General features: G+C 48.0%; 1 protein-coding gene across 1 annotated transcript; it reads right to left on the minus strand.

The window, feature by feature from the left end:
* Window positions 1-8,562: 8,562 nt before the first annotated feature.
* Window positions 8,563-54,389, minus strand: LOC144173130 (solute carrier family 52, riboflavin transporter, member 3-A-like). Its single transcript, XM_077701646.1, has 8 exons — window positions 54,263-54,389; window positions 45,869-46,660; window positions 29,908-30,114; window positions 26,291-26,306; window positions 20,227-20,322; window positions 19,412-19,471; window positions 15,283-15,590; window positions 8,563-9,095 (listed from the first exon to the last, which is right to left on the minus strand). Exons 2-8 carry the CDS (start codon window positions 46,592-46,594, stop codon window positions 8,895-8,897), a joined length of 1,614 nt encoding a protein of 537 aa, XP_077557772.1. The 5' UTR covers window positions 46,595-46,660; window positions 54,263-54,389; the 3' UTR covers window positions 8,563-8,894.
* Window positions 54,390-72,089: the final 17,700 nt, after the last annotated feature.

Genomic DNA, 72,089 nt, shown 5'->3' on the forward strand with positions numbered 1-72,089 from the left:
GGTACATTTAGTTGCACATAGCCCATAGAGCAATGGTTTGTTGAAAAACGCCGCGTAAACCAGGTTTTCCAGAGCAAGGTGGGCGATTCGTACTTGACGTGCTTGTTAAATTTTAATTTCCAATTTCGTGATAATCCTAGAATATGATGTGGGTGGTTGCAGTGAACGGAAGCAATCTCTGTGGTTTCTAAAACTAATGTGCAATGATTCGTTACCACAATTATACTCTTATGAAGCAGAACTAACATCGTTTCTTTTACTTGCAATGGTTTCTTACTGATTCTCTATTTAAAGGACAAAGCTTACTCGGCGGGGAATTTTAGCGAAGCGGTCAATGACTTCTGATACGCTGACATCAACGTCTCTGTGAGCGTACAGAAGCGCTAGGCCAACCATGCGTTCCTGGGACATCGTGGAGCGCAAGTAGTTCTTTAACAACCTGATGCTCGAAAATGTTCTCTCTGCGGTGGCAGTTGTCACTGGAAGGGTGACTAGAATCTGAAGCAGTTTGTGCACATTCGGATAGAACTGGCAGTCGCAGTGAGAGAGGGCAGTTATTCCTGTGCTGGGGCGGAGGTTTGCTGCTTTGTTCATCCACTTTGCCCAGCAAAGTCGCAGTTCTCCCAAAGCAGCCCTTGCGTCCAGGTCCTGTGGAAAACTAGCGACGAGGTTTTCCGCTGCTTTCTCGCGATTGTCTCGCAGTGGTGGTATTGCGGATGGCACAATTACACAAAAACACTCTAATGTTGTCCTGTGCTTTTCGAACCGTTGGTGCAACTGTGCTAACACGTAGTCCATGAATGGAATGAATACGGTTCTTCTAAAATATTGCTCTGGATTTTCTAATGCAACGCCACGATCCTGCTGGCGGACGCCGGCTCGTCGGCTGGTGATTTCGACATTCATTTTGTTTGCCACGGCCTGCACTTGTGCCAATATTTTCGAGAAGGAGGCAGTGGCACTGTCTCGGTCATTCTGAATAGTCTCCTGTACCAAGTGTAGGTCGTCCATCGCGGCGCTCATGTCGATGCTGCTCGACTGCAGCCTCTTTGACAGCGGCAGAGTCAATGCAAGTACATTCTTCGCCACATGCAGGCTCACGAGGAATGCTGGTGACAGAAGTGCCAACGCCAAACTACTCGCCTGAGCGGAACTTTCACCACTGCCATTGTCTTGAATTTCCTCTAGTGCTGCTATCACCGCTTAAAAAAGACTGACAAATGAAAGCACTGCATCATGCTTTTCCACCCAGCGCGTTTCGCATAATTCCAGAAGCCGCTGCCTTGTGGACTCTGGGCACATCAAACTTATCATTTTTCTCAGAACGTGCGAACGGTTAGCAGATTTCCGAAAAAAATTCGATGTTTGCTTTAGCGTCCCAAAGCAGTTTCGGATATCTGTAATAGAGCAGGCCGCACACCAAACTAGGTTAAGGGAGTGGCTGGCGCAATGTGTGTACAATGCGGTCGGATATTTTTCGCGAACGACGGCTTGCACACCATTGGTTCTACCTGCCATAGAGCTTGCGCCGTCATACCCTTGGCCACGAAGGTGTTGCATGTTAATTCCTAGGTCAATGAGAAATTTGATAATTGTGTCGGCAAGGGCTCTGCCACTTTGTTCCTGTATTGGCACAAAGCCTAAAAACACTTCTTCGATGTTGTCGGTATCCTTGTTCAGGTACCTTGCGCAAACGGTAAGCTGTTCAATTCCAGCAATGTCTGTAGTTTCATCGGCAAGTACTGCAAAGCAGCCTGAGGCGTTTACTTTTGCAACCAATCTTTCTTTGATGACTTCGCCAGAAATTTCTATAATTTGGTTTTGTACCGCTGGGCTTAAATACGAGGCATTACTGCAGCAGCCCTCCAGGTGGTCCTTCAGAGCTGTATCGCCACAATCGGCTCGCATTCAAAGTAGCGCTCTGAAGTTTCCTTCGTTTTCCGCGGAGACGGCGCTCAAGTCCGGAGGACCGCTGTCCCTATGGCCACGCAGAGCCAGACCCCGCCGTGCGCAAAAAATAACTGTCGCAACAACAGCTAGGCTGCAATTTTCTTCTGTTTTCTCTTATTTGATTTTGTCTGCCCTGGTCCAGCTGATCAACCACACTAGGTGCGTTTCCTAAGAACGTTTGGATAAAGTTATGAGCCGCCAGTTGACAATCACGGTGATATTTGGTGCTTTCGTGCGCATCAAAGATTTCGAGAGCGTGCTTCCATTTCTGGAAAGGCTTAGACACGAGGGCTCCAGTGCGTGCATGTTGGCCCTTGCCAACCTCCGGCCCGCAGAACAGGACGCACACTCGACAAAAAGCACCTTGTTGAAGGTCTGAGTAGCTCAACCATCGATATCTATCGAGCCATGCCGACTGAAATCTTCGGTTTTGCTTCAAATCTTTTGTAGATTTGAATCTGTATCCTTGAGGTGGAATCCACGGAGATGTCAGAAGCTGATATCTGGTCTGGTCTTGCATTGTTGAGTAATTCGAGTGCAGCCCTATGTCAAATTTGCTTGTTAGGACCGTTTGCGCATCTGACAGAGTTAAATATTTGATATCACTATACGTGGTTCGATACATGAGCGATCTGTTTCTAAATGGTGCACAATAACTGAACGAATAAGAAAAATATGTGCGAATTCTCACCAGATGAGCATGTTAGCCTGTCGGTACAGACGGTATAGACGCATGCTTCTGAGTTTCCAGATGTGGCTCTGGCACCAGTCCTTCGTCTCTTGTGTCACTAGAGATTTTTTGTCTTGAACCAGTACCTGCGCAAACCAGAAGGGAAAAAAATAAACAGCAGCCCTCTCTTGTCGCTATACCCAATGACCCAATAATGCGCCATCTTTGTTTATAAGCTCCTACCGCCATGTATATAAGTAGCATAATGTTCGGTGTGTGAAACTGCACATTTGGCCTGCGCGAGCAAGGTGTTTCCTGCAATGCTCAGCGTAACGCGCTGGTTCACCGGTTTGTGACTTAGAAGCTGTTTTCGGACTAAGAAGCGGAATCTATATGTGTTTAGGGGAAACAGCGTAAGATGTGCCACCTAGGCTAAGGGTGCAGTGGCGACAAACTCAATACGAGTTGTAGAAAAACGAAATTTTTTAGACTGCGCCTCGTCATAGCTCCGTCACCCCCGTGGTTATCCGGCCTGTTCAATCCTACGCGTGATCAAAACCAGACGTGAAAATTGCATGTCAGGGAAGGGGACATTTTTTTTAGCGTGACTAGCGATTTTTTATGCAAACCATGGAAGGGAGCGCTCCTCTGTGTTCTTGAAAAGAGAGGAATTTTTTCTTTGAAGGGGGAAGAGGGTTGTCTCATCACGCGACTGAAGGACCTACTGAATATAAAGACAGCACAAGGCTTGATCCACAGTGCTTTTCGTCCTGCCGGCATCGTCAGCATTGTACGCCGGCGTGGCGAAAACATTTTAAGAAAGGCAGCGACAACATCGAAATAATGATTTCGAAACAGAACATGATTGAATTTCAAGCAGTTGCATGACTGAAGGAAAAAAATAGGACATATACAGAAAAGGTCTCAGTACTGAAAAGAATGCATGCAAACAAATGTCTCCACGAATGAAAGTCAGGAGACCTGACTTTTATGAGAAAGAGTTGCTGTTACATGTTGGTTACGCTAACGCTTACTTTCGCAAATAATGCATCTTATTCCCCTCACTTGACTACTGGTTTATCAGTAATAATGTTGCTATTTTGCAAACGTAGCTGCCAATACCTGTCCGCCTAAGAAAACCCGATTCTAGGCTTCAAGATCATGCATTTTACGCAACATACATTGAACACAAGAAAACCCGTAAAAGAAATAGCGTAGTTACCTTTGCTGGCTTCAGTGTCTTGGCACGGACGCTTGGACGTAGGAGGAAAAAATGTCGATATCCTCTTCTGTGACATATTGTAACGCCGAATTCCGTGCAGTCGCTACGCGGCATTGAAGGGCAGACAGATGAACTCCGAAGACATATTAAGTTGAATATTTACCCTAAAGGTTCTTATCTTCCCTGATGATCTGACGACGACGATTGTAGGGGAGGCTTCTTTAAAAGTATATTTAAACGAAAGAAAAAATATTTGCAGACGGAAGTTGAAGTTGAGCAGAGTAAGAAGTAAAATAAGCGTATCAGACAGCTAACTTTGTGTGAAACCCTGAGGATCCGACCCCGAGACGTCGTGTCTCGTTGTTTTGATCGGTCACTTAGGCTCCGCCCACGACGCACGTGCCAATCAGCATCTTGTGGCGATCTGGTTGGTTGCATTCGCAAATCCGTGCATAAACTGCGGCGGACAACGCCCCCGTAACCCCGAAACGTTGGTAACTCTCTCCCACCACTAGAAAAAAGGAAAAGACGAAAAACAATTAAGTAAAACACAACAAACGAAACCACGTGCAAACACTTGAGGGCACCTGTTAAGTTCGAGCACCTCTTTTCCTAAAATCGCGAGCTGCTCGTTTATTCTGTCATATGTTCTTTTTTTCCCCCGCCGATTGGGATGCGGTGATGAATGGACAGCGCGGAGCGCAGACGGAAACGCATTACTTCGCGCCTCTGGGTTTGACGCGGGCGGCCACGGGGCGGGTTCAAAGAAGGGACGCGCGCTGCGCATCGTTTCGTTTGTTTGTAATGATGCCGCAGCGCCCGGTGTCGGCGCCTCGGTTTGAGGGAAGTGGTAGGCTTGGCCGCTGCTGTATCGGGCAGGTCGACGAACTGCGGCAAGTATTCGCGGGAGGGCTATGACGAACTAACGAGGCCGTCTGGGTGGCCCTCGTTTTGTGCGATCCCGACCACTTTGGACCAACCGCGGCGAGAAGGGTTGTTTTCGCCTGCATGTGTCCCCGCGAGACGGTTGAATGGGCTTCTCCCGCCAGTCATTCTGGGGATCTAGGCTTGGAAACATTGGGTCGCGCAGGTCATTTAGTCGCGTGTCTCGTGCCGGCTACGTGTGGTCTTCTTTCCGGCCTGAAAACGCGACGTCGCCTGGCTGACAACGAGGGCGGCAATAACGGGACGGCGGGGCGCGTGGAACGAGAATGGGGGGTCCGTCGGGAAACAATTAGTCGCCTATCGGCGGCGGAAAAAGGGATAAGTGCCGTGCGCGGTGTGTGGCGGCGTGCGCGGCCACAGAGTGGGGTGGGGGGGGGGGGGGGGCGCTCGACATAGCGACGTAGAATTGTCGGCTTGAATGTCTGTCGGCGACCCGAAGCGCGCGCGCCGTCTCAAAACTTTAATGACCACCAGGAGGGAAACGGGCCACCAAGGGAGAGCTGGTGCGCTTTCCGGACAGGACTCCTGGGGTTCTGGACAAAATCCTAGGATGGTTTCCGGCGCAGGTGGTTGCCTTGGTCGCCGTGCATGACACCGCGTGAAAATTTCGGGGGGGGGGGGGGGGGCTGAAGCCCCATAAGCCCCCCCCCTCCCTACGCCCCTGCTCAAGCCACACATAAGGCAACAATTGCGTACAACATGGCAAATACACTGGAATGAGCAGACAGACAACAAGCTACATGTAATAAAGCCACACTTGGGACGGTACACAGCTGACTCACACAACAGAAACACAGAAGTCGCCTTGGCTAGACTACGAATAGGGCACACCCATGCAACGCACTCGTATCTGCTGACGGGATCTTCTAGACCCCAGTGCAGCAGGTGTGGAGAGGCCCTATCCGTAGTGCACATACTAATCACATGGAAGGCACTTCACACAACACGACACAAACACTTCAGAGAACTCTACAGACAACATATTCCACTACATCCATCGTTTTTTCTAGGTGACGATGCCATTGTTTCCGTGAAACGTGTATTTGTGTATTTGTCAGACGTCAAGTTTTTAAACCTCATTTCCTATCACGCATATGAAATCAGGTCCTATACACCAGCCATGCGCATTGTCGTTTTGTGATTTTACTTTTGTTTTTGCTGACTTTAATTAGTGTTTAAGGTTTCAACCCTCATATATGACTATTTTTTTGGCGCCCTTTGCCGCAGTTAGCCTTGCGCCATAAACATCCAACCATCATCATCATCACATGCAAGCCTTCAGCTCCAGATGCAGACAAAATCACATACACCATGATACAACACCTACACCCAGACAATCTTGAAACACTCCTACATCTATACAACAACATATAGCTTTCGGGGCACATTCCTCGCTCTTGGAGGGAGGCCATATTAGTGGCTTTGCTGAAGGAAGGAAAGGACCCTTCCTCTCCCGCTAGCCATCGGTCCATCGCCCTCACAAGCTGCCTGTGCAAGCTCCTCGAGAAGATGATAAACAGGAGACTCGTGTACTTTCTTGAGTGCAATGGTCTTCTCGAGAGCTGCCAGGCAGGCTTCAGGGCGGAGCGGTCCACCAACGACCAACTCGTCGCGCTCGAGTCCTATATAAAGGAAGGTTTTCTCCACAAACAATATTGTATGACGGTATTCTTTGATCTGGAAAAAGCGTACGATACCGCGTGGCAGTATGGCATCCTAAGCGACCTCAAGTCCTTCGGCATAACAGGTAACATGATGAACACACTTGCCAGCTACTTGTCTCAAAGAACCTTTCGTGTGCGAGTTGGAACTGCACTCTCTAGGGTTCATGTGCAGGAAAATGGAGTGCCGCAAGGTGGAGTTGTAAGTTGCACCCTTTTTATTGTGAAAATGAATTCCCTTAGGAAGGCGCTGCCACCGTCGATTTCCTGTTTAATCTATGTAGACGACGTTCAACTCTTCTTTAAACCCTGTGACTTGTCTGTCTGTGAGCGCCAGGTCCAGCTTGGTGTTAACAAGCTAGCTGGCTGGGCAGATAGCAACGGTTTTAAATTTAATCCCGGGAAGTGCACTTGTGTTGTGTTTTCCAAGACGCGTGGCATCCGGCCGGATCCAGACATTCAACTCAATGGTGTCTCGATTCCTGTCAAAAAGGAACACAAGTTTTTAAGTATAATCTTTGACGAGAAGTTCACATTCATCCCACACACAAAACAACTAAAACATAAAAGAACTTCAAAGAACTATACAGACAACACATTCCGCTACACCCTTCCTTGTTTTGGGATGAAAAGCCATTGTTTCTGTGCAACGGGTTTTTAAATATTTGTCTGATGCTAACTTTTTAAACCTCATATCCTATCATGCGTAATGAAGGCTGGCCCTATACAGCAGCCATAACCATTGCTTTTAATCGATTTTACTGTTATTATGGCTTACACATTTCAGTAGCCACTGTTTTCTGTTGTATACTTTTGTTTGGCGTTCTTTGCCCCAGCTGGTCCTGCGCCGAAAAAATCCAACCATCACCATCATCATGATTTCTTCGTGCGCAAGCACTCATGTGCCATTAGATTTTTCGTCATCAATTTTTCCCAGCGCCGGCATGGAGGACCGGCTGTTCACAAAGGGGCCTGCGGCAACCCAACGGGAAGACTTCGCCCATCTGCTGCATTACCCAGGATACGACCGGCCTCCCCGGACTGCAGTGACTGACTGATGGGCCCGGACTGACAGCCCTATCTCTTATTCTTTCTTCTCTCTTTTAACCTTTCTCTGTCTCCTCTCTACTTTATCCTGCCACTCCCCCTCTTCTTCTCTTCCTCGCACTGGGTTATATGCAGGTGAGCTCCCTGCTGAGCTCAAGAATAGCCCCAGTGCACCTCCTTTCCTTTTTCTTTCCCTCAAACCACAACAACCACCACCTTCATCATTTTTATCGCCTTTTCTGTGAACGCTATTTGGGCACGCTGATACATTTGTGAGGTTTGCCACAAACAGCATACTGAATACCGACTGAACAGCATACTGAACAGCATTCAGGCAGCTTAATATTGAATTTAAGACGATACCAACTAGCCCCAAAAGGAACCTTTGTTAATTGCATTCCAGGCGATTGGATGAAGTTCACAAAAAATGTCTTGTAACTTATCTTGCAGATATCAGCTCCTTAAAACTCATCTCGTACAGGGCGTTACATCAGGCCCTCTGATCGTTGAGAGAGGCCCCTGTGATTCCTTTGTGCTCGCAGGGACTCCCACTAGCGCAGCAAGCTCTGAGGCTCCAGGCGCTCTGACCTCTCCAGGCGCCGTCACGTCTAGTCCCCTTCGTCCGCCATTAGAAGCATCTTAATGCTCTTGTTTACGGGCCTTCTACACTCATATAATCAACTACTTTAGGAAGTCTCGTACTCATCTTAATAATATTTCAAGCACAAACCTGACATACTGCCTAATATGGTCTTGGCGCTCTCTGGAAAATAAGAACGAACGTATTACTACTACAAAATAATTTCAAAGGTTTTATCATGATTAGGTGATTGTCGCTCCTAGCCCTGTCACCACAGGATTTTATACTTCGTGCGTGCAAGCATAACACACTACACCGGCTAACGTACCTGAGAATGTACTCTGGAAGAAGTGACAGGACCTTTCTCTGTACCACATCAGTGCTCCAAAACCCATAGAATATAGGTTGTGGGATACTCGATAGATAGCTCGAATGAAAGATACAAAGAAAGAAAGAAAGAAAGAAAGAAAGAAAGAAGTAACCTTTATTAAATGCCGGATGGTGGGAATGAATCAGCCGCCTCGGCTGAGGCAGCCACGGAGGGTCCTGATGTTAGCCCTCAGTTCCTGTTGTTCTTTGAGACTCGCCGCAACAGCCAGTCACTCACTGGTGTAGTTCTGTCGTTGCGGGAGCAGTCCCAGAGTAGGTGACTCTGGGAAATGGAGTATGGCGGCGGGGACACCGTGGGAAATAAATTGCCGTAGAGCCTGCTGAACAAAAATATGGCCGCTGATTTGCGCGTCCGCGCGTGGATGCAATCGCCGCTGAGATGAGGACTGTGTTCCAGAAGTCATAACAGAACAGTAGTCGCGCTCCACGCTATAAAGCACAGTGGTCGCGCTCCGCGAATACTCCGAGATGACTGACGAGGAAGTAGGGAACCAGGCTGCCGACGAGAGCTCCGGCCTGCGTCGAGGCGCCCACCCAGAACAGGGCCCGCTCCCCTCCGGCGGTCAGCCTAAGCGTAACCATGGTCTTGGCGTAGCTCAGAACCAGGAACGTTGACACCCAGCAGCTCACCTGCGCATAGATTTAGTTCTATTATGACTTCGATAACCATTTCTGACCACATGCACAAGTTTCTTGACGAGCGGGAAGACCTCTTTCTAGTATAGAAGAGTTGTGTAGTCATTATTTATCATCATCATCATAATTTATTTTACCCTTAAGGGACCCTTGCGGGGCTTTACATAAGGGGTGGGAAAGTACAAAATTTCACAATGGGTGGTGGTCGATGGTACAGGCACAGGCGTGAGGCATGAAATAGTCGCAACACAAGCATATGCAGGGTGTTCCAGCTATCACGCACCAATATTTAAAAAAAGAGTAATGGCAGAAAATCTAGTGCATAATATTTGCAGTACTGTGGAGAAGCGGACAGTATTTTTTGTTACTGAGACCTAAATAATTAACGGTAATTAATTATCTAACTCGAGAACTGTCCTAAATCACTAAAGTGTCAATGAGGCACTTGTAGGCACCCACGAGAGGCATCTGACTGCGGTATTTTGAGCGACGAACTAATTACTTACGCATTTATTCTGCCTGTTACATAAAACCTGGAAATATGAAAAATACCACGTTACGGCGACTTGGTAGTCGCCGAAAGGTGGCTAAACTACAAGCTTAAAGACCTAAGATCGGGTCGGATCGGCGGCCTGATTCACGTGGGCGAGCTGAAGCAGTACTTTCAGAGAGAAGAAACTGCCGAAGCTCCCACTTCGGGCTCGCGAGATCGCCAGCTCCCGAGCTCGAGGGAGGTGCGGAAGGAAGGTTCCCGAAGCACCGCTACAACTCCCGCAATCGGCGAGTTCGCTGACAGGGTCGCTACCATCGCTTCCAGCGCGCGAAATCGCGCACAGGAGGGGCTGCCGAGGGGGGCTTCTCGAGGCGCGCCAGCGAAACGCACCGCCTGAGACGTGAGGTCCGGCAATGGGTTGCGCGGGGTGACTCCAGAGGGCGGAAGCCGGCGGCAAGACATTCTCGTAGTCCCAGAAAGGGTGCCGATTTCCATGGTGCTCCTGCCGGTTTTTCGACCAGGCGCGACTCTGCTGATCCGGTCACTCCGCAGCCACCCGCCAACAATGGACGAGCAAAGAAGTGGCCCGTCCTAAACCTCCTGCAAGCGGCGACCGCGAGGCACGCGCCATGGACCAGCGGCGGCACCTCCGGCAACGATCTAATTATACCCTATACCGACCTCAAGTGACACATCAGACAACACCTTCGCACAACATAGCAAGCAAACTGGAATGAACAGACAGACAACAAACTACACGTTATAAAGCCACTATTGGGAGCATACACCACTAACACACAACAGACACAACGAAGTTACCGTAATTCGATTACGATAGGCCACACGAATGCAACACACTCCTACCTCCTCACGGGATCTCCAAGACCCCGGTGTAGCAGGTGTGGAGACAGCCTATCCATGATCAATGTGCTACTTCAATGCAAATGACTCCACACAACACGACACAAACACTTCCTACAACTATACAGAGAACACATCCCGTTTCATGTATGATGTTTTTTAGGAGACGAGCCCATGCTTTTCATCAAGCGTGTTTTTAAGTTTCTTACTGATGTCAATTTTTTACACCTCATCTCTTATCATGCATGATGACAACCTGGCCTTTTACACCAGTCATATTCATTAGCTTATATTTTACTTCGTTTATTTTTACTGAAATGCTTCACTTTTACGTTCATGTCTCTCAAATGAACTAACCATCCTTTGGCGATCTTTGCCCGCAGTCGGCATTGCGCCATAAAAATACAAACGACATCATCATAACAACCTAACCATCCTGCCGCTGTCCGGCTCCCCGATCCACGGCCGGCGACTCCGGCCACATCACCCGGCGAGTAAGGGTCGAGCAAACGCCTGAAGGAGCGGCGGCACCGCTCATTGCGACCGGCGGCCATGGAGCCATTCCGGGCGGAAACGCCGCTCCTTAGAAGGAGGGACGCTGCGTGTCAACGTGGACGTCGCAGGAAGGGCACGCGCCCCCGCGCTGCTTACTTTTCTGCGGCGGCTTGGAGCCACTAGCTCATCATCGAGAAGGACCTGGCGCCGAGCGGGCGCTGTGGATCTTCCGAAGCCGTACGCTGGCCGAGAAGGCTGCAGCAGGCCCGGTTACCAGACGTCGTCACGTCCCCGGCGCCAACTACTGCGCAGCCTGCGGATTACTGGTCGTGGCACAGGATCATCACGATGTGTCCGTGCGGCAGCTTGCCGTCACAGAGGCAAAAAGGCTGGCGTCGTCGCGCACCAAGGCGGCGGCCCGCGTCAATCTCGCGGCCGTTCAGGCGGAGATGCGGGCCGATCCGGCCGTCGCGGCTGCCATTTTGGTATCGGCGGCAGCGGGGGCCGGCCACCCGCCCTTGTGGCAACGGCAGCGCCCCCGGTAAAGCTCCTGGGCCCAGGAGGGAGCGGCTTCGCGTACGTGTTGGCGCAGCAGGCAGAGGCGCTTCTGGGGTCCGGCAGCCCTGCCCAAGCAACTCCTGCAGCCGAGGCGACCGAGTTCCTGGGGCCGACGAGTGGTGGCCTTTCCGCCGCACTTGAACCGTGGCCGGCAGACCTTGCGGCGGCCACCACCATGGAACAGAGCCTGGAGGACCAGGGGCCAGCCAGGGACCTGCTGAAGCTGCTGGACGAATTCGCTAGGTGCTGAGCGATGAGAACATCGTTCGCCGGAGCTTTTGAGTTCGAGCGGGTTTGGTCTAACGGGGAGCGATGTGGGAATTCCCTATCTCTCTCGGCCAGCCACGGAGCGAGATTGGGAGGTCCCTATCGCTCTCTGCGGCCGCTCGCTTCCCGCCCCGGGAAGATGTCCGTGAGAGCGGGGGCGCAGCCGACCCACCCACGTGACCGGTTTGTCAGTAGCTCCGGGTGGATTAGTCTGGGGTGGACGATGGAGGAAGGCTCTCTGTGGATACCAGCCATCATCAGGAGCGGACGTAGGTACGTGTTGCTCCTTTTGGCCTTCCTTTGTTCGGCCTCGTGCCTGTTTCTCCCGTCCTGACCAGGGTGGTCTTGGCGGTGGTAGAGCGACGCGCCCGACGTTCTTTATTGGGGTGGCAATAAACGTCAGTGTTTTTTGCTGTTCGCTGCCGCTACGCCATTTGGTTGTCCGTGGCGGGTTCAGTGGAGCTAGCCTTGTGGCCGAGTCTCGAGCGCGAGCTAGGCCGCCGTAAGAACCGTGGTCCCCGCACTCTAAACCGGGACCTATTACAGTCGCACCATCACCACATATCCCCCTACCTCGCAACTCCTTACGCCAGCACAGTAAGCTCCCCCTCACAATCTACCGCTTAGTCTTCTGTTGCCCTCCCAACCGACCTCGTCCACCAAATCCCACCCTTGAGCATTGCGAGACTGTGATGCGCAGAGACCCAAAACGAAGAAAAACCAGACAGACACCCAATCATTGCCGGAGAAACAGCAAGTCCTCGTGATTAGAGAATTGGAAACAGCATGGTCGCGCGCTTCCTGCACCAAGGAAACCGAACACACTCCCCTAGTGTCAAACCTATGTCAATAAATGTTTATTACTACTACTACTACTACTGGCCCCGTCACTGCTTGCCTGGCTGAAATGTCGAAGGATGATAACCCTGTGCCGCCCCTGCCTTGTAACAACGTCTTCTGTCTCCCTCCCACCCCTCACACTGTACCCCTCTCTCTTCTCACATATGTATTTGTTCAATAGGCTTTTATTTACCCATGGTCGCACTGTGCGGACCCTATTAGTTGCGGTTTTTGTTTCCAATGTTCTTGGAACAGCACTTCATCTTTTTAGTGTTTACTTCTGTGCTGCCTCTGCTCGACACCTATTTAACGTGTTTGCTTTTCATACGCTATAGCATACTACAAAACGAATCTAATGTATACATTTATTGAAAGGAAACCTTTTGCCATAAGTTGTGTACTGATGCTTTGCCCTTAAATATGCCTAATGTTTTCTTTTGGCGGAAATGCCGTCATATGTATGACGCATGCTACCAGTTTTAAAAATATGAAAGGTCTTGCCTATATTTACATCTGGTGAAGTGTTTTTTCAACATTTCGTCGGTGTGCCGCGAAAGAAATAATGCAATCTCTATTTCTTCTTCAAGGGGGCAATAATTTCTAGCAGTAGCTGTACTGAGTGAGTAGCAGGTCATTAGACATTTCTCGTTAGACAGGAGTTGGAGATTGAGAAACGTGGGAGCGCTGCTTTCACCTTTTATGATGTGTACTTGCACACTACAGTAGTTCTCAGGCGGCAAACTCCTTCTGCGCCTTTATACAGCCTTGGTTGGGTCCTGGCTTGACTACGGCAATGTCGTGTACGGGTCAGCGACAAAAACAGCCCTTAAAATACTCGACACAGTGCTGAATCTTGGCCTTCGCCTCTCATGCGGCGGTTTCCTCACTATCCCTGTCGAGAGTCTGTATGTCGAGTGTGACAAATGGTGCCTAGGGAATCAGCGGGAGTATGTTGACTTGCTGTATGCATCTAAGACCGTATCTCTTAACAACCATCCTTTTAATTCTATTATGAATGAGATATTAAATTTACAACTCTTTTTAAACAGGCCATCTATCTCCTTACCTTTCTCTCTCAGAGTTAGGTAGGAGGCTTCTGCACTGAAGGTCCCTCTGTCAGACACGCACAAGACACCCATCCATAATTTAATTCCACCATGGCATCTACTATATCATGCGACCTGTCATTCAGACTAGTAGAAAAAATAGGGTACCTAGGAGTGCGATTTTGCAGCACTTACTGTTCCAGCAGGACAAGTACAGGTGCGCAGAATTCTTCAGCGACACGTTCAAAAACACTACTACTGTCTCTTGTGCAGCGCACGGACTAAATTTTAGAGTTAACAAAACAATGCATTTTCATAACAGTATTTATACGGCAGAAGCGCATGGCATCTTACTCGTTTCTAATCACATCATCACACATAAAATTCCCTAAGTCGATCGTTTACACAGATTTCCTAAGCATTGTACAGGCACTGTCATCAGGAAAGTCGTCCAAAAACTATGTGGTCAATGCTCCTTTCAAGGTACTAATGACTGCATATGCCTCAAATCTTCAAATAACTATATGCTGGGTACCAGGGCACTGTGAAAATCCTGGCAATCAACCCGCCGATACAATGGCTGGTGCTGCTGCTCTCATGACCACAGTTGACATTACAACAGTACCTTACACCGACCTAAAGGCACACATCAGACGACAGCTTCGTAACACATGAGAATTACACTGGAGTGCACAAACAGACAACAAACTACATGTTATAAAGCCACAATTGGGACGCTACAAAACTGACTCACACAACAGATACACTGAAGCCGCCCTTGCTAGGCTCCCGATAGGCCACACATATCTAACGCACTCCGACCTGCTCACTGGGACGTCGGGACCCATGTGTAGCAGGTGTGGAAAGGGCCTATCCATAATCCACATACTAATCACATGCAAGGCACTTGACACAACACGAGACAAGCATTTCCCTGAAATATACGGACGACACATTCCACTGCACCCATCATACTTTTTATCCGACAAACCAATGTTTTCTAGTCAACGTGTTTTTAAGTTTTTAGCTGAGGTAAAATTTCTGCAGCTCTTGTCACATCCCGTGTGATGATCCTGGCCCTATACACCAGCCATCTCCATTGTCTTTTGTTTTGCGCCACTTTTGCTTTTACTCACATGTTTTAGTATTTATGGACTTATAAAAAATTTAGTAACTTCTTCTCTGGCGCTCTATGCCCTTGTTGGCCTTGCGCCATTAAGCACCAACCACCATCATCAGTTCTCAGGTGGTCTCCGTGCAGAATAGACCTATACCACCGTGCTAACTTCGATCGACGAATTCATGGCGATGGGCACAGCCACTGCGGGAAACGTTATTCTCAAATTCGGAGGAAATTCCAATGTCACTTTAGAAATTTTGGTGCTGTTATAGACCCATGTAACAATGCACCATGCGTAGAAAGAACCTTCTGTATTTGTGGGTACTTGTTCATATTTTCGTGTTCGCATTTGATTTTTACATGACTGCATTTTATTCACCACAAGGAGAGTACGGCGGGGGTTGTGCCATGCTACTAAGGCATGACCAGGAAGACCGTGTTGTCTCTTAATTACAGTAGTGGGGTAACCTTACAGCCGTTTGTGAGACTAACTGCACTTACAATAGAAACGCTGCCGACGTGGGTGTCTACGAGTGGTGGGCTGGGGCTCGTGGCTGCAGTAAAGATGATCCATGTGGCGCCCAGCGTGCCAACCAGAGTCTGAGCGTATAACTGTGCGGTCCGTCGAAAAGTCACGAACATGCCAAGCACGCAGGCCACAGGGTACGCTATGCCGCATAACGTCACGGCCAGGTGCAGAGCCCGGGGTCCATATGGAAGACACGAGTAGGACTGCGCAGAGAACACAGCGTAGGTAATTTTAGCATGTATGTCAATCACGGGGTACACAGGGGGTAAAAATTCTTGTTCTTTTCAACTTTTTAAAAGCTCTGTTTTTTGAGTGGGTATTTATAAATTCGTAATATCAATTGCGGGAAGTGAGAGTTCTGCTTGGTGTTTTTGCTACTCTTGTACAGATAGAAACTCTGGAAGCACGTAAAACTACGAATCCAGTCGCAACGGTACTCATAATGTCCTCTAGAATAAAAATGCGCGAAGAATGCCTATTACTAAGGGAGGCCTCTGCGAATGCCTCAACGGTTACCGTAATGCTAAAGTTTATCGAATGTAGGAAGAGCTACCGAAAAGCGTTGGGACCGGCTTTGTCTGTGCTATTACCAGCCACCTGCTCACTCGGCTACCTTCTACTGCGAAGGATTGTCTCCGTTTTTATTCCGGTAAGTCGCCCTTACTCGGCACGGCTTTTACGCTCGTTCTCGCTACCGCCGACGTTTCTTTCACAATTTGCGCAATCTGCTGATAACGGGTGTATCGCCGTTATCAGCAGCTGCATTTTGAACTAGCTTTGGGACGGACGCGTGTAGTTCGCTCGGAGGAACAATGGCAGGAATTGAATGAGCATCGGCGTGCACCGACGCGCTAATGGGCGCGAAAACAACACAAAGCCACTGCCGCCGTTGCCGCCCCAGTTCCATCTCGTCGCCTAGCTCCGAAATCCCTACCGAGTCAAAAGCAGATTTCCTGCTGAGAACGCCGACGTAAGTCAACATTTCTTGTTGAGCTAGAAGGGCTTCCGAAGCGACAGAGTCTTTCACGTCTGTGCATGCGTACTTCACCTCTTACCGGTTTGTGCGTGCACAGATGGGGGGGCTAGATGGAGGGAGGGGGCGTGCACGCGCTGCGAGGATTTATTGCCTCACCGGTGACGTGTCCGTTGTTCTGGCGGTAGATTTGCACGTGGACGTCTCACGGCATAATGCGACATGGCTGCTGCGCTGCGTGGCTAAGCGGTTTCGGTTTGTGGGCTACAGATACGGTAATACGCGTACGACGTGGGAGGGAGACGCTCAGCCCAATGTTTGTCTCGAGGCTAAAAAAAGCTGTAGTTTCTCCAAGTTTCATTGACTTAATTCTCAGCTAATTAGCTAGTAATTCGGCTCAATCGCAGATTACAAGCAAAGGGGTTCTGTTTCATTCACTCATTGGAATGCGCCCTGTAGGATCTCTCGTCATCCTTTTTCACAGATTGGAAGGGCGATGGATTTTTTAATTTAGGGAGCTACCTCCTGATCAAGGGTTCATAGTTATTTCCCCAACTGCGTCTAGAAGTTGTGAATTAGCCACTCTGGTTGGCGTTCTTTCCTCAGTAGGCTTTGCGCCATTAAAATCCAGCCATCATCGCCATCACAAGCTGTGAATTGGCCTTGCTGACATCATGGGCTGAAGAGCTTCGTGCTAGTTATAAGTCTTGAAAGCGCCAACTCGATCAGACAAAATGTGAGGACGGTCATTTGCTCCAGTTGCGGTGAACGGTTGGTATCCCATGCAGTATTTTATACCTGACAACTAACGGAGACGGCTCCATGTGGGAGAAAATTCTTTTTTGACGGCATGGGATTAAAAGAAACCACAGTGTTGGTTCAAGAGTATCGGTGCGGCGGGAGGAATGCGATTTGTTGCGCATTTGTACTGTTATCTTGGGTGATAAAAAATATTTTTTCCTTTTCGTCGGTACCCAGCGTCACAGAACCTCATATCTTTCAAACGGCAAAAGCACTTGGAAAGTGAGCGCGTAGTGAGCCGCAAAAGCAGAGTTGGCGTATCTAGCTATCATCCACAAACTGATACACGGACACACGCATAGTATAGACCCGAATACTTACAGTCACAGGACAACAGACACACACCGTGCCCGTGGAAACTACAACAAAGGACACACTGGAAGACCAGGCTAACACACTTTCACAAAACTTGCAACACGTGTCCAGTTCTGCACACTATACAAACACTTTCATGCAACACAAAATGTCTTTGGAAAAGAAGTCTCTGAGGGACAACAATCAGTCGGAGACTTCTTACAACTCCTCCTTTTCCATGTATGAGCTGAAGGCCGCTCTGAGAACATGCAAGCCTTCAGCTCCAGGTGCAAACAAGATTACAAACACCATGATACGACACCTACACGCAGACACTCAAAACACTCCTACACCTATACAATAAAATGTGGCTTTCGGGGACATTCCAGCTACTTGGAGGAAGGCCATAGTAGTGGCTTTGCTGAAAGAGGGGAAGGACCCTTCCTCTACCGCCTGTTATCGACCTACCACCCTCACAAACTGCCTGTGCAAGCTTCTCGAGAAGACGATCAGCCGGGTATTCGTTTACTCTTTATAGTACAATGGTCTTCTCGAGAAGACCATTGTACTCCAGTCGAGAAGGCAGTCGAGAATGACTGGCTGCCAGCGGTCAGGCAGGCTTCTGGGCGGCAATCCGCAAATGTTCGAGTGGTTCTTTTAGAATTATACATTAACGTTGCCTACATACATAAGCAATATTGCATACCGGTATTGTTTGATATTGAAAAGGCACATGACACCGCATGGGGCTGTGTCAATCTTAGAGACGTAAAGGAGACACGAAGAGAAAATAGAACTTAGTTTAATTTGAAAGAACTAGGATTCAGTATCTCACTCAGCTCCATTACAGCCACAAAAGCCACAACAAAAAAAGCAAGAACAATTTAAAAAACTTTCAAATTTTGCGCCACAGTGACGTGTTATGAGCAAGAATGACGTCATACGGGCCAACAATAAAACATAATTTTCAGTGCGTTAACTGCACGTTAGCATTCAAGTGATGCGGTCAAATGGACCTAGAGGTCCCATTACAGATGGTCAGTCATGTGTCGTCGCGACAGGTCAGTTAGTCGGCCGCCAATCGCACAAACAAGGTTCTCTGACATCATAGAAAAGTTGCGGCAAATTAACTAGGGGGTTGCAACTGCTTTACACGTTTTCTTTAATATCTCCGTTATTTGCTCGAAGATTGCGATGATATGGGTATCATTGTTGTCGGGACTAAGCAGTCTTTCTAATAAACCCAGCTTGTATTTTGTCTTCATGGCTCCTTTAAAATCCTTTGACATATCCGGTGACATGATGAACACTCTTTCTAGAACAGTTCGTGTCAGGGTTGGGTCGGCACTATCAATCGTTCATTTGTAGGAAAATGGAGTGCATCAAGGTGGCGTTTTAGGCTGCAGGTTGTTCATAGTTAGGGTGAACTCGCTCCGAAAGGCATTGCCATAACCAGTTCCTGTTCAATGAATGTAGGCGACGTGCAAAGATCTTTCAAATCATGTAATTATCAATAGGCCCTCGCACGGGCCACCTTGAGTAATCTTGGTGACGGTATTGGCGACACCGCGGACCCCGAGCCCCTAAACATAAGCTGTATACAACCGTAGTGATGTGTTTATAGGTGGAGTGTGAGAAACCACAAACGATGGCCGTCGGAGCCCAGGTCAAGCTCCGGCGGATGTGCTCCATGTCTGTTTACCATACAGGGATCTCGAGGACCTCTTCAGCTATCAGGGTAAGGCTCACGAAGAAAGTACCCCCGTCCTCGGCTTCTTCCTATGTCATATAGATAATGCAACCCCCCCCCCCCCCAGAAAAAAACGTAATCGGTCCCTGAAAAGGGGCCGCACCGACGTTTCCTTTCCATCCCTTCCAACAATCAATATTCCAAAGCCTGACAACTATCCTCGATTCTTGATTATCGAGGCAGTTGACAAAACAAACCCTGTTTCTTCCAAGTCCGTACTCCTGATCACTAAATTCCTGGAAGGTATCCTTGGAAAATCGTTCGATGCTAAGAAACTCCGTACCAGTGAATGGGTAGTCAATGTCAAGACACAGCAACAAGCCACTAAGCTCCTTCCCCAAACCTGCATGGCAGATATGGCCATCAGAGTCACACCAAACAGCTGTCAGGGTGGGATTTCTGAGACAGATTTTTGAATGAGACCGAAGCTGTTCTGTTGGAAGTCCTGAAATATCAGGGTGCAGCTGCAGTAAGGCGTATCACCATCAGAGGAGATAATCAGGAAATCCCCACAAAGCATATAATGTTGACTTTCAACCGCTCCACACTTCCTAAATCCATTAAGCAGGCTTGATCTCGTGCTCCGTCCGAGCGTACATCCCGAATCCGCGTCGCTGCTACATGTGCCAGCTTTTCGGGCACAATAGTAACTCATATCGGGGCCAACCAACCTGTGCCAAGTGGGCCCAAGACCATCTCACTGGTGACTGTACATCTAATCAATTCCTCTGGGCGAATTTCCAAGGACCTCACGCTGCATATTCGCGAACCTGCGAGCGGTTCAAACTTGAGAAAAAAATAATCAACATCAAAGTCACGGAAAACATCACCTTCCCAGAGGCGCGAAAGCGGTTAGCCTCTTTCCCCCTGGGGAGGTACGCCGACGCGGCTCGCCGGGGGACGGAGCGCAGTCTCGTTTCGGCGGGAACCCAGTACCGCGAGTCGGATCTGGTCTCGCCCCCACCCCCATCAGGTTGCCTTTGGCCACCGGTCCCGCCCCCACACCGCTGGCTGAGCCAGCAGCGGCTGTGGTGGCAACCACGTCAGTTGGGGATGCCGCTGCATCCACTGCTTCCTCTCCACCGGCCCAAAGCACACGCGAGGGCACGGGGGAGATGAAGACGGCGGCACCCGTGGCAGTTACTACCCCCGCCGCACCGCCTCTGCCACCAAGGGCGCTCCTGATGCCCTCAGCTGTCGCGGATCCATCCAACGAAGGGCACAGGGAAGGGTGTCCAAGTCCAGGGAGTCCAGTTTACAGGGCACCCTCATGACTTCGGATGACGACATCTAGGTCAGTAGAGAACGTAAAAAAAGTTACGCCCATCTCCCCTCGCGGGAACCCTTGTGTGATGCAACGCATCTCATGGGGGGGGGGGGGTGGTGGGGGTTCCATTGGCGTTTTCCATCGTATTGATTACGCTTATAGCAGGGATTCTCACGAGAAGGGGAGGTGGGCATAATTTTCCATTTTCATCATGCAATGCACATGCAGTACACGTATGCTCAGTCACGGTCTTTATTGCAGACGAGAATGAGTGCCTTGTGGTTCGTAAAGGTCACAGTTAGGGGCTCGGCGATTGTATCAAGCAATCGTCGAGTACTGCGAGAGAGTGCAAGCGTAACGCGGACGAACGTCGACTGAGATCGTCGGAGCGCGGCATGCCGCTTTATATTCACAGCGCCCGAAGGAGAGGAGAGCGCGGAGAGAGAGAGAGTACTGCACATGCGCAGCGTGCGCAGCGCCGAGCGCAGCGTCGCCCACCGGCGCCTAGCAACGGAGTGAGAGCGCGCTGCGCCAACCCGCAGCTGTTTGGGAGAGAGTGTTCGCTATCGGAGAGAGGAGGAGAGGCGCAGCTGTGCGGACAACGCCGGACAGACGCAGGAAGGACAGAGGGGCGAGCATGAGATGCGTTGTATCTAAAACCCTTCCAAGAGTTCAAGCCCCGAAAGCCGACATATAAACATGCACATATTCCAGTCGCTCTGAACTTAAATAATGGGAAAAGAAAATATGGAATGGAACTGCCTTCTTAAAAATCTCGATGATTTCTATGAGTTACTGCATTCCAATCAGCCAAGTGTGATGTGTCTCCAAAAAATTCACATAAACTTCAGGCACACAAATTTCTTGAATAGTTACAGGAGGGACAGAGATGGTGGTGGCACATCCTCAGGCGGTGTGGCCATCATTGCCCGGAAATACTTGGCGTGCAACACTGTCCAACTACAGACCATCCTAGAGGCTGTTGCCATTCGAACAATAATATTCAATACGCTTACAACACTGTTATCTACATCATTCTTGACTTCCAGCTCTCGAGCTAAGATTTCGAGGGTCTGTTGCATCAATTACCCCAACATTTCATTCTGATAGGTTACCTGAATGCACACAACTCTCTTTGGGGCTCTGCTCGCCCGGATTCCCGAGGTCGCCTCATTGAGAAATTGTTGACATCGTGGGGAGCATCTTTCCAACCAGAAACAGCCAACATATTGTAATATAGGACACAAAACTTATTAATACCTTGACTTGGCTATTGGATCTGCAGTTCACTTTCCATTTCTTGAATGAGGTGTGGGAACTGACCTATATAGTAGTGACCACTTCCCCACCTCACTAACATATATAGGTAAAGGGCCAAGCAGTTCATCTTCCCAAAACAGGTTCAACGAAGGAAGAGCTAACTGTAACACATTTACAGAGACATACAAACTACACCACACCTCCATGGGACACCTACACGTTGAAGTAGCTACCCAACTCCTCACGGCGCACATAATCGCCGCCGCCGAAAAGTCCATTCCCCATGCCTCTGGTGCCCTCCGCAAACAGAGGAGGCCGTGGTGGAATGAGGATTGTAGGCGGGCGCGACAGGCCCAGAAGGAGGCGTGGGGTGTCCTTCGTCTGTACCCCACGTCGGGAAACCTCCTTTTTATTCAAAAGGGAAAGGCGTTAGGAAAACGTGTGCGCCGTGAGGCAAAACGAGAGAGTTGGCATTTCTTGATAAAATCCATAAACTCGTACACCGACACATGAAAAGCATGAACAAGAATATGGAAACTCAAAGGACAAGAAACACACAGCCTGCCTCTGGTCAGCACAACACGGGACACACTCGAAGACCAGGCTAACACACTCGCACAACACTTCCAACACGTGTCCAGTTCAGCACACTCCACATACATTTTCATAAAACACAAACAATTGCTCGAAAAAACGCCTTCACTAGATAACAATAGATCAGCATGTTATAATTGAGAGTTTTCACTGAATGAGCTGAGGGCTGCTCTGAGCACGTATAAACCCTCAGCTCCAGGCCCAGACAACATCACATATTTAAAATTACGCCCATCTTCCCGCGAGGGAACCCTGATGTGATGCGATGCATCGGGGGGTTCAATTGGTCGTAACGTTGCCTTGAGCGTTTGCGCTGACGCTGGTATTGGATTGTGTCAGCCCACTCGCTGAAGGAACCGTCGCTTCCATCACGTCTTCATGGGAAGAATCAAGTCAAGCACGGAGTCGTCAAGCAAAGTCACGCGGAGTTGAACGAGAGCGAGCGCTGACTGAACCGCCGCAGTGCGCTACCCGCTTTATATTCACAGCGCCTGAAGGAGAGGAGACAACGGGGGAGAGTCGCGCATGCGCGCACTTGCGCACCGGAGCAGACGCGAGCGGAGCGAAGCGCGCGCGCAGCTGTTGTTGTTATGCTAATGCGACGGAGTGAGAGTGTTGCACACAGCTGTCGGAGAGAAGAACGGGGGAGAGTTGCACATGCGCAGGTGGTGTGCGTCGCGCATGCGCGCACTTGCGCGCGCCGGAGCCGTTGTTAATGCAGCGTTACGCAGCGAAGCGCGCCCAAACAAGCGCGCTAGCTGTGGTATGCTAATGAGCTGGAGTGAGAGTGTTGCACACAGCTGTGGGAGAGAAGCACGAATGAGGGATGCGGACGGACGGCGCGACAACGACGCAGGAGGGACATGCCTCAGAGCAAGAGATGCGTGGCATCTAATAATACAACATCTACACGCGGACACACTTGAAACACTCTTACATCTATATAAGCAAATATGGCTTTCGGGGCACATTCCACACTCTTAGAGGGAGGTCATAGTAGTGGCTTTCTTGGAGGAGGGAAAGGACCCGTTGTCCCCTCAATTTACGTCCCATAGCCTTGACGAGCTGCCTGTGCAAGCTGCTTGAGAAGATGATAAACCGCAGGCTCTTGTGCTTTCTTGAGTACAACGGCCTTCTCGAGAGCTGCCAGGCAGGCTTCAGGTTGAGTCGATCAACGAGCGATCAATTCGTCGCACTTGACTCGTACATCAAGGATGCCTTTATGCATAAACAGTATTCTGTAACTGTTTTTAGACATCTAGAAGGCCTACGAAACCGCTTGGCGGTAAGGGATCCTTAGTGACCTGAAGTCATTCGGTGTTTCGGGTAACATGTCAAACTCCCTTGCTAGTTACTTGTCAGAGAGAACGTTTCGAGTGAGACTTGGGTCTGCACTCTCGAAGGTTCACGTGCAAGGAAATGGCGTACCGCAGGGTGGCTTGTTGAGCTGCACTCTTTTAATAGTCAATATGAACTTTGTTGGGAAGGCATTATCGCCTACAATTTCTTATTTCATGTATGTAGACGACGCGAAGATATCTTTTAATTTATGTAAGATGTCAATCTCCGAACGTCAACCCTACCGTGGAGTCAAGAAAGGCCGCGTGGGGGGACAGAAATGGTTTTAAGGTGAATTATGTGAATTATGCAAAAAGCTCTTGTATTGTGTTCCCCAGGAAGCGTAGGGTCCATCCAGACCATGGTATTACTCTTAATGGCCAGTCCACCTCTGTGAAGAAGGAGCAGAAGTTTTTAGGTGTGTTTTACATTAAACTCACATTCGTTCTCCACATCAGGGAACTTAAGTGTAATGAACTGAATTAATGTGTCGATGCGAGCTAGTTGGTACTTCATCATGGGACCAGGTTAAGCGCCAGGCACAACTGGAGGAAGTAAAACAGACAGAAAAGGGGCGCCCCTGTCCTGTCTGTTTTACTTCCTCCAGTTGTGCCTGGCGCTTAACCTGTTCCCATGCTTAAGTGTAAATGTCTGAAAACAATGAATTTCTTTAATGTTCTCTCCCACCAATCCTATGGGGCTGACAAAGAACTCCTGCTTCGCTTGCGTTCTGCATTGGTTGGGTCGAGTTTGGACTATGGAAATGTAGTGTATGGGTCGGTGACTAAAACAGCGTTGCGAATGCTTGACCCAGTGCTAAACTTGGGGCTTCGTCTTGCGTCGGGTGCTTTTCACACTAGCTCGGTCCAAAGTTTGTATGTCGCGTGTAACAAGCGGTGCCTTAAGAACCAGCAGACGTACATGTACTTGCTTTATGCTTTTAAAATTTCATCGCTGCATAACCATCCCTTTTATCCTGTCTTTAACAATACATCCACATCTCTGCTGTTTGTAGGTCGCCCATCCGTTCCTCTGCCCGTCTCGCTTAGAGTGAGAGAGCGAGCCTTGGATCTCAGCTCGACGTTTTTAGATGTGTACAGATCATCGTTTTTAGACATTTTACTGCCTTGGCAAGTTCGATCTGTGTCTTGTGATCTTTCTTTTATGAACCTAACAAAAATCGGGCACTACGAGCTGCAATACTGCAGCACTTTCCGTCTTTTTACAGTGACGCTTCTAAAACCTCCACTATTGTGTCTTGCGCTGCTCATGGTCCGAATTTCAATGCAGCCGGAACCGTGAGCGTACATATAACCATTATTTGAGAAGAAGCATATGGAATTTTACTCATTGTACAACACATTCTTGAAAATCAAATTCCCAATTCCATCGTCTATACAGATTCCTTCTTGAGTTGTTCGTGCGCTATCATGGCACAAGCACCCCCCCCCCCCAAAAAAAAATAACCACATAATTAATCTCGTGTTCAACATTATTATGTCTGTCTATGCGCAAAAGCGTGAGCTGCTCCTCTGGTGGGTCCCAGGACACGCTGGGATCGCTGGCAACGAGTTGGCAGACGAGAGAGCCGCTGCTGCTGCACTCAGAAACACTGTAGACATAACAACCCTACACAGACCTCAAGCCACACATAAGAGAACACTTGCGTAGAACATGGCAAACACACTGGAGTGAACAAACAGACAACAAACTATATGTAATAAAGCCATACTTGGGACGGTACACAACTGACTCACACAACAGACATACGGAAGTCGCCTTGGCTATAGGCTACGGATAGGGCACACCCATGCAACACACTCGTTTCTGCTCACGGGATCTTCAAGACCTTAGTGCAGCAGGTGCAGAGAGGCCCTATGCGTAGTTCAGGTGCTAATTCAATGCAAGGCGCTCGACACCACACGACGCAAACATTTTCCTGAACTGTACAGAGAACACAACCCGCCACACCCATCATACTTCTTGGCCGACAACCTAATGTTTTCTAACCGCGAGGTTTTCAGTTTTTATCAGACGTGAAGTCTTTACATCTTCTTTCATATCATACGTAATCGTCCTGGCCCTATACACCAGCCATCTTTATGGATACGCTTCACTTTTGTTTTTACTGAGATAAATTAATATTGAATTGCACATCTGTATCATCAAATAACTGCCTTTGGCGTTCTTTGCCCTTTTTGGCCTTGCGTCATTTAACTAAAACAGGCGGATGCCTTTTTTCGTATTGCAAGTTATATCGTTGAACATGATACCCTTAATTCTCTTTTTTACAGACTCCTTGAGTGTGGCTCCTGCATTGACATCGGCAAACCCATCTAAAAACCACGTGATCAATTCTGTTATTAAGACCATTATCTCTGCACATTCGTGGAATCTTGAACTGACTGTGTTGGGTGCCTCGTCACTACAGTATAGCCGGTAAAGACACCGCGGATGATGGCCATTGCTGCACTACTTACAAATACACTGCACATAGCAACAGTACCGTACACTGACGGCAAGCCACACACCTGAAAACACCTTCACAATACATGGCAATCATGAATTGCACATACACAAGTTACACTTCATAAAACAATGCTTAGGACAATACACCACGGACAAGCACAAGAGACACACGAATGTGACCTTGGCTAGATTACGGATATGCCACACACATATAACATATCCCCACCTGCTCACTGGATCGCCAGGACCCCTGTGCAACGGGCGTGGAGAGGCCAGGGGTGAGACAGCTGCGCATATTGCGCAGCTTTGATACAAATGTGTTTTCCTGCGCCGGGCAGCTCCAAAAGCTTGAAATTCGCAAAAATTGCGCCAAACTGCTCCAAAACAGTCTCAGAGCCAAGAATTTTAACGCTCTTGTCAGTTTGAGTGGGAAAAAATACTTACTGATGGCATAATTTTCCAGCGCCCCCAGGGTGATGTTGTTTGTAAAGGTTCAATTGATTGCTCATTCAATAGAAACCCGCATGAAATTGTCCCCGAGATAGTTTTTTCGAAAGTCACAATGTCGGGTTGCACACGTTATATTCTGTGAGTTTTTAAACTTTTTCCCATCGAAAACCATTGCAAAGTCCTGTAGAAAAAATACCTTTGTGTACTGAGGCGACAAACTACTTGTGCAAGTTGATGGAAAAACGACTATCTTCGGAGCGCTGTATCTCCGGAACGACATCACTGGGCGCCGCCATCTTGGTGTGGTGAAGATTGGAAAACATGGCCGCCGGGCAAAGCAGTTGCTCGTGTTTCAGGCAGAGTGCCCTTCGCTGATTTCTACCGTTGTTTTGGTAATGGGGGTGGCTGGGTTTATATTTAGTCGTTTGATCTGTTGCGGGAAGTTGCGCGACTTGAAAGACCGGAGTTCATCCTAAAACAGCGTGGGGCCCATGAATTCGCGGTGTTTCGGCCTTGAGGTTGAGGAGCGGTGCGCGCTTGAATTGAAATTTCGGACTCGTTGCGGTGTTATAAAACGCTGAGTTATTGCTGCCTTGACAGCGAGCTTGCGAGTGGCGGGAATGGGACGATGGACACCGCAGAAGTGGCGGCGCAGGCTACATTGCTGCAAAATGTTCAAGCAGTGTCCGATAACGGGACGGGCTCTTATTGCACGCTAGTATTAAAGGTTCATCTATCTGAAGTGAAATTTAATGCCAAAAGGGAGGTGGCTAAACATACCAACTTTACTCAAATTACGATCGTTGTGAACGTGTACCTTGGGAATTGAAATGGGGGGATGCTAGTGGGGTGCGACGACTGTCACCTCGCTTTGCGCAACTTTTTGCCGTGGCTCTACACTTGTGCATAAAGCCCAGTCTGGGAATACACAAATATTAATTTAGGCATTGACATGATAGTAAAAATGCCTTACAATTGTTCAGTTTTTCAATTCGATATTCTCAACGGCGCTCCACGTTATCCATGCATAGAGCCTAAGAATTTAAAAATTGATGTTGATGTTTGATTGTAGGGTTTAACGCGCCGACGCAACGCAGGCAAGGAGGCGCGCCGTAGTGGAGGGCTCCGGATTATTTTTGACCACCTGGGGATCTTTAACGTGCGCCGAAATCTCGTACACACGGGCGTTTTTGCTTTTCGCCTCCTTCAGAAAAGCGGCCGCCGTGGCCGGGAATCGAACCCGCGACCTCGTGCTCAGCAGCGCAACGCCTTAGCCACTGAGCCACTGCGGCGGGTAGAATTTAAAAAATGGTTGGTAAAGATGTAGTGCAGTTCCCACCTTTTGATACTCTGGTAGAAAAACTCTATCGAAAGGCTGTTCCAGTGTTATGTACGTTCAAAACCGATTAAAAAGTGCACTATCCCCCCTCCCTGAGTTGCCAAAATTTTAATTTTTTAGGCTCCTAAGGTGACATAATAAATGTTCTTCTTCTCCAAATCAAGGTTCTTCTGCTCCAAAATCGAGATTTCGCAGCTCCAAAAATTGCTCCCAAATCTGGTTCAGCTGTCTCACCCCTGAGAGGCCTATCCGTAGTCAACATACTCATTCAATGCAAGTCACTTGACACAACACGACGCGAACGCTTCACACATGTCTGCAGACAACATATTTAACAACAACCATCATACTTTTACGAGATGAGCCTATGTTTTCTGTCAAACACGCTTTTGAGTTTCTCAACGACGTAAAATTTTTACATCTCATTTCTTAGCATGCATCTTGACTACCTGTCCCTTTGCACCAGTCATCTTTATTGCCTTTTGTTTCTCTCAACCTTTTACTGGGATATTTTAAATGCAGTCAAATCACTTTCAAGAAATAACTCCTCTGGCGCTCTTTGCCCTTAGTCGACCTTCCGCCATAAAGATCCTAACCTTATAATCATCATCCTTATTTTTCCGTCGAATAAACATGGTGACTCCGGCGCAAGAGGCAGTTTATTAAGACTGATGGTGCGTCATTTGGAAAACTTCGTCTGGTTTTCTTAGGAGGTTTATCAAGCCGGAAAAGCCAATAGGGGCAGGCGAATGGAAATGTCTATTCGGCAGGAGCAGAGTGCAGCGGTATAAGGTCAGTTAGCAGAAATTGGTGTCATAGCTCCTGCAGCCGTACGGAGCCAGCACACCGTTTCGAGGCCAAACGTCAACCAGCCTGAACACGCTTGATCTCGCCGCTGTCGAATCGAGCGGACCCCAGGAACGCCAATGGACAATATTAGGCAAGCCTCTTTATCACGGGTCACTTGTCCATAAGGCATTGCTGTGTATTATGACTAGGGCATTTACACATCCGGTACACTTGCAGGACATAACATATTTTTCCGATTCCGATTACTTCATCAGACATTTTTATTTCTTCATGTCAATCGTTTTACGGGCATTTTCATGTGAACCGTTGAAACAAAGAGGGATTAACGTGAATGCGATGCCGCTATCGCCTCATTCTTCCCTCAGAGGGCAAAGGTGAACGTTCCACTTTTGTTCTTTGGGTGGAACTTGGTTACGAACATATTTTGAAGTTGTTATCGACGTTTTACTTTGAGTATAAGCATCGATGAGTTTGCTTGAAAAGTGCGCTGCTCTTGCAGGTGCCCGTCTACCGGCTTTTTCAGGAAGTTAAGTCGCAGTGGTGCACGATCGTTGGTAATCACTGACTGCGTTATTCCTAAGTGTCTTACATGCTATCTGGCCTCATTAAAATGCGAACAGATCGTGCATCTCCCAGTAAATATGTCACTTTGAAACTAACGAAATCAAGGAACACAAAATACCGCTGTGATTGTGGGGCTGCGGTCCTGCGAAGGCGATCGACATTCACAGGTAAACACGTGTAAGCAAGCATTCCGCGGCTGCGCTCGTGGGCCCTGCTGTTGCATTAGATTCTACGTGCACTACGGACTGTAACAGGACGTAAGGGGGCGGAGACTAAGGAGCCCATAGGAGGAAGGCCCATGGAACGGCCTAGCAGTCGAGGCGCGTGAAGGAGAAGGCTTGCCGTATATGTGATCGCTAGATTAAAGATATATTCTCCAGGGCTGTAAGTAATGGTTGACGAGTTTTACCTCTGTTATCACAACTGCTAGATGAAATGAGAGGGAAAGAAATTTTCTCAGATGAAAGGTTAGGTCAAATCTCGAGCCTTTAGCGCAGGGATGGCGCACACTGCCAAGACCAATCTTTCTTTTGTTGCTCTGCACGCACCATGGATAATTCTTAAAGTATACTACTAGCGATCAAGATCCAGATGACAGTTAAAAACACGATGAACAACGCAGGCCTTTCAAACGTGAATCGCCCACTTTTCTAGTTGAATTTTATAGTTTGCGTTTTGCAATACTCACTTGTATGGCTGGAAGGAATCCAAAGGTGAGCAGACTAGCCCACCCTTGAATGAGCAGCAGTATGACGTAACGACGCCGCGTGATGCGAAATCTGTTGTCGGGTCCTTTTGCCGGTTCCATGGTAGACCGTGCTCCTAGTGGAATGGTTTCTGGCAGCTCTGGTGCGGGAGTGGTGCGCCGGGCCACGCTCTTTCGAAAATCTTCCTGCTGCAAGTGGAGTCGCACAATTGTTGCAGCGCTATCTTACCTCTAAGTGTCGATTTATGCAGGAACAGGTCGTCTGTGCTGGGGCTAGAAAAAATTATTTTGCAAATTTGCCCTTTGGAAACTTAGGTACACATTCGAACCCCTCGACTAACGACGAACTAGCCGGTGACTATCCTGTGTAGGTGAATAAATAAGACAGGTGGCCGCCATGAGAGGCCCAAATTAGCGTTGCTCGCACGCAGTGGTCATGCTTAAGGTTTAGTAGCAGTGACTAACCTTGGCCGGAAGTTCGAGAAGATTTTAGTACAATTTGGCCAGAGTTTAGTACAATTTGGCCAAACGACAGAATTTTGGCTGTCGTTTGTGACCTGAATGAGGTCTGCAAATTTTGAAACGTATACCTGTTCTGGAAGATGCACCACGTTCTTCGCGAACGTCTCAACACACCTGAATCTTGATACGGCTATGCGATTGAGCGCCTCTCTTCGGGAATAAAACAGCGACCCAAGTACTCCTGGAGGATATGGAAGCTCCTACAAGTGACTTAGTACTGTGTGTGCAATAAGCGCAGTCCGCATCAGTACGTGTTTGACGTGTACACAAAAATCCCACCCACCAAACCGAGAATCGTGCCTAATGCCGCGTGGAATTAGGCGTATATAGGACCATAATGCTGCATTTCCGACCCGGCCTGAAAATCCCATGTTTACTAGGACAACGAGACGCTATTTGGTTGACGTTGATGTTAGCGGTGTTTTTGTGAGCGTTCATTCATAGATACCGGTACCAATATGTCGGTAATCAGCTCAGACCTTCACCGCCGCCTGCGTAAGGTTCTTAAGCCTGCCCCATATCCTCTCGTGAGAGTTCCGACGGCCGTACACCCACCGTTGAAAGATTGTGTACCCCTCAGTTTGGTGTTGGTGAGCACCAAATTCCTGTCCTGTTTACTGTCTTGGACGCATGCCCCATGACATTCTTCTCGGGCTTGACTTTCTGATCGTCAATGCCGTGCTAGATGACTGTGCCACTGGTATTCTCCGTCTGGACCTGCCGATCGGTCCTGTTGCCGACTCCAAGGCCCCAATCACCTCTGAGCCACAGAACAAGTTCGCTTGCTCCTTAAAACAATGACCTACTTTCCTTCGTCCCGAACGCCACCAGTCCCGGACGGTGTCTACATTGTTTCACCTGTTACTGACGTCCTCGTCTGACACCATGTGGCTCTTCCTTACACTGTTGTCACGCTCGTCAACAACCAAATAGGTCTGCTCATCCTCAATGTTGGTTCTTCGCCCCAGATTGTTCCTGAGGGGATGTCGCTGGTCACGCTTTTTCCCCTGGAAGAATGCCAGCTTTCTGTCATCTCCACTGACGCCTACACGGATCCACCGAACGTTTCCAAGGATTGTTGGAGCACCCGTAATGACATCATAGCAATGATAACGTCAGACCTTTCTTCGTCACGAGCTCGCGAGTTGCATCGCCTGCTTTCGTCGTACAGATACATTTTTTTATTTTGTGCATCGCCCTTTAGGACAGTCATCGACGATAACATACCGCATCAACTCCGCGAATGCGAGCCCCATCGATAGGCGACCATACAGGGCTTCACATGCCGAACGCAATATTAAAGATGAGGTGGAAAAAATGCTGAAAAAGAAAGACATTGAACCTTCTTCCAGCCCATGGGCGTCACCGATCGTTTTGGTGAAAAAGAAAGACGGTTCGTAGCGCTTCTGCTTGGAGTATTGGCATTAGAACAAAGTTACAAAAAAGGACGTTTATCTGCTTCCTCAGACACACGAAGCCCTAGATTTCCTTCATGGCGCATCGTACTTTTCATGTATTATGCATCGGTCCGGCTATTGGTGAATTGCTGTTGATGCCAAGGACCTCGAAAAGACCGCATTTGTTACGCCGAATGGGCTGTACCAATTTAAGGTCATGCCCATTGGCCTCTGCAACGCGCGGGCTACATTCGAGAGAATGATCAACTTCCCCTTGCGTAGCTTGAAGTGGTCGACGTGCATCTGCTACTTGAACGGCGTCAACGTACTTTCCCCAGTATTCGAGACTCGCCATCCATCGTCTTTCAGACATCCAGGAGGTTTCCATTCGCGCCGGTCTTCAGCTTAATTAATCGAAATGCTCTTTTGGTGGCCGAAAACTCAAGATCCTAGGTCATGTAGTTGGTGCTGTTGCTGTCCGACCTGATCCCGATAAGGTACGAGCCATCCAAGAGTTTACAGTTGCTCGTTCGGCAATGCACGTTCGGAGCTTTGTTAGACTATGCTCCTGCTTTCGCCGTTTTATGGAGACCTTTGCTGAGATTGCCGGGCCATTAACAGATCTCCTTAAAGATCAGCTTTAAGGAGAGTAATGATTAAGGAGACCTCGTTCTTCTGGGTCTGCCGCTCTCGTTGACCGCGTGAGACGTTGGCGAGTTTTGGCCGATTTCGATCAGTTGGCTCCCACCTAAGTTCGCACGGACGCGAGCGGCCACTGGATAGGGGCAGTATGGGTTCAGGAACAGGCTGGTCACGAGAGAGTGATAACCAACACAACCTGGCTTTTGTCCACTGCTGAACGTAGCCATTCTATCAGGGAACGTGAATTCCTCGCACTCGTCTGGGCCGTAAGCAAGTTCCGTCCATATTTGTACCGCATACTTGCGGAGTTTTGGAGGGACCGGTCAATTCTAAGGAATGTGTCCTCTGCGACGCTGCGGTACCGTCGTACAGCCCAACCACCCACAGGCTTGATTGAATGCCGCCCGCCTCTTCGCCAGTTTTGAAGAAGACCAGTTGATGCCTTCCGCCACATTCGCTCATAACATCAAATATACAATGGCTGTAGCGTGCAAGGACAAGAAGAAGGCTGCAATCACGGACCGCTTCAAGCATCAAGCTGGTGACATGCCCCACTACTTCCCAGTCGAAGTGTAGTGTTATTCTTCTCCAGTTTTGTTGTTTCGAACGTTTATTAATTACGTCTCAGACGGCTTTGCATCGTAGGTCGGATGTACAAGTTATTGCTGCAAGTTTAAGCTTTCTAGAATTGAAATTGAGTCTGGGCCTCCGAGCAAGAACAAGACAGGAGGAGAAACTTCGCATCGTAGGATGGCTGGTTGACTTCACCAAAAAGTTGGCTCAAGTTAATCTTCCGCATTTATTGCGGGAGTAGAAAGCGCGAGGACTCCGGTATATGCATTCCACTTCGGAGCCACGGAATTGATGTGACCGCGATCACCTCTTTCGCTGTCGCAGCTTCGTAGCGTTGTACTCCGCGTTTGTTTTCATTATGACATTAGCGAGTTTCAGCTGACCGTTTTACATGGTCCGTTCCGTTCCGATAGCAAGCGGGAGTGCCGTTCCGCATGCGTGACGCGCTTGGCCGCGATCGGCACTTGATCCGCGATCGGCACTTGCTGAGCGGACCGTCGAAAGGGGTCAAACCTTTGGCCACTCCCGCTGTAACGCATGTTTTGCCTCCTATTCTTGCTCCGTTGTCTGAGCATATGGTGTGCAACAATTACTGCTTTATTCCACTCTCTGAGCAATGAATAGTTAGTCATTCTTGCGTTTTACAGCGGAGCTGTATGTGTCTCAGTTTCCACATACTGTGCCCATTTCCGGAGATAGGGTTTTTGTTGCTTTGTTAAAAGAAGGGCACTTTAGCCTGTGTTTTTCCCGTCCATACATGAGCACCTTGTCCGGAGAGATGGTTTGCGCGGTGTCTGATATGTCTAAGCACATGCACACCACCGGGTGCCCCTTGATGAGTGCGCGGGGGTGAAGGGGTTGGAGGGGGTGTCGTGGCGTGCACGCGCAGACAGTTCGCACTCGTTCACCGACCGATGCATTTCTCATTGGGCAGGTGGAAGATTTCAACGTGGATTTCTCACGGCCCGACGCGACTTGGCTGCCGTCCTCCGTGGTCGAGCTGTTTGGGTTGTGTTACGCAAGCTTACAATGCCGAAGGGAAGCGGCGAGCCCCGTTTTTGTGCGCTAAAACAAAACTATTTCTTTCAAGTCTCATTCAGCTAATTAACTAGGATCAATGCACAATAGCAAAATACAAAAAAAACGTGTTCTGTTTCGTGAATTCCTTAGACTGCTCCCAGCATCACCAGTGATCCTTCACAGAGTGGACGGTAATTGATTTTTTTAAATGAAAGATGTGTAATAAAATTCTAAATTATGATAATTGTACGTATACACACGTCAAAAAGGAAAATGTCATGTGTGCAAATAGTATAACCACCCTATTTTTCGTAAATTTGTCCCAAGGTTTGGCAAGAGAAACTTACACTATTAAATTTCTCTGGCCATACCTTGGGACGAATTTAACAAAAATAGGGTGGTGATACCATTTGCACACATGACAGTTTCCTTTTTGACGTGTGGATACGTAACATTTTATTATTTACAAGTTGAAAAAAAATGTACCAACCTATTTTGGGGGAACACCCGATGTTACACACATAAACAGCGATATGAGAGTATCGGTGTGTACACACAGTGCATGCCGTGAGCTAATGAGAAACGAGCAATGAATGCACTGACCAGCAGCGATGTCTCCCAAATGTGGATTGAAATATGTCGCTTTTGAAGGAGTGAAACGCTTAAGAGAATGCATCAATATGCTTAAAACAACGCAGTGTCACACGTATCATTTTGATGAAATAGTGCTAAACTATGTCGATGCTGGCTGAAGTACGCACATAAAATGAAGGAAAATAATTTGTTAACTATTGCAAAATGACGACTTGCAGGTTTCGTTGCCTTTTCTTGTCACTTTGAAAATACAGGAAGGATGGGCACCGGTTCTTTGTATTATTATTTTATGTTGCATATTAGATTGCACCAATTATTAACAGGGCTGACACTGTTACCTTCAGAACCTGGCTGGAGAAAACTCCCCGTGAAGCCGTCAACTAAATGTATCTTAGGTACGGGAACGAATGCACGAAGAGCGTTGTCTGTACGTTGTCTTCATCGGGGGATATGCTGGTGTTTCATATTCGTATCAACAAAATTTATTTAAAGGCACGTCACTGTGTTAATGTACCTCGTAAGACTATTTTAAAAAGACAAAGTTTCAGTTATCCGCCGAGGTAGCTCAGTGGCTATGCCGTTGTGCTGCTGAGCACAAGGACGCGGGTTTGAATCCCGGCCCCGGTGGCCGCTTTTCTGATGAAAGCGAGAAGCGAAAACGCCCATGTGTTCCATAGTTCGGCGCACGTTAAAGATTCCCAGGTGGTCAAAATTAATCCAGTGCCCTCCACTACGGTGTGCCTCATCGTCTGTGTAGCATCGGCACGTAAAACTCCACAATGAATCAATGAAACTTTGGGTTGTCGCCGCTGCACTTTCAGTTCTACCGACAAAAAAACATTTGACGGCGTCGCAGATGATTTCTCCTGTAAAACTGGTGGTATTGAGGGACAGAGGTCTGGGATTCCGGAAGACCACATTTATTAGGCTGTCAAATCCAGAATAGAGTGAACTATCCACACCTTCGAGGAAGCGCGCGAGAAGATGCTTTCGTCACCACAACCCGTGGTTTTTACCCTGCATGCGATAATGATTATTGTGCGTGCACATGAATATCAGGAAAGCCTTTTAATGACCACACTATCAACAATTATCTCTGGAGGATCAGTGACACTTTGGGAATGAAAAGTGACTGTGTTTAATTCTGTGATATCTTGCTTGTGCACCAGAGGTAGGAATGACGTTGTAGTATGCCTTTCAAGCTGGTTTCAGTCCAGTGTAAGAAGTATTTCTGCAGAACTTCAAATTCAAAGAATTGCCGTTGGTAACAGCGTTCTTTAAGTTGGTCACGCTTTATATTACTTTTCTGACGTTTCTTGAGTAAGCTAGAGGGAACCCACCCTTATCTTGCGTTTCCAGTTGAGGAGTAGCTTGCATCCAGAAGTGCAGTGCATAAAGCAGCATGAATTTGGGATAGCTTTTCATGCGACGTTCGCATCCGTCATGACTACGAGCTGGGACCAATTTACACCAGCAACTGCCTCCATGAAAGCAGCTTGTCCGTTTCCGGCAAGCAGTACAATGAGCTCTTCAGGGATGGGTTTTTACATGAGTTTTTACGGCAGACGGAATCGGAAGGCCTTCGCTGAGCCCACGGCTACCCACTGAACTCCAAAAAGACGATTACTACCCAGTTTTGCTGTAAAAACGGGGATAAGTGTTTGGATGGTCGCAGTAATGTAGCCGGTTTCGCAATGGCGTGTGCGCCACTGGATGAAATCACTCTGGGGATGCTTTTAGTCGTTTCACTGGCGGCTACCAAATTTGTAAAATTCACCCGTTAAGACCACACACTAATTATTGATATTAGTATAGTTTTACGCGTCTGCAAACAGAAACGAACTTGTTCTATTCTATGATAAGAAGGTGAAGTAGGTGGCTGTAGGTTGAAATATTGTGCAAAAATCACCATCAGGTTTGATTTCGTCAACCTGCGGCAAAGGTCACAAGAAACTAGTCTCTTTATGGAGCACACTCTACCACCGTTACTACCTGCTTTATTTTAAAAAAATGCAATTAGGCATTTGAATAACATCTTCCGCTAATGTTTACCAAGATCAATTAACGCGAAGATGTCCATCAACTCAAGTTCTGTGGACGAAGGTTCAAAGTTAGGTGCATTATATACGGTACGTATGACGTCAAGTTGGATGCCACTGAAAAATGTGTCGGTAAGGTGAGTCTATCGCCTTATCGAAACTTTCTTACCCTCTTGTTACTGTTTTTGGGAGTCCCCTAGTTCAAGTAATCTCTATCGTGACTTAGAATTCAAAGTCACCTGGCCGTCGCGCTTCATTACATGTGCTTCGTATAACCCCATCGCCGTGCCTTTATAAGAGATTATTCCATTCTTATTATTAATTTCCAAGTCATCGCAGAAAACTAAGTTCCATTTTAAGCTTAAATACCAGATATTTGGCAAGCAGCGGGGTCAGAAAACAAGACTAGCTGTGAGTAAATGCTTATATAATGTGATTTCGACGATAAGATCACCTGTGGCAAAGCCAAGCGACTACCGTTTTATTTTTCATCAGGTCCACACGCTGCGGAGGCAAATGTGGCTTGGCATCTGCCCTCGCCAAATGCTTGAACGCCAGACAGAGCGGGGGACATTTTACCAATGGCACGCATGGGAACTTAACTGATCGATACAAACACTTTCTCCAGACCAGCATTGCAGGCAGCTTGCCAAAAAAACAGTTTTCGGATTCGCATAAAACTGCCCTTGACTACCCATACAAGTGTCGAACTGTACTTACGCTTCAAAAAACCTTACCTAACACTAACTTGTATTCGACTTAGAGGCGATAGTTCAAGCAAAGTTGGATTCCCTGTCCACAACTCACAACTGCAGTATCTCATTTGTTGTTTAGCTGCCAAGATGGACTTGTGCCCTCGCATATTGCAAAAAAATGGGCCCATCTCCCCGCGAGGGGGGACTCGAGTAAATGCATCGCATAGGGGGTGGGTGTATTGCGTTAACGTTTAGGGTTTGGGGGGTTGGTGCTATCACGTGTACACCACGCAGCTATCACGCCGCTAGCACGCCGCTGAGTCGCCAACGCACGCCGCTGACGACGTAGTTTGAATGAGTCAAGGATATAAGGCGCGTTCGTAGCCTTTGATTCTGTGTCGGTTTTGTGGCGCAGTGGGAAGAGCACCATGTACCTCGCGTTCCGCCCACAGGTAGTGAATGCGTTGTATCAGCAGCTTCTTGACGTACTTTGAATGAGTCAAGGATATAAGGCGCGTTCGTAGCCTTTCATTCTGTGTCGGTTTTGTGGCGCAGTGGGTAGAGCACCATGTACCTTGCGTTCCGCCCGCAGGGTCGTGGGATCGAAACCAGGCGCCGGTAACTGTTATTTCTTTTTATAGTGTAGGGGGAGGCTGGCTGCTGCGGACGCCGACGCACGGGTGACATCGTGAGTTATACAAATGCTCTGCATTTAAAAATTGTGGTTGACCCATCGTTTATAGATGTCGGCAAAACACGAAAGTGAAAGGGGCCTTCACAGGAGCAGTTAAATGTTAAAGGAGTACTGACACGAAATTTCAAAGCTGAGATAACTGTGTAAAACGCTTCCTTTTTATCAGGAGATATCTCCCACCAAGTTTCAACAGCCACCGTTCAGCGAAACATATTTAAAATCCATTTTAATCTTCGCCCGCACGAGAAAGGCCAGAGCGGGTCGACGTGACATCATCTGCTACGTGCCCCAAACTGTCGACGTCGGGGCTCCCGTGACGAAGCCGATGCGCTGGCTGTAGTTGGCGGGCGCTGCTCGGGCGTGTGTACACGTCATGGTTTTGGGAGTGACGTCATGCTGCCCGGGCCTGTGGGGACGGCGAAGACCTCGGCCGGTCTGGGCGCGCGCTTGCGCTCGCTCGCGCGCGCTTCCAGAGAGGCAGCGATACGGCAAGAATGGTGACGCCATGTGATACATGCTGTCATGGCGGCCGCTCGGCGTTTTTTTGTCGAAACCGAAACTGGCACGAATAAACGACGCCGTAAATGAATGTTTACGCTGCGCTCGACCGTCTAATCTGTCACTCTATGATTAGTGGGCTGGTAGGCACGCATAGCAGCGAAAAAAACGTAACATAAAAATTTAATGTCAGTACTCCTTTAAAGGAACCTCCGTCACGTACGAAGAGTTCACGAGCCTGAAACCGCCAGATGAAGTGACGCCGACACGCAAGACACAAAAAACAGCGTCCCCCGTCCACGAAGGCGCTTGCATCGACCGCCACTGGTCGGCGCTCAAATAGCGTCATGATGTGCTACTTCTCATCGTCCTTCCCAGGCGGCACTGCCATCTGAATGAGCCGCAGCGAAAGACGTTCGTACAGGTGTTCACGTCTCCTTTCATAGCGCATTGGTCAGAGCACTGCGTACCTCCCGTTGCGGCGAGGGAGTTGTCGGCTCGAAACCGGGCGCCGCCGCACCAACCACCAATCACGGAAGTTACGTCCCCATTAAAAGGGCCTTTTTATAGGGACGTAACTTCCGTGACGTGTACCACGTCACGGAGAACTTGGTGTACCCGGGCATAAAACACTTTCGTTTTAAAAAAATGTACGACCACATAGTATTGGTTTTTTATGACACCCGCCGCACAACGTGAATATCGGTTTTGCTAACTTCGAAATCAAAGTAGTCGGTGATACCTTAACTGGGTATTCGAAGTTTTTATTTCCTGCAACTGGCCAATTTGTATCTACAATGTTTGCCTTACTGCTTCCGTAGTTCTGTGAAGTTTTCAATGTCAGTCACAGTCGCTGTTAGGTCTTTGCCCAGCTATTCGTTTCGTTTGCCGAATTACGTGTTCCGGAATCTTACCCTGCTGCGCGTACCACACAAGTAAATACGATCTATAAACGTTGCTCCTAGTACCATAGGTTACGGTAGGAATGCGAATTAGCTTTGAGTGGTTTAATTTCACTTTAGTATTTATACCCAAGGATATACCTTGGAGGGTATCTCGGATCTATAGAATCTTTTTGTGATTCACGGCTTCACTTGGAGCTAAACATCACTGGCCCCGTATGCTTCGCTGGTGCTCCCCGTTCATAATTTTCGCGTACTGTAGCCTGGGCGATGTGACAAATTTCACAGCCTGTTAAGATGCATCGGAGAAGAGAGCGAATTCGCGGAAAATGAGATCTGAAATCCTCTGAATTTGGTTTCCCGGGCTAGCGAATGTTTTTAGATGCAGAGCATCTGATTCACTCGCCTTGTCCCTCCGGCGTCGTCGTCGTTGTCGTCGTCATCGTCGTCGTCGGCGTTGTCCACCCCTCCCCCATTCTCCTCGCCGCGCCAGCTGCGCTCTGCGCCGCTCACCCCCTCTCCTCTCCGATAGCGAACACTCTCTCGCGAGGGGCATTAGATTGAATTCGATTAGATTGGATTGGCTTGGCTTGGCTTAGATTGGATTGGATTGGATTGGATTGGGTTGGATTTGGATTGGATTGAATTAAAGTGGATTGTGTTGGATTGTGTTGCGTCATAGCCGCGGCAGACGCGCTGGGGCCGGCGCATGTGCAGTACTCTCTCTTCCGCGCTTTCCTATCGTTCGGGCGCGCTGCGCATATAACCGGTGTGCCGTTCTCCGGCGAAGCAACATCCACGCTTGGCTCAAAAACCTAGAGTCCACGCCGCTTTACAAGTACGCCAACGTCGTCATCGACTGGGACCGGCTTACGCAGTCCCCTCAACGTTATGCGCGCTATAAAACGCGGTCCCTTCGCCGTTCCGCCTATGCGTCGCATCTACACAGGGGTTCCCGCGAGGAGAGGTGGGAGTTTTTTCTTTCCTTTTATCGAAAGGAAAGGTGGGTTGAAGCCAAACATGTGAGCGAGTGAACGCCAGATAACTGCCAATCTACTGGTGGCACGCCGCCGCCACCACTGTGGTTGCAATGAGCTCTCTCGTGCAGGTCCTACTCGCATGGAACTTCACGCCAACGCCGGTGCCCATCGACGGCCAAAACTTCTCCCTGCGCAAGCCTACCCTTATTCGAATTTCACCACCGGACGCAACAGCCAAAGCCCCAACAAACCCGCCACACCCTTTCTCGTGCAGGTCAGTTACCTGCCCAGGGCAGCTTGTTTTCGTTCAAGTGACCACTTTCTGCTTGCGGTGTCATGCCCCCCTGTTTTTCTGAATAGTTGGCGCGTAGTTCTGTGCTCTTCTTTGTGTTCCTTCTGCGCAAGCATTCACGTTGTATTGGCCGCGAGGCCCACCACTGGAGAGGCCGGCGCTGCGATCGTTTTGACGTCACTTGTAGGATCACCGTTCCTATCTTGCTGCGTAGTTGGCTTGCAGCGCGTGACAGTTCGCTTAGGAAGCGCGTTCTAAGTATTTTCGTTTTGATTTCTTTTGTTTGAAGTTAATTCTCAGCGCGTCAAGCGCAGTTCGACCTAATGGTGACTGTATAACAAGGAGGTATAACCTCCTTGCTGTATAACCGTATAACCTCCTTGCTGTATAACCGTATCAACTGTGGTAGATTATCCGCTAACACCATGAGCGTGGTGGTGTATTACGCATGATACCTAAGCGTAAGCAGCGGCTTGTTTCCCCGATCAACAATGTGGACTACGACGATCGCCGAGTGAAGTTTCTAGATTTCCCTTGCTTGCAAGAAATGTATAAAGCAGGAAGTCGTGAACCGTTAACAGCTCGCAGAAGCACACGCACCCGCCGTGCCTGCCCGCACAGCCGACGGTGCGGCTCGAACCGACGCAGGTCGTGGCAGCAACAACGTGTCGCCGCTTTTTAAAATCACACAAGTCGCGAAGAAGAAGTTCCAGATTGGTGAAAGTAGATGTTAGTGTGATGAAAAATTCTGATAGGTAGTGTCATCAGCTGTGGTTTTCAAAGCGATGCTCAAATATCTGCCGCGATTTACGCCGACCGGCCACGGAGGTCGGTCCCGGCAGCGCCGGCCCGTTCACACCCGGTGCGGCGAGCGGCCGAAGTATGGCTATGCTTGCGCGCAAGGATCGGCCGAGGTCGTGAAGGTATCTTGATCGTCGACCGCTTCAACGGAAATCACCGCGCTAACAGAGTTCCTAGCGCGGTGAAACGTTCTGTTAGGGTCTGTAACTCGCAACTCTAACGGCGATGAAATATCTGCTGCTACGCCAAGCCTAAAGGTCCCAATATCCGATTACGTGCATCCGAAGCCGGCTGTGAGCTGTTGGCGGGTATTGTTCCCCACTTTATTTTTTTTTATTTTTGGGGGGAGGGGGGGAACACGGAATTTTAAAAGGAATTTAAAAGGCCCTCCCGTCGCGCACGCGCGTGTTGGGTTTGTGTTCCTCTAACTTCTTGGGGCCCCCAACGCTCGGTTCTCCTATTCTAAATATCCCCATTACCGGAAATCATTAACGACGTGTTTCGCCTCGTACGCAGCCTCGCCTTCCGTGAGAAGTCGTGAGTTTCGAAATTCAGGCTTGAGAAATGCCGGCTTAGTGTAAATATACAAAACACGCTGCAATTATAAATTACCACGCCGAGCACCTAACGAACACTAAATATTGCCTTGTCCGAACCCGCTCGAAGGCGTTGAAAAAAAATCCCCCCCCTCCCCGAAGGGGATCGTGCGGAAATGCGAATGCATTGGGTGCACCGATGAGTGCGGTGCGAGTAAATATTAATAATGGCGTACTTAATGAAGAGAGACGAGAGTGTGACGTAACCATCGGCAGCTCGCTTCAAGCGCATGCGTTCGGCATTACGCGCTCTCCGCTTCGCAGACTTGTCTTCTCCTCCAACCGATGATGACGTTGAAGCAACTGCAGTGACGTCACCGCCAGCGGGAGGTGTAATGCTCAGGTTGCATTGTGTTACACTTCGTGCTTGCGGTATCGTTGCCGCGAGGGATTCGACTCCACCGACTTCCATCGCTATGAAGGCGCCAGGTGCGCGCTCCACTGCATTATATAGATTCCGAGCGCAGCGAGCGGAGAGAGGGTACGCGGAGAGGAGAGACAGCCCGCCGAGCTCCGCGATGCGAGCGCCCTCACACGCCCGAGCGCGCTCCTCCTCTCCACTCCCTTTCCGCTACTTCGCCCAAGCTCCGCGATGCAAGCGCCCTCACACGCCCGAGCGCGCTCCTTCTCTCCCCTTGCCCTCCGCTACTCCCGCCCGAGCTACCACCTGCTCCGGTTGCTAGGCGCGCCACAGCTGTTGCTAGGGGCGAGGAGGAGCGCGGAGAGATAACACCTGCGGGCGCACGCCGACGGAGCACGACAACCCCCGACTAAGAAATGCACTCGCATTTAAAACTCACGCTCATACCGTTCATACATTGCGGACAAGTCGCGAAAAGTAAACATCAGCCGTGCAGTGTACAGGCTAAGGCAGTGATCGTTAATCAAATCCGGACATGACTATAAAAACATCGTAGGGGAAATAGGCACTGATTAAGCCAAACTGCAGACCATAACAATACTTTTAAGCATGTGCGGCGAAGCTATCTGATCAGTGATCACCGTTCTCGTGCCATTCATTTACCAGGCAATAGAGCAGTTCGCGCAGTGAGATCATAAGTGAGCGACGCGTTTCCGTCGCTGTTACAAGGTGTTTGCTTGCACACACGTCCCGTCACAAGTATTTCGCAATGAATTTACAGCGTACTTATCTCGGCATCACTTGCATCGTCCTTGGCGTTAGCTGGCTGCGTCTGTGGGTCGCGATGGTATCAACTACCTAAACGCGCCGGTGTCGCCGGGAACAAGCGAGTCGCTGATTGCTTGCCCGAATTATTTGGTTTACAGACAACTTTTTTGGTAATTCGCATCAAATCCACGAGGAGTGAGCGAGACGGTGGCCACAACAAAAGAACACGCTTCCGCATACGCGCGGTAAATGTGTTGTAGCAGACGACAACACGATTCGGCGTCCTACAAGTGACGTCACTCGTACGTGGCGCCACGGTATGTCCTCGAGGCCAATGTCTCTTGCTTCTGCTGTCAGGCGGTGTGGAAGTGATGGCTCAGGCTGTCAGGCGACGTGGAAGGTGATGACGCACGTCCAACTATCATATCTCTGGCAGAAGCCTTCTCAAACACGCAAGTCGCGCAAACCTGAATACTAGCTGAGCTCAAGGCGATTGGAGCTGCCGAAAACAACCTTGAGGGAATAACGAACCGTCTGTCCTCGCGTATCGACGCGTTAGAAAAGAAAACGATGATGCGAATCAGTCGTATTTAGATGGCTCCGTTCAAAGCTCCAGTTCCTGCCTCAACAAACTAACCTCGGAAATCCAGACGCTCGCTGTGAAGTGCGATGATGCGGAAAACCGTCTCCGCGGTTCCAACCTAGTTTTCTCTGGAATTGCAGACAAAAAAAGGGACCATGGGCCGAATCCGAATCACATATAACGCTCCTATGTTTCCAAAGGCTGGGCGTGAACATAGAAAGTTCGGGCATATTACGCGGGCATCGCCTTGGTCGCTTTGAACCAGGTAAAATTCTTACCATTATTGCGAAGTTCACCTACTTTAAAGATAAATATATGTTCTCTCCTCCTCACCCAATCTGAAAGGCTCACCTATCTCTATTTGCGAGGACTACTCAGCTCGTGTTCGGATGGCACGGAAAAGACTTTACTTGGCCAACAATGTAACGCCTCGTTCAAAATTCGTTTTGACAAATGGCTTCTCGATGATAAGACGTTCACCTGCATGCCGAAACAGATTATATAGTCGAAGGGAAATCATAGCAATTGCCACGCACTATCCGACATGCGCCCTCCCCTCCTTCTTAGCCCTATCTACAATACTCAAGATCACAAACTTACGACAGTATGGCTGTCCTGTTGGCAAATGTTCGGATCTATCTTCCGAAAAAGAAGCCATCGAGTTTCTCGTATAGGATAAGGGCACCGACATTGCCATACTAACCGAGTCATGGCCGACTCCCGACATACAGGACCAAGAGCTGCTCCAAAGTAATTCGGCGTACACAATTCACAGGCTCTATAGGGTGGGGCGGAGGGGAGGAGGCGGGGCAAAAAAGAAGCCATCGAGTTTCTCCTATAGGATAAGTACACCGACATTGCCATACTAACCGAGTCATGGCTGACTCCCGACATACAGGACCAAGAGCTGCTCCAAAGTAATTCGGCGTACACAATTCACAGGCTCTATAGAGTGGGGCGGAGGGAAGGAGGCGTGGCCATTATCGTCATAAAGAACATTTCGTCATATTTGTTGTCCTCCACACTCAATCAGGAAATTGTCTCTGCAGTTGTTCCACTCCCTGCCAGCACGAACATAATCATCGCCTGCTTACGCGCTCCAGATAGCGACAACTCTCACTTCCACAGTCGTTGCTTCTTGACTTTACATTTCGCTTCCCACGAGCCAATGTGATAGCAACTGGAGATTTAAACTTTGCCGATATCAACTGGAACAACTTAACTGCGCACTCCCGACTTTCTAAACATTTTCTCGACGTGATTCTTACATTCAACCTTAGCCAAACAGTCAAAACACCAACCCGAGGCAACAATATTCTAGATCTTGTTATTGTTTCCAATCCCCAACTAACCTAGTCCCCAACATGCCTACCTGGTTTGAGTGACCACTGTGTAGTATCATTTAATCTCTGCATTCCCATTCCAACTGCCCCACCGTCCTTAAAATACACACGCGACTACAACAAAGCTGACTATACCGCAATCAACTCCGAGCTCGAATCTTTCCTCCAGCTCTTCCAGCTGGACAGTAGGCGAAAACTGGATGCTCTGCAAGAATAAGCTCCTATCGTTGGTCAACGCACACGTGCCCTTTGTTAAAATTCGTGGTTTACCAACTCTCTCAGGATTCTGCTACAGAAAACAAAACGCCTGTTTCGAGCAGCCAAACAATCGCAAGTACCTTCAAACTGGGAAAAACATCTCGTGTGCTTCTATGTGTGAATCATATGTGTTTTATAAGCATGTTTTATGTACTTCCTTGCTGATCTTGCCCCCTCCCCCCTTATGTAATACCCCGAAGGGCCCTTTAAGGGGGAAAGAAAGATAATGATGATGATGAAGATGAAGCCGTGGAGGCAGCTTTTTACCCATTTTGTTGGGAAAAGATGTTTGTTTTCATGGTTTTCAAACATACTAGTTGACAATATGGCGAACGCTGACCGAGTGCCTTTCGATGGGCATGGTAGAAAACAATGTTGTACAAACCCATTCGTTCTGGAATGACTTGCAGTTGTCCAAGAGAATGAACGATCCATAGCTAAGCAGCACCAACAGTAGCAGCACGCCGAAAAAGACTTCGGGCTCAAAGTTTATCGCTTCCACGTCAAGCACAGCAGTCATCCCCTCAGAAGAATTTTCCGTCACCGAAGTCGACGGCATTGTCTCGTTTACGCATATTACATCCTCCACACCCTGGGCAAGGGCCACCAGTCCGGGCACGACACCCCCAAGCCCTTCGCCCACAAGATATGACGTCATGTAGACTTCTCGGAAGCGTCCCACAAAGGGGAGGTAGACTACGGACGACGTACAATCCACGATGGAAAGAGCGAAAGCGGCCACTAGTAGGACAATGCTTGTCTCGCGGCCGAGAATAAATCCTGTTGCCCTCCAGGCGGTGATGAGTGCCACGCAGGCGATGATGCCAATGCAAAGTTGCACGTGGTTAGCGATGCTGAGGGCATGGGGCCCGGTGAAGCGGTGACGCCAGATGACCGTGCTCAAGCCATACAGAAGTGGTCCCACGTTTCCCATCTGAATGGCGAGGCTCAGCACTGCCGACAAAGCCCACCGCTCCGGAAGAGCGTGCACCAACAGTGGCAGCTCCATCCAGAGGCCCGTGATGGCCAGCCAGGAGCTAAGGCCATAGAGCAAGCACAGGACGTCCAGAAGCGGACGTCGATTCAGGTTGAAAGCCCACCCTCCTGACATGTGACTCCTCTGGTGTGAGCGCACGTGGGGCTCGGCAACTTGGCAGTTTCTTCAGGCGAGTTCAGTCTGCAATGATAAAGTACATTTTAAATGCGAAAAGACGGTGTCAGCAGCGTCTATAGCAAAAAAAAAAACAGCTCCTAAACCCACGTGACACGGAAGGTTTTCGTAGCGGGTGCTTTGAAGTAATCAATCGAAAAGAAAATAACTGCGCGTCTAGCCAATACCTGGGTATTCGCAGAGCCTGCAGACGCTGTACGGCGTCCAGAGGCAGCGACACGTCTTCAAGCACGTGTCGCTGGCCCCCGTACAGCCGCGCAACAGTCGCCAGCGGGCCAAGTCAGTTGTGAGCAACGTTAACTAAATGGTTCAGCCGTACGGGCAACGCGTTAGCGTGTAAGCTATAAAACAACGCTCGCCAATTCGATCACAATACAGTACAGAAGCGTTTTTAAAGTACAAAGGCCCAGCAGAGAAACGAAGACTGCCAACACGTTCTGCCACGAACGAATCATACAACAGTATTTACACTCGCAGAACTAAAAAGGAGCTTTATTGGCCAGTAAGCAAACCTCTTCCGGCGCAGGGGATAACCATGACTTCGTCTAGCGCGAAAAACGGACAAGGACAGAATGCGGCAATGGGCATAAGCGCAATTGTTCTCGTCGCCTCATTCTGTCCTTGTACTTTGTTTGCGCTACCCGAAGCCATAAATTACCACTACTAACTAGCCAACCCACTATGCTAATCCAGATGATATTGTTCCGAGGATGATGTAGTGAAACCTCATAGTTGCCGCCTGAGAGATCGTGCCCGCGCCATGCCGGCTATGCGTCTAGCGCTGACAGGGAACGAAGAGGAAGACGAGGATTGGTCTCGATTGAAAGGGCAAGCAGGACATCATGGCGAGCCCAACCATCACGCAGTTTTTTCGAACCTTTTCTAAATCGGCTGCTAGGCTTTCGGTACACGGCGACCATGCTTCCCACGAAGCCGAGGTGCTGCTGTAGAAGCGGCTGACGTACTTCGTCGCCTTCCCGGCCATCGGACTGTGCGGCCTCAACGTGTTCGTTACCGAAAAAGACCACATGAAGCACTACCACCGGCCCGAGTACAAGCCGTACGAGTAGCTCCACGTCCGCTCCAAGAGATACCCGTGGGGTGATGGGAACCATACACTCTTCCACAACCCCCAGAAGAACTGGGTTCCCGGCGGCAACCATGAGGTTTCACTACATCATCCTCGGAACAGTATACATTAAGAAAGGCCCGTACATCTTTCGGCTCCCCCTGTAAAAGCACATTTGAAGTTTTTGAACAGAATCAATGAAATGAACAGAAAAGAGTGCGGAAAGCCTAGAAAAAGCATTTATTCTGGAATTCTTTAAACTTTCAGAGCCACCAACCACCCCTAGTAGTTACGAACCCATAGCCCTTTGAATCGAATTGAAACAAGGTTCATCGGATCCTGGTGAATGTGATACAACACAATATACAGAAAGAGGTCTCAAAGTAAGCACTGTAGTGGGACCTCTTGTTAGTAAACGCGAGAACTGATATAAAAAGGTACAGAAAATGCAGTCGCGCGCACAGTAAATAAGGTGAAAAAAAACGACAAACAAGGCTAATAAATAATATACGTTTGTGTGAGAGAAATATTTTCAAAGACAGAATACATAATTATACAGTGCAATAGGTTTAATGATTGGTCATGAAGAACATAGGCGTAATAATGAATTTTCTATGTAATCACAGTAAACAACAGAGCACAAGAATCAGCGGAATAAAAATGTCCTGAGTGAGTGTGTAAATGAACAGATAGGCGACAGATCTTTAAGTTCAAGGGGGAGGCTGCTGTAGTTCTTTATAGCAGCGAATTCTACCGTTTGTTTTCCGTACTTAGTGCGCAGTCTCGGAAGCAGATAGTTGTGTTGAAGTGATAACCGTGTGTTGTCAGGATTGGTAAGTTGCTTTCTATTGATTATGTATAAGTATTCCGAATTTTTGGTCAAACGTTAAGCAAATATTCCCAGGTTATACAGAACGAGTTTGTCAACTGTAAAAAGGTTTAGTTTCCGAAAAAGTGGGGGCGCATGCGCGTTGTACTGGTTGGATGTTATCAGCCGTACCGCTTGGTTTGGAATGTGCTGAAGGGGCGTGACGTGCGAATGATAACCCCAAGACACGATACAGTAGCTGATGTGACTATGAAAAAATGCGTGGTACAGGGAAATGAGCGTTGATAAGCTAAAATATTGACGCGCTTTTAACAAAACTCTGATACAATATGCAATCTTTTTTTTAAAAATACAGAATGCGGGCAGTGAATTTAAGGGAGCAGTCCAGTTGTACACCGAGATGCAAGCATTGGTCGCTTGGGAATATGGGGTGGGAGTTAATTAGTATGGTCACATTATCGTACCTGAGCTTACGAGAACTAAATATTATGAATTATATTTTAGATGGATAATTACTAGCTTATTCCTGTCGCACCACATCCTAAGGTCTTCATTTAGCCGCTGTGTTATTTTATCGATATTTTCGTGGGCGGTGTAGATGGCTGTGTCGTCCGCGTAAAGTAGGCAGTCGGCTCAAGATGCTGGGCAGTTTGGGAGGTCATTAATGTAAATTAAGAATAAGATTGGACCAAGAATAGACTATAGTGGTACGCCTATATTTACTATTTTGATATCCGACATTGCACCTGATACGTTAACGGTTTCTTCTGGATCGAGCAAGTAATTCCTAATGAGGTTTAAAGGGGGACCAATTATACCATATGAGGCTAGTTTTTGAATAAGAATGTCATAATTTATGGAATCAAATGCCTTGCTAAAATCTATGAAGACGGATTTTACCTTCATCAATCGCCTTTTTAATTGTTCAGTGAGCGCTATTAGAACAAGATTAGTTGAGTAATCGGTCCGGAAACCGAACTGTCGAGGCGTCAGAATGGCGAACTTGTTGAGGTAGTTTAAAACGTTGTTCGATTATCTTTTCAATCACTTCACTAAAAAATGGAAGTATGGAAATTGGCTCCAGTTATTCACGGCAGTCTTATTCACCTTTTTGAAGACAGGAATTAATTGAATTCTTTTCAGCTCTTGAGGGAAGACAGCAGTTTTAAAAAAATTGGCCGCGTATCTGCTGTTATCGTTGCAAATGTCGTCAAAAGACGATAGTCTTTGCAGACATTTGCCAAGGAAATGCCCCCGTTTGCTTTCCCGCTCACCTCTCATGCTGTTCCTGTACCGCCGCGCTCATCCCTAGCTAAACACACCAAGGGTTTGCTGAGGGCGATTTGAATTTACCGCGTTCCACTACTACGGGCCGGGTTCCCCGATGCCAGCGCTGAAGTCTGGCGGTGATGCGCGTGAATCTAGGCGGCCGACGTCAAGGTTTATAGAACCGCGTGGCTGTGCTCCACGTGCGTTCCTAGGAGAACGTGGAACCTAGCTAGTTGAACAACCGATTTAGCCCTGGCCAATCCTCCCTTGTGGGTGCGTGCCAAAATCTTTGGGGACATCATCATCATCATCATCTGTTGTTGCTGTTGTCGCCTGATTTTTCATATACCGCCTGGAAGTTGCGCGGGCAACAGCCGGTGGCGGTTTTCTGCAGTAGATGTAGGATATCATTTGCTATCGAAAACCAAGCATCCATACATTTTTTAACAAAGGAACGCTGTAAATATCCCTTGTGTACTAATTTACTGTCTTATATTTGCGTAATGTCTTGTTCTTGTTCAATAAAGTTGACAAGTATGAACATGTAAACCGGGCTAAGACGTTTACCTTTGGCTGTGAGTATATGTATAAGACTAATGCGCAATATCTACTTTGCTTTGGCCGGGAGGATGAATCGAGTCACAGACAGACAGACAGACAGACAGACAGACAGACAGACAGACAGACAGACAGACAGACAGACAGACAGACAGACAGACAGACAGACAGACAGACAGACCAAAATTTCTGGGTTTAAGTGGCCCAAAAAGGACTATCGTCTTTAAAATTAAATTTACAATGTAAGCTAGTGTATCAGATATAATATCAAGAGTAGCCTTGAAGTAGCGCGCATGAATGTTGTCAAGGCCGGCACTGGTTGTTTTAAGATTGATGTTATTTCAACTAACTTAACTGGATGAAACCGTGAAAAGAAAGAATGATCGTGAAACCATTCGTTGTGCAGAAGTAAAGGGTGCATTCGTTAGATTGGATGTTGTCCAAAAGAATGCGCTGAAGGCGTTAGCGATTTCTTTGTTTGTGCTGAGCTAAAGACCATTGAGTTGTATTTCTGAGATAACATTCGGAGGAGCGTTGTTATTCGGAAATTCGTTAATTATACGCCACTGCTTTCCGATGTTACGACCGGTTTAACTTATTAGTCATTCGTAATATTTCTTTTTAGCGGTTTTTAGCAATAGCGTCAAAGTAATAGAATATTTTTTGTACCGCCTGAGAAGCGCGGCGTTGAAAGGTTGCCGCTTAGTTTTTTTGTAAAGTTTTCTTTTTTACGCATGCTTCGAAGCAATGCGGTAGTTAACCAGGGGTTCTCAGTGAATGAGTAGTTTTTGTGACACTTTACTGTAGATGTATACGATGTTATGCAGTTGTTTATTATCGTCGTACATTTACTGTACGATGATTGAGCATCTTGACACGAGAAGACTCGGGACCAGAGGGCACATGGCATTAACTCCCAGAATTGCTGTTTTCCAGCTGTCTCGCCAAAACGTTTGAAATGATCGTTGATTGATTGTAGGGTTTAACGCGCCGACGAAACGCGGGCGATGAGGCGCGCCGTAGTGGAGGGCTCCGGATTGATTTTTACCACCTGGGGAACTTTAACGTGCGCCAAAATCTCGTACACACGGGCGTTTTTCCTTTTCGCCTCCATCAGCAAAGCGGCCGCCGCGGCCGGGAATCAAACCCGCGACCTCATGCTGAGCAGCGCAGCAACGCCTTTGCCACTGAGTCACCGCGGTGGGTTTGAAATGATCGTAAACACGAAAGAAATTTTGCTCCACAATCAAAGAAACTTCTCCATGTTCACCAGTGCGGTCTTAAAAAGCATGCTTAACAACTGACCGCCGTGTCAACCTAGAAAATAGTGTAAGAGAAGCATTTGTACACAAACGAGAATACATTGCTCTCTTTTTCTACCTAGAGAAGGCTTAGGACACCACAAGGAGGTTGGAAGTCACTCATGATTTGTTAGAATTAGGCATCCGTGGAAGAATGCTGAATTGCATGAACTTCATCACAAACCGCTCATTTCAAGCGCGCCTAGGCTTAGCCCACTCGCGGAACTTTGTACAGGAGAACGGGGTCACTCAGGGGTGTATTCTGAGCATAGCACTCTTTGTCATCAAAATGAACTCCATACCCAAAATAATTCGGAAGTGGATTATGTTTTCTCCCTATGTTGATGATCTTCAACTAGCTTGCTCATACTTCAATGTAGCAACATACGAGAGGCAAGTACAGTTGACCATAAATAGACTAACCACATTGGCATGCACAAATGGTTTCCAGCTTTCACTACACAAAAAAATGGCCATTTTGTCTCATTCAAACGCGACTAACTGAGAAATCCCACCTTACACCTCATGGGAATCGACTTACCCATACAAAACGAACACACATTTTCGGGCATAATGTTTGTCAAAAAACTCCCATTTCTGTCTTACATCAACATGTTGAAAAATAAAGCATAGGCAGCTTTAAACATGCATAAAGTCCTTCCACGCAAACACTGCGGTTCCGACAGGGCTTGCCTTTTACAAATTTATCGCTCAGGCCTAGGTTCCTGCTTGGGCAATCGTTGCATTGTATATGGCGGAGCCAGACAGCCATACTTGAAACGATTGGATGCAGTTCACAATTTAGGTTTACGTCTCTCGTCTGGAGCGTATAGGACATCACCCTTAAACAGTCTTTACGTTGAAACCAATGCACCACTACTCAAATTGAAGAACGACGCCGACATTCTCACACATTCTAATGATCCGTTCTCTGCCAAAACATCTGTGTTACCCCATAGTTACAAAATGCCCGTCTAGGATACCGTTGAATAACAACCCCCAAGCTATCAGACCGTCGCCCTTCGGTTTAAAGAGAAATGCCAACTGAGTATGATGGACACATTACCTCAAAGTGCCAAGAGACATGACCGACTACAACCTTGGTGTACAATTTCTACTGTATGTGACTTCACACTAACACAGATTAAGAAAAGCAACCACCGCGTAAACACATCTTACAGGAGCTTTACATCTTAGAGCTTTTTAGACAGACGGTTCCAAAACATCATGCTATTTTGGTAGTGCAGTAGTGGAAGCGAAATGGGAGACGGTGATCAGGCTACCTCAATAGGCCTCGGTTTTACAGCGGAATTTTGCGGAATTGATGTAGCTCTAGAAAGACTAAGAAATAAAATTAGAAACAGTGTTATCTACACAGACTCTCTCAGCGCGATCACAGGGCTAAATTACAAAAATGCATCTCAGCTCTTGATGGAGACATAATACACAATTTAGTAACAGCCAAAGGACAACGACAGAAAATTAAGTTGTGGTAGGCTCCTAGCCTTGTTGAAATCAATGTAAATGAGAGAACCGATGCATGTGCCCCACAGGCTGGTAGCAGAACAATAACAGAAAAAGAAATTACTCATAGACCCGCCGCGGTGGCGCAGTGGCTAAGGCGTTGCTCTGCTGATCTCGTGGTCGAGGGTTCGATTCCCGGCCGTGGCGGCCGCTTTTCTGATGGAAGCGAAAAGCAAAACGCCCATGTGTACGAGATTTCGGCGCACGTTAAAAATCCCCAGGTGGTCGAAATTAATTCGGAGCCCTCCACTACGGCGCACCTCATCGCCTGCGTTGCGTTGGCGCGTTCAACCCTACAATCAATCGAAATTCCTCACAGCGACTGGGTGAAATTTGTACGGAGTAAGCTGACAGGAAAATGGAAGTCCTCATAGGATAAGGCAACCAACAAACGTCACATAGTTAAGCCGAATGTAGAAGAGTGGGAATCAAGCAGACGTGAAGAACGTCTCGCCGCATCGCAGAAGTTATTGTATGTCGTCTCCGCATCGGACATACACATCTGACATAACTTTCTCCTGATGAAATAAGATAACCGAGATGTAAAGAATGTGACCAAGACCTAACAGTAAACCACATCTTACTTTCATGTGCCGAAATTGAGGTAGTAAGAAAGACATTTTAGGCTTTTTGCAACGAGCACATTCCCTTTCACCCCAGCCTGCTCCTAGGAGAGCATGCTCTTGCTAAAATTCGGCCATTCTTAGATTTTTAAAACAAGTAACACTCGCTCCTAAACAAGCTATAATGTGTTAAAACAATGAGTCATCCACAAAACAAAACACGAAAACTTCTCATTGGCTCATGATAGCCTCAGTTGCTTATGCGCCATAAAACACAACTAAACAACACACACGCAATTTATGGACACGAATACGTAAATTCAAAGGACATCCGACACATAGCCTACCCATGGTCAGCACAACAAAGGACACTCTTCAGGACCAGGCTAATGTATTCGCACAACACTTAGCAGTTCTGCACACTACACGAAGAAGCACAAAAAAGTTGCAGAAAAGAAGCTCTTACGTGACAATAATAATTCAAAATCTGCTTACAGCTGAATTTGCACTTCATGAGTTGAGGGCTACCCTTAGCACATGTGAACCTTCAGCTCCGGTTGAAGGCAACATTACATACCCGATGATACAACACCTACACGTAGACCACGTGAAACACTTCTCCACCTATACAGTAAGATATGGCTTTCGGAGAGCGTTCCAAGGACTTGGCGGGAGGCTAGAGTTTTGGATATTCTGAAGGATGGGAAAGAACCTTCCTCTCCAGCGAGTTATCAGCCCATTTCTCTGACAAACTGCTTGTGCAAGCTTATCGAGAAGATGATAAACCGGAGACTCGTGAACATCTTAGAGCGCGATTGTCTACTCGAGAGCTGCCAGGCAGGCTTCAGAGCAAGACGATCACCAACGATATATTCTTGCGCTGGAATATTACGTAAAAAATGCCTTCATTCGCTAACAGTTCTGCATTACAGTCTTCTTCGATATGGAAAAGGCCTACGACACCGCCTCGCGAAACGGCATCCTGAGTGATTTGTAGTCATTAGGTGTTTCGGGCATCATGCTGTACATCCTCAATAGCTACATGTAGGAACAAACCTTCTGCGTGAGAATGGGTAGTGTATGGGCTTTCGGATGTATATGTTTATTAAAATGGCGCGCTTCAAGGCGGTGTTTTGAGCTTCGCAGTATTTGTAGTTAAGATGAACTCGCTCCGGAAGGCATTGCGCCCAACCATTTCCTCTTCTGTGCATGTAGATAATGTGCCGGTATCATATAAATTATGTAATATGTCAATCTGTGGACGTCAAGTCCAGTCTGGCGTCAGGAAGCATGCTGGATTGGCTGATAATATTCGGTTTAAGCTCAATTCGGAAAAACGTGCTTGCGTTGTGTTCTCTGGGAGGTGCGTTATACACGAAGGCTCTGACACTAGTCTCAATGGCATATCAATTTATTCAGGAAAGGAGCACAAACTTTCAGTAGTTGTGTGTACGACTCTTCATTTATCCCTCACATCAAACTACTGAAGCATAAATGCCTAAAAACAATGAATATTCTGAAGTTTCTCTCACAGCCATCTTATCGTGCAGACGAAGAATTCCTGCTCCTTTTTTATAGCGCCTCGATAGGGCCTTGTTTAGACTATGGCAGTGCCGGGTATGAGTCGGCGACAAAAACAGCATTAAAAATGCTCGACCCAGTGCTAGATTTGGGGGTTCGCCTTGCGTCGGGTGCTTTACGCACTAGCCCAGTCATAAGTCTTATGTTGGATGTAACAAGTGATGCCTCTAGGACCAACCAACGTGCATGGACTTTCTTTATGCTTGTAATATGTCATCGCTGAAGAATCATCCCTTTGAAACTGTCAATGATTTACCTATATCCCTGCTGTTTGTAAATCGCCCGGCCGTTTCCCAGCCCTTCTCACTTAAAGTGAGAGGAGGCTTCGGATCTCACGATTTCCTGGTTAGTCGTGTAAAGATAATATTCTGACATTTCACTACCTTGGCAGGTTCGGGCGGTGTCTTGCGATTTATCTGTTATGAAAACTGATAACAACAGGGTACCAGGAACTGTCATATTGCGGGACTTTCTTTCTTCGCACTATAAATACTCATGTGCAGATTGTTGCAAAACTTACAGGATGGTGTTTTGGGATGGTCATGGTCCGAACTTTATACCGTGCAGAACTGTTAGCCTTCACACCACCCTTTTGTTAGTGAAAGCTACACTACGTTACCTCGAACAGTCTTCATGGGGTGACCACTTTTGACCTTGAGAGCTATAGGTCAAACCATACACCCTTCCGCAAGCGTCCGGCACGGTGCAGTGGCCTGATGGCGAGGAGAGATAGGCGGATGGGGAGAGATAAGCCCTATCGGGGATGAAACCCGCGCGAATTTAAAGAAGGAAGTGAAACACAACGACAGCTGCTGGTTTAACAATAAAGTTACACTTAACGCAAACAATAAAAAGTTTCCAGGGGACTGCTACGTTTAGGTCCTAAGATGTAAGACGCGATAGCGTCACTTCTTCATCAAGGGAGAGCTTCGAACACAGCTGCAGCATTCGCCATTCATGCTCTCCAAGTGGTGACAGTGAAATAAGCAGCCAGTCTTTAAAAGTGTGCTTTATTTTGGTGCATTGACATTACTGTGGCCGGCGTTGACAGTGCTTTCTGAGGGTGAATTACAGTCAGTGCGTTATGGTGTTCTCGGTAGTCTGCAATTCTTTGTCGCCCCCCTACTCCGTGAGAAGCTTGAGCGTACACCCTTATGGCGGGATATTGACATCATGGCACTCAGATTGTGTTTGTGTGTCCCGGATGTATAGACACGAGCATCGTCTTATGGTCTGAGTAGTATGCGGGCGCCATTTGCACTTTACGTGCAATGGACTGCGAGTTGGTGAGCACCATGTCTATGCATGTGTTTCTCGATGTGGTTGAATCGAAGGATGATTTGAGCAAGAGTGCGTGTTCGGCCCGCAATCAGAGAGGAACACAGGGCTCGTGGCCGCTTCCTGGTTAAAATCCCCAACCACCATCACGTTGGACGCGCCTTTATAGAGCGACCAATTTTCTTGAGCACGAAGGCTGACGCCTCATTTTGGGACTTGTTCGGCGCCTCGTAGACGCATACCACAACCGCCTCGATGTCCCTGAGTTCTATGGCGCACATTGCACAGTCGCCGCAATCGACTGCATTCACGGCCATGTCGTATTTCACGTAGACTGCTACTCCATCTGCCTTGCTGTTACCCCGTTGTGCACCGCAGACGAAGTCGTAGCCGTTGATGTCTCGTGCTTCATTCGGCGACATCCAGGTTTCCGTGAGGCAGAGAAGATGAGCAACGTTGATGTTAACCTCATGTCCTACGTCGCGAGCATGCTTAGGCAGGGATCGCGCGGTCATGGTAGTGCAGCGCGCAGTGCATGTTTCGAGACGGTGCTCTTCAAGACGTCTGAACTTGTCTGTGAGTGCGCGATCACTGTTCTCCTTCCCATGGTAGAACTTGTGATCTCCATCTTTGTTGGCGATGCACAGCCCTTGGATACTTATAACGCGGCTCAAAGCCACGTAGTCGAGTTTCTGCGTGTGATTCTTGGCATATTCAATCACGACTTTGTCGTATGTTCTGCCTTGCGACTTGTGAATGGTGATTGCGCGTGCTGGTGAAAGCGGGAACTGTGACCTTTAGAGCCTTATATGGGACGGGCATTTGCCGCGCAGGTGACATGCAAAGTTAACCAATATTCGATGGGTACCCACGAAGATTTGATGCCGGGGTCATTTAGTCGTAAGTGCCTCCCCTTTGTTCGCGCTACTTGGTCCGAGCTAGGTGTACACTCGAGCCGCACCCTTACTATAGTCTTTCTGCACGCAGCGCAGCTTGAAGACAGCTCCATTCACGAGACCGTTGAGCACGTCGATGTTCTTGACAACCATGTAGGGTTGGCCTAAGCACACCGTCAATTTGAGCAGCAGGTTTCCCGTATCTGCTGTGCCCAAACTCTTTACTTTTGCTTCGGCGACATCAGAACTCCACCGAGCCCTCCAGCTTTGAGGCGTTCCCAGCGGCGGCATGGAGGACCTTCTGTTCCTAAGGGGGCCTGCGGGAACCCAATGGGAAGTCTTCGCTTATCTGCTTCATTTCCTGGAGACGACCGGCCTTACGCAGTGGCTCTAGCCCGAAGTGCAGTGATTGCGTGATGTGCCCGGACTGACATCGTTCTAGGACTTACAGCTCTCTTTATACCTTTACCTCTCTCTCTTTCTACTTTATCCTATCACTCCCCCTCTACTTCCCTTCCCCTGCACTGGGTTGTATGCAGGTGAGGTCCCTGCCGAGCTCAAAATATTCTTAGGGAATTTCCTTTCCATTTCCCGTCGCAAATCACAACCAAACTCTTGCAGTATGCGCGCACCGGTGATCTGGTCATTACCAGGAAACTCGTAGAATTTCTCGGAGCACCTGAGAGAGCCGCCGTCGCATTGTACGTATCGGCGTCTGCGTTAGCATAGAAAATTATTATCCCTTCGGGACATTTCTCAGCGGCGTCTTCCTTCGTCACGAACCGGTCCTCGATGAACTGTACCTCCTCGTCTTCAAGCTCTGAGCCACCTTCTATTTTTGTGAATATAGATGAAAACACTTTGTCCGCCTGTCGAAACACCTTCATGAGTGCGTAGTAGCGCAGCTTGTGCCACGGGGTGATAGGTTAGATACCGCCCATAACGGAACACCTCTTGAACACTTCTGACGCCCTCACCGGTGGCAGCTGTCGAAGATCGCCACACAATACGATGTCTAAGCCACCGAAGGGTTGCTACATCTTGCAAATTTGGTGGAGCCGATGATCGACGTGCGCGAGCGTGTCCGGCCACATCATGCTCATTTCGTCGATTATGACGCACCGTACGTCGGCGAACGCACAGCGGAAACTGTTCAAGTCAGAGTAGCTTAATCCTCGCTAACGATGTGTCATCGTCATGGTTAACGTCAATGAAGCCTGCACAGTGACTCCGTCGAGCGCACACGCCGCCTTTACAGTGGTGGCACACGCGATGTACGCGTTGACGTTTGCTCTTCCCGCCTGCGTGAACCGGTTGTAGAGGTTCATGATCAGGCGAAGCACAAACATTTTTCGCATACCGCCGCTCCGTTCAGAAAGATTTGCAACTGCTCGCAATCGGGTGTCGTCAGTCGATGCAGCAGCTCCTGTAGAAACGCTAACTGACCTTCGTGGGTGATCCACATTTTCTTGAGGAGGACGTCAGTGGCGAGTATGTCGGTACGCCTCTGAACGACCGGGCCCCTTTCGATAATGGTCTTGGAAAACTTTTTAAATCATGACTATGTCGCTGTTATCTACAATATCAGCCAACTTCACAACCACCCTTTGGACTGTCGTCGTAGTTTCGTCCCTCGCCGAGTCGGTGACTGTGTCGGCCATCGCAGCGGGCAAGCAGTTGTCCTCCTGAGTGATACGTTGGCATTGTCCCATGAGTTCGTCCATGTCGATGCTGTAGGTATATTTGGTCTTTTCACTCATAATTACCTCGTAATTGTCGCCAAAACTTTGAACAAACTTGTTTTCATCTAGAATGTCGACTTCCCTGTCAAACAGGTGAAACAGCAGCACGTGTTCCCTCTTAAACTTTATGACGGCATACGCCGGTTATCTCCTGTAGCGTATGCTGGCAGTGTCGCAACGCCGTTTGTAGTGCTTGCTAAGTCTGTGAAGCGACATGAAGTTGGCGTACGTGAGATGTAGAAGGTCGGCCGGCCAGTCTTCGTACATCTGGATCGGTGATTTCTTCAAGACGTTGGTGCTGGAAACATCCAAGCCTTGGGCGTCCATTTCTGCGTTATTCTAGCGCACTCGAACTCTTTCCTCGGGCCACATCGTGTTCACGTAGGTTACGGTTCGACTCTTTTCCGACATGCCAAGTTGCAGGAGATGCCAGGCCGTCCTGAGCAGACATATCTACGACCCTGAGAATGCCTGCGTTTAATTCCTAACGAGATCGCTGAATTTGCAGTTAGGAACATTCTTGTTAGGATCCTTCTCTTACTCTTTGCGTTGCTCCTCGGCGATCTTGCAAGCCTCCTTGTAGAGATGCGACATCCCTCGGTGTGTCCTATTGACATAATCCAAGACGTTTGCGGCGGAAGCGTACACGTCGAAGATAACATGTATATTCATATTAGAATCTAAGACCGACGCCACCAATGAATGGAAGTAATTCACTTTGGTTTTATCAGGCGCGCGTTGGAGCATGATAAATGGCCTTGAAATCCCTGAGCGAACGATCTTGAGGTAATGCTCGTCGTCGGCGACGCTGTGATGCTTGAACATTTGTTCGAAGGTTTTGTAGACGGTGTACTCGAGCCAGTCGTCAATCGCATGGCATAGGTTTCTTAACTCCTGGTAGTCGCTCACCTGCCCAGGCGTCTCGGGGGGTGGCAACAGCGTCAGGACGAAACTCTCTTTCATGGGCCAGGAAGGCGCGTTGAAGCTGCATCGGGTTGTGCCGTTCTTAAAGTACGTGAGAGTGTGCTCATGGACCTGGAATCTGGGTCGCAATATGAGTGACACTTCGACCGACGCGAGATGCTGTGCCATTTCCACCGTCTCGGGCATGTTTGGACCGAGCGTTTCTTCGGGCGCGTTGTGGAGCCAGAGGAGCAAGTGTGCGTGTGCACTTCCCCTGTGTTAGAACTCTATTCGCTTAAAGTAGTGTTCCACGTGGTACGGCCGGAAGAGCGAAATGACTGGGTTCTTGAGTATGTTAATGGCACGGACTTTTATGTCGAAGTAGAAGGAGCAGATGATCGGGTCGTTTGGTTACTAGCTCGCACCTCTAGTCCAGCGTGAGGAGGTGAAATTCCTTGGCGACGTGATCCTTGTCTATGTTAAAGGAACAGACAACCGATTTTTGTCGAGTATACATTCTCTATCCCAAATAAAAGGGCATCACTTAAAGCACCTTGACGAGAAACGGTTTTGCTGATAATGCCCTAGAACTTTTTAAATCGAAATTTTTAGATCTGCGAGCCCTATGTGTCCCTCTCAAAAATGATGCTGGCAACCATGACATAGAGTAGCTGGGCAACATAGTTTTGTCTGTATCCGAAATGAAAAGCGATATTTAAAAACTTGTCCCCAGCTAAAAAGTTTGAATCGCAGGCTTTCCTGTTTCGTCATGTGTTTTTTTAATGCAGCGGTCTATTGTGCACGAATGCGCCATTTGTTGGGATAGACGATAGGTAGAATCTGGCTTCACGTTGTGGAGGTGGGAAGTTCGATTCTCCCCGGGCGCACCGTTTTTTTTAAGCTGCCGTTGGCGTATTTGGGAACTGAAATCAAATATTTTGGCAGAACAAACGCCTCTGCCTCAGGTAGAGTCGTCAAAGCTCCTTCACTAGGTCTGTTTACTGAACGCTGCCGTTGATTCTGGGCATGGTGGCTCAGTTAGCCACACGGAGAGCAACCCAGCGGCGGCGGGCGGCGTGTCTTTAGAATTTTCAAAATAATGTTTAGAAATACATATACAATTTATCCTTGTACAAATACTTGTGTTAAAAGGTTTTCAATACGTAAATAAACGTTTCAGAAGTTACAGTAGCTGCTAGGTTTGTAGGTCACGTGACAGGGACACATATTATAGTGCCAAGTTTCGACACTACGAACCGCCACCCTTCCGATTTCAGGAAGTTTGCTGCTAAATTAAGATTATTTATGCCGATATGTTTAGAAATTGCGTGTGGTTACCGGGCTATATAAAACGCTGGCTTTCATATGAGCTAGAGAACATATACGCGATAAAAATCGGTTGTCTGTCCCTTTAAGGCTTTGCAGCAGACTGATGAGGCCTTCCCAGTGAATTTCTGATGCCGACAGCGTGAGGAATTCTGTCTGCTTGCCCATCTGCCGGATCATCGCAAAGATCTCTTGCCTTCGCTCGTACCAGTATGACGTCGTATTGGGTCCTCCCTGCAGGTATGCAAGATCATGCTTCACTGTTTCTTCGATAAACGTTTCGTCAGCAAAATGAGCCCTCGTGAGCGTTTGCAGTCTGACCGCATAACCCTCACTGTTTCTGAACATCACGTTGAGCGAGTGGCTTACCCTGCAGCGAACCACTTTCATAGCCATGTAGAATGCAATGCGAGTCGAACCGCCGCGCCGATCTCGCCTCCTACACTCGCTCACGGCCATCGTGACCACGCTGAAGGGAGTGTTCGGGTTGATGCTACGAGGTTGGCCCAGGTATATCTGGGGGAACGCCATTTCGTCGCCGAACTCATCGTAGGCAATGTTCAAGGGCGTATTATCTTCTTCCCGTGATACCGCCAGCACCACGTCTTCATCGATTAGCAAAGTTTGCTGCCCCAGATACATTGCCATGGTGGCTTTGTATGGATCGTGGACGTCGTCCAAGTCTATGTCGAAATGCTCAATTTGGTGTTGAGGAGGTCCTTTCCCGTATTCACCATCTCCGCCTTTGTATAGGCCGTCCACCTTACCGAAGTCGATCTTGATGTGCTGGTAGAGGGGTTGATCCTTTAGATATTGAAGCCTCGTAATTAAATCAACCTTTCCCACCATCCCCCTTCAATACGCGATCTTGAAGATTTTTCGACGTTTAAAGGAGAAATGAAACGTACTAAGGAATAGGTTTGCGCAAAAGACGAGGACGAAGAGACCAGAGGACAAGACGAGCGCAACTTCCAACTTTATTTTGCATGAAACAGCAACACACATATATACCCCCCACCGGTGTTACCCTCTTTCCCATAACCAGTTGCACCACCCGATAAGGCGTAACAAAAATCACAAGTCGAATACAACAAACAAAACAAACCATTTAATATAACGGCGTAACAAAACAGTATGCACCAGTTAACAGATACTACTTTGACTGTGTACGTCTTCCACAAAAAACACGTGTCGCACTTAAAATCAAAGATGAACGAATAAACTCAGAGCTAAAGGGGCATATAACCAGTAAGAATAAAATGATCACATGATAACACGGGTATAAGAATGAAAAATCGCTGGCAGCAGTACAGAAGAATTTGAAACAGGTGAATTTTAATCCAAAAAAGCAAAAGGCGGTGGTTGTTAAGTTTCTGAAAGAAGTTCACCTGGATTCGGTAGGCAAAGCTGCTGAAAAAGCTGACCTAGTTGTTTTAGAAATCTTTTTTAAGCCGAAAATTCACAAACCAGAATGCCCACTACGGGCCATCGTGACTGAGCAAGGAAGCTGGCAGTGTGTATACTCGGTTACAACTCAAGAACGGCACCACCTCATGTAGTGTATCACTCCGCCAAAGCGCCGTACCCGTGACGTCAGTGCGCGCACGTTTTGAAAGGGGTTTGCTATGAATGCATGATATCGTCTGCCTTGTCTCACGCAGTTTGTTTGTCGTCACTGGAGTCGTTTATAAGCATATTAAGTCCAAAAAATCACGGGAACGGCTCACGCCATGTTCAAAATATTCCCAGTAACGCCCTACTTGCGCCGCGCGGAGAAACATCCGGCTACGGTGATAAGGCACAACGGCAACTCCGGTGCCGTTCTTAAGTTGTCACCGAGTATAGTGGGGCGGTTTCTACAGATGCACCTAGAAAAGTTACAGCCAGCTGACCCTTTCCTGGTTAATAGTTCTAACGAGGTAACTAAAGTGTTAGACCACAGCATTCCGGAATCCACTACAGCCTTTTCAATTGATATTGAAGATCTTTTATTACCGCACGACAGAATTTTTAAAGCTGTTCGGGAACTTATTGAAGAACGTGGCGAAGGTATCCTTCAAAACCAGAATGGAATCGATAACTAACAGTTTAACGAGCTTCTTCAGTTTTACTTGCAGTCTACAGTTGTCATGCATCAGGATCATTTTTATGTTCAAAAATCAAGCGCATGCGTAGGGTCATCAATTTCCCGGCTCTTTCTGATATTTACTTCGCGTCGTTTGACAAGTGCCTCGAAGGGCAGCTAACGGATTTCGGGGTGGTGAAGGTTCTAAGATATGTAGATGATTATCTCGTGCTTGGAACAACTGCTGACACTGACCTTCCAAAACCGGGCTAGCGAAATTGTCCAGCATTTTATTTCAGCCTCTGATGGATTTAATTTTACCCACAAAATTCCGCAACACAGCCATCTACAATTTTAGCTTTAAACCACAACATTTCACGTATTCACATACCCTGACAATGTGAACCAAGATAAAAAGGTATTTTGCGATTCGACAGCGGCATTCAAAGCTTGTCCAAAGCGGCATTGGTATGAATTGTTGTCGCGCTGCTGTTTCTAAGTCATGCGAGCACAAACAGTCTGAAAGCTTCGAAGCTAAGGTGTCACGGCTTCAGTTAGCAGGTTACCCTTCATACTTCATCAGTAGTGCCTGTGAATCACTTTTTTTTTCAAAACATCAAGCCAGCATCTAACACAGACGAACAGCAAAAAGATAAAAGTAACAATCCGCACGGCATGCCTTACATCCACAGAGTGTCGCACAACATGAAAAATTCCCCCGCATTTCCCCGAGGGGGAGAATGTGAAAGTGCGAATGCACGGTTGTCGGCCCGCTTGCGGCGCTTGCGCTCGGCCCCCGCAGCCCACCGCCTTGCCGCCTTCTCTTCCATCTCTTCCATCGGGTTTGTAGTATCACGTGTACACCACGCAGTTATCAAGCCGCTATAACGCCGCTGAGTCGCCAACGCACGCCGCTGACGACGTAGTTTGAATGCGTTAAAGATATAAGGCGCGTCTAACACTGATATCACCGTCGCGTCCGTGGCTTGGTCGGTAGCGCGTCGCGCTGCGGCCCGCAAAGTCCTCGGATCGAAACCTGGCGCCGGATGCTGTTTGCGCTGCGGCCCGCAAAGTCCTCGGATCGAAACCTGGCGCCGGATGCTGTTTTTTAAGAGCGCCACGGACGCGACGGTGATATCAGTGTTAGACGCGCCTTATATCTTTAACGCATTCAAACTACGTCGTCAGCGGCGTGCGTTGGCGACTCAGCGGCGTTATAGCGGCTTGATAACTGCGTGGTGTACACGTGATACTACAAACCCGATGGAAGAGATGGAAGAGAAGGCGGCAAGGCGGTGGGCTGCGGGGGCCGAGCGCAAGCGCCGCAAGCGGGCCGACAACCGTGCATTCGCACTTTCACATTCTCCCCCTCGGGGAAATGCGGGGGAATTTTCTTTAAAGAGCACTGCGGACGCCGCCGCCGCCGACGCCGGCGGTGGATGGTGGATGGTATATCGCTTATAAAGAGCATTCGCTCTTAAAAACGTAGCCAGCCGCTACAAAGTAAAAATTGTTTTTTCAGCCGCGTGTAAATGAACAAAACTGTGCCCGGTAATGTGTAAATAAGAAAAGAGAGTCTGTGAAAAAAAGACACGCTACACGAAATGCGTTTCAAACGTAGTCTACAAACTTTCTTTGACCTGCAGAAGGGTATACATCGGTCAAACTGGGACTGTTTTAATGAGCACAATCTTACTGTTAAAAGAAACCGGGGGGGGGGGGGGGGGGCGTGGGGGGGGAGGGAATCTGGCTATGCATTGTAAAACTTGCGGGTGCGTTCCCAAGCTTGAAGATACCGAATTCCTTGCACGAGCTGAAGATCAAACACACAGAGAACTTATTGAAGCCTACAGAATTAGATACTTTCGGGAAGATTGCGTGAGCACGCCCTTGGTAAGCCTCCTACCCACTGAGTTAGGCTTCTTAAATGGTCATGTTTCAGAGATTTCGATATTTTTTAGTCACCCGCCGCGGTGGCTCAGTGGCTAAGGCGTTGCGCTGCTGAGCACGAGGTCGCGGGTTCGATTCCCGGCCGCGGCGGCCGCTTTTCTGATGGAGGCGAAAAGCAAAAACGCCCGTGTGTACGAGATTTCGGCACACGATAAAGATCCCCAGGGGGTCAAAATTAATCCGGAGCCCTCCACTACGGCGCGCCTCATCGCCGCGTTGCGTCGGCGCGTTAAACCCTACAATCAATCAATCAATTTTTTAGTCACTTTTAGGCTTGCTAAATGTTGCAACGCACACTCTGTGCTGGTCACCACTTCCTTCTCCCATCCCACCCATGCTGTTGTTCTGTTTATAGCGTTTTACGCCTTTTGGCTCCGATTTAATGTTTTTATTCTTTCATCCTTGGTTTTAGGGTTGACAAGTGTTAATACTAAAAAGCTTGTGTAGGGTCGAAGTTTGATTCGTTTCAGCTCTCATAAGTATCGGAAACGTGAGCTGTGTTCGTAACTTCGATTCTTATACCCGTGTTATCATGCTATCATTTTATTCTTAGTGGTTTTATACCCTGTTGGCTCTGAGTTTATTCGTTCTTCCTTGATTTTAAGTGCGACACGTGTTTTTTTTTTGGAAGGCGTACACAGTCTAAGTAGTATCTGTTATCTGGTGCATACTGTTTTGTTACGCCATTTTATCAAATGGTTTTTTCTTTCTTGTATTTGACTTGTGATTTTTGTTACGCCTTATCGGCTGGTGCAACTGGTGATAGGAAAGAGGGTAACAGCGGTGGGAGGTATATATGGGTGTTGCTATTTCATGCAAAATAAAGTTGGAAGTTTCGCTCATCTTATCCTCTCGTCTCTTCGTCCTCGTCTTTTGCGCAAACTTATTTCTTCGTACATCATAAACCAACTAGCCAGGAATCAAGTCCTACTATGACAAATGAGACGTTCGCTGATGTGATTCAGTCTCGGTAGGTAGTCCGGCTTCGCCGGGTACTCCTGCCCATTCGACTTGGACAGATTGGGTATCCTGTCTCTCTTTAGCGCTTGAAGACAGGAACGGCAAAAGATAAACTTGGTGACGTCCTCACTGGGGAACTCATTCTGCAGCAGTTCGATACTTCGTTGCAGGGCGATCTTCACATCGTTCCAAAAGCATATCCGATAGCATACGTTGCATACATTTCCCAGTGGGTTCTCTACGAACGGTTTGGTAAACCGTTTCGTTAACGATTCGTATTCGGATGCTCGCTGTTACTGCGCAGCTCTCCTCTCTTTCTGTGTGTCGGCTTTCTTGGCTTTCTTGTGCCTCGGCGAGTCGGATGCGGTTTTTGGTGGCCGTTGGGCTGTGGCTGCTGCTCTCCACAGTTTTCTGGCGGCATCGTCGCCTTTCTTTGGGTTGGGGGATTTGGGAGGCATTTTTGGTGCCTTTGGGCTGCTGCTGCTGCCCGCCGCTCACGTTCTTTGGTTGTTTTCTCGGCTCTCTTCGTGCTGTGTGACTTGGAAGCCGGTTTGGGGAATCGCTGGACCGTGGCTGCTGCTCGCTTCGCTCGTTTCGCCGCTGTTAGTTTGGTTTTGTTTGTGTTGGGTGATTTGGGCAGATGCCGCTGCTTAAAACGTTTCGATAACGATTCAGAATCTTCGCTGATGATGATGATGTTTGGATTGAAATTGCGCAAGGACAGCTTAGGGTAAAGAGCGCCAAAAAAAATCGGAATCTTCGCTGCGTTCCGGAAAAATCCTGCTTGGAATCGCCACTCATGCTCTCCGAGCACTGAAGTTTAACCTAAAAAAATTAGGAACAACGGCTTCATGTGGGAGAAGGCGCTTCAATACACTTGATGAGCACGGCTGATAGTGGGAGGCTAGTGGGCACGGCAAATTGAGAAACGAGCCTGATAACGCTATCACGTTAAAAACACTGCGCATGAGGGAAACAAGTTTACAAAAGCCACGGCGGTAAGGTAACTGGACAGACAAAGGCCACAGTCAAGGCCCAGGCAGATATGCAATGTCTTTGGGATGAAGACCCACGCTTGCTTGGCTAACACGCTTGTATCCTCTTTCTGCTATGTGGTACGGCTCAATAATATCACGGGTCATTTGTTCACAATGCCTAAAAAATGTAGGTGGCAGGAAAATTATTATTACATCCGCTGCACTTAGCACAATGTGAAGAAAGATGGGGTGATGAGGGCCCATTATTGACATTTTATGCTGTCTCAAACGTACGTTCGTACAAATTGTGTTCCCTTTTCTTTGTCTTTGTTTAAGTTCACCCTGGTTTTAGCCAAGCATGCGTTTCCAACTAGCCCAGCTTGCAACCCTTGCACCGAAAGATAGGCGAGGAGGAAACAGAGACGTGTGCGGGACCCGTGTCGCCACTTGGCGGAGGAAGGCGAGGAGGCCACCGCCGCAGCGATAAGCGCACCCCGCGAAAAAAGGCCAGAAGGCCATGTGCGGCAGAGCCGTGTGCGATTGCGGAAGACGAACATCCAGCTGTGGTCGCTCGTACGATGGTAAAGCTTAACCAAACTGTCGGGCGAAAAAAAAAAAGATGAATAAATAGTGTCTTCATTGCAAACATGCCCGGATATCATTGCGAAACCACACCTGGACCACACCTTCAAAACGGGCATAGTCAGGGTTAACCAAAGCTAAACCACAGCAAGATTTTTCTCAGCAGAAGCATACAGAATTTTACTCTGTTGACCACAAATTTAAAAAAAACAAATTCCCCGGTCCAGCTACACATATCCCTTAGTCATGGTTCGTACACTATCATCTCTCAAGCCTAGTATAAACCACATAGTCCGTCTGGGGTTTAACGCTATCATGTCTGTGGATGCACAAAAACATAAGCTGGCGTATGCTGGGTCCCAGGGCAGGCTGGGATCGCTGAAAATGGGGTGGCAGATGAAAGGGCCGCTGCTGATGCACTAAAAAACGCTGAAGACATAACAGTATCCTACACAGACCTCAAACCACGCATCAGACAACGTCTTCGTAAAACGGCAAGAAAACGAGTGAAGAAACAACAAAGTACACGTAATAAAGCCACTCTTGGCGCAATACACCACTGACACACGCAACAGATACACAGAAGTCGCCTTGGTTAGGCTATAGATAGGGAACACGCATGCAACACACTCGTATCTTCTGACGGGGACTTCAAAACCACTGTGTAGCAGGTGTGGGGAGGCTCTTTCCGTTGTTCACGTCTTAATTACATGCCAGGCACTTGACAGCACACGACGGAAACACTTTCCTGAACTGTATAGACAACACATCCCACTACACCTATCATACTTCTTGGCCGATAACCCAATGTTTTCTATAAGTGGGTTTTTCGGTTTTTAACAAACGGGAGATTTTTACAGCTCTTTACATACAATGCATACCCACTCTGGCCCTATACATCAGCCACATTGCCATCTTTTTCGCTTTACTTTTGTTTTAAATGCAGAGCATTTCTTCAACTAACGATGTCACCCGTTCTAGTTGTCCGTCGTAGTCCGCACCCCTCCCCCTACACTATATAAAAAAATAATACTTACCGGCGCCTGGTTTCGATCCCACGACCCTGCGGGCGGAACGCAAGGCACATGGTGCTCTACCCACTGCGCCACAAAGCCGACACAGAATGGAGGGCTACGAACGCGCCTTATATCCTTGACTCATTCAAACTACGTCAAGAAAAATGGCTCGGGTCTGTGCTAGTTGGTACATCTTCGGTGGGAATCAGCTTGAATAAAACGAACACAAAAAGAAGAGGGAGTAACACGACAGCAGTGTGTCATGTTACTCCCTCTTCTTTTTGTGTTCGTTTTATTCAAGCTGATTCCCACCGAATACGTCAAGAAGCTGCTGATACAACACATTAACTACCTGTGGGCGGAACGCGAGGTACATGGTGCTCTTCCCACTGCGCCACAATAATCATACCCACCTGCGAATAAATGATGTCACGTGACCACGTAATTACGTCTCCTCATTTAATTACAATACAACAACCAACAGCAACAAGTGCAACAACATTAACGTAACGCAAACTACTTAACGTCGTGCGCCCCCGGAAATGCTCTGCATTTGATCGTGCCCCTCGCGAGGGGGATGTTTAGTTTCCTGCCGCAGCAAGAACCAGGCGGCCCATTTAAGAGCTCTGACATGTCCTAAAAATATGGATAGAAATGACTTTTTTAATGACAATTTCGTATTTACACTTGCGTCAGTCTCATTAAATAACTTTGTCTTTGGTGCTCTTTGCCATCGATGACCTTGCGCTACTACACAACAACGATCATCATCAGGACTATATTTCAGTGAATGCCGAGAAAAAAGGTATGAAGAGAAATGAATAAACGTAAGAAAACGTTAAACTAAGAATCTCGGGCTGCTTCGGAATGTAGGCAAACGCGTTAAAGTAGTGGATCGTTGCTTTTTCAGACGTTCTGCATGGGTGCTCGGCCCTAATGCTCTGCGCTTTCGTGACGTAACGTTGTATCGCCGTGCGCCGTGGTACTGTTTCGCCCAGCTGTTGAGGCGCGTGCTGTCATGGTGGCGCAGTTTTTTTCACTTGCTGCTTACTCGCTGAAAGTGCTGTTGCCACCCACCCGCGGGCACGATTAGCGACGCCTGCAACTGACTCGAGGTGTTCTTCGCTCGTCATAGTTCTGACCGAATACAAATTGAACGCGCGGGTAGTGAACGAGGTCAAACGGCTGATGTGTTTAGGTGGAGCCGAAGCCTGCGCGCTGACCCCACAGAAACGTTCGAGTATACTGACCTCAACCACTCGCTGCCAGGGGACGCCGAAATGCTGCTGGCGAAGATGTTTTAGCACTATGGCTAAAGTAATGTCTACCGAACCAATGACACAAGCAGAAACAACAGCAATCACTAGACAAGATGTCCTCATTCTAGATCAATTTGTGTCAACGTGCGTACCATCGTGACAAGTGCTTTCACGTGATGCCAGCGTTTGTTTTTCGCAATTTCGTTTTTTACACGCAGGTCAGGTGAACAGCTGTGGGAACACACTGATATTCGATACCACGCAGGTGTAGGCGGAACGGCTCTCATACATATGCAGGCAGGAAAGCCGTTCCTCCACCAGCTGCGATGTGCCTAGTGTTTTTCCGGGCAGAACACCGACCATAGAAACGATTGCTTGTAGATGAAAACTAGAGAGGAAATATTCCAACTTTGTGAGAGATGTTCTTAACCAAGATCATTTTTTTTTGTCTCACACGAGTCTGACGGAAAGAATGCGCAAAATTACCCTATACGCAATCCTTTTGGATACGTAAATTTATACGAGAAAACCTGATTTCCACCCCAGCCATCTCCTACTTCTTGGCGCAGTCACACTGACGCGGCTCTGTGGACGTTAGCTCTGTAGGCATTAATCAGTCAAGATTGTCCTGTTCGCGCCTTGTACCCTGTCTATTACTGTGCTTGATTTCTGTGTACATATGGGGCCCCAAACCCTTTCCCTTCTTACGGTGATAACGTGCTTTGATGCCTTCAAGACCACCAGCGTTCGGTGCACAATTTTAGGAGCTGAGGCTAAAGTGAAGTTGTTTCGGGTAAGGTTAAATTGTTTTCCAAGATATGCGCGAGATTCTGCGGAGAAAGATTTTCATACAGTCCTGATTCTGGCTGTGGCTATTGTTTTAATGCGAAAGCCTTAGGTACCTGTACTTCCTTGAAAACGAGTTATGAGGTATAAAATAATCTGATGTAGAAAAAAAGTACTCGAGGCATGCAGTCTCTTTACGAGCTCTGATGGCGAAAACCTGGCGATACATGGGAACTCTTTTATTCATTTATTTATTTAAAATACCTTACAGGCCCCTGTACAGGGCATTGAGTAAGGGGGTTAGCAAAGTCAGGAGTGACGGATCATTCAGCATAAATTCGCGATTTACAAAACACAGCAGAACAACTAATGACGACAAGGTTCGCAATACGAGTGTAAGTTTGAAAATGATAACTAGAAAAAGAAAAGTCATTAGCATAGGGTACACGAGTAATCTACGCACAATCATTAGAAACTATACCGAACACAAACAGGGTAGTAAGTAAAGTATACACAACAACCAATGATACCAAGATATGCGGACACGACGCGCACTATTCAGTTTCTATAGTCTCAAGTACGCCCAAGGAAAAAAGCACAAGAAAAAACGCAGACCCTACTCGCATGCGGAAAAAGACATTTTCAATATGAAACTTCGTACTCGGGAACAAAGTGCGGCACTGAAAATAAAAAAAGAAATAAAAAAGAAAGGACGTGCTGTGGTACAGGAACGAAAGGTTATTTTGGTCTTCAAGCAGAAAAATATTTACAAGTTCAAAGAGGGATACATGGCATGGCAGAAGAAAACAAGCGGTAAACAGTGGTAAGACCGTATTCAGAAAAGAGAGTGAGCAACAATCGACGGAAAGTACTGTTGTATGATAGAGATGCGATGTCTTGAACACCATTCCACAAACGTATGGCGCGATGAAGAACAGATGGGTTGAACGAATCAGTTGACGCATACAACCGCGTCGAATTGATTATGCAACCTCCGTGAA

Source organism: Haemaphysalis longicornis, unplaced genomic scaffold (genome assembly GCF_048455015.1).
Source record: "Haemaphysalis longicornis isolate Haplotype H1 unplaced genomic scaffold, Haemaphysalis longicornis Haplotype H1 scaffold_29, whole genome shotgun sequence".
Taxonomy (NCBI): Eukaryota; Metazoa; Arthropoda; class Arachnida; order Ixodida; family Ixodidae; genus Haemaphysalis; species Haemaphysalis longicornis.

Coding starts and splice junctions, on each gene's coding strand:
- LOC144173130 (XM_077701646.1), bottom strand. CDS start 46,594: ATGTCAGGAGGGTGGGCTTTCAACCTGAATCGACGTCCGCTTCTGGAC. Junction 19,472..20,226: donor CATCTCCCCCGTGCCCTCGC/GTGTGCTTTGGG, acceptor TCTGCCATGCAG/GTTTGGGGAAGGAGCTTAGT. Junction 15,591..19,411: donor CATTGACTACCCATTCACTG/GTACGGAGTTTC, acceptor AAAGTTGAAAAG/AACAAGAATTTTTACCCCCT.